Source organism: Pleurodeles waltl, chromosome 11, assembly GCF_031143425.1.
Source record: "Pleurodeles waltl isolate 20211129_DDA chromosome 11, aPleWal1.hap1.20221129, whole genome shotgun sequence".
In the NCBI taxonomy this organism is placed as follows: domain Eukaryota; kingdom Metazoa; phylum Chordata; class Amphibia; order Caudata; family Salamandridae; genus Pleurodeles; species Pleurodeles waltl.
Window position 1 is genome coordinate 679,057,342 of NC_090450.1, and position 72,089 is coordinate 679,129,430.

Below are 72,089 nucleotides of genomic sequence, written 5' to 3' on the forward strand. Positions count from 1 at the left end.
CTTCCTCAGGCAGAATAGCTGCTCTAAGACACAGAAAGATCTAGGATCAAATCCTGGGGAGGGAGATATCTGCAGAGCAATGGCAGACCCGAGCAAGGGATCTTAAGAAATTTAATAGATCAATGGGCATTCGAGAAACTCACTACAAGGTCCTCTATGACTGGTACCTCCACCCAGTTAAGTTACATAAGATTTTCCCAGACTCATCTGATAGATGCTGGAGGGGCTCAGGCCTGCTGGGCGACTTCCGTCATATTTTGTGGGACTGCCCCACAATTAGGCCATACTGGGTGGAAATACTTGCTCAGATGAAAGACATCTTGGGATACCCTCTCCCGCACTCGCTGGAATTCACACTACTGGGCCTGCGGGACCACACTCTCAGACGGCAGGGGATAGCTCAATTATGTGGCTGTGTCTGGGAGCTGCCAAGATGACCCTGGCTGGTGTCTGGAAAGGAGCGTCTGCTCCTTCAATATCACAGTGGCATGCGGTCCTTTTTCAAGACATCACCATGGAGCGTTTGACAGATAAAATTAAAAACACAAGCAAAGATTTTGAATTCATATGAAGTCTGTTGGTAAGATATTTATCTGTCGGCCTCCCTCTATTTTTCTGCCCCACATGCACAAGAGCTCTCCATATGTTCCAGATATAAGATCCCCATACCCACTGCACCGACACAACACAGACTGACTACTAAAAGGTAATAATCCAAACACAACCACAACACCACCCAATAGAAACGACTAGTATATGCTCATCCTCAATATGCCTAGTTTGTTAGTTATTTAAGTTTTCACCCCTTCCCCCTTTGTAATGTGTTCCCCTTCTAGTTTTGGGATCCATACTGGTGATACTGTCATGGGATGGTCCAATATGCAAATCTTTCCCCCCTACTTTCTTAAAGGGTCTCTTTCCTGATTAATTGACGGGGAGAGTGGGGATATAGAGTACAGTGCAAATTCTGTTTATTACATGAATGTTGATGCACTGCAGACGATTAGAGTAATATAAAGGGTCACTTTTCATATGCAATTACAATGATATGCTGAGTTGTACAATAGCATAATGTTGACCGACAGAGTCATGGATTGTCACATCGCAAAGTGCCTCTTTGTATTTGTTTTATTCAATAAAAATAAAAAGTTTGAGAAAAATAAATTGTGTGGAGGTGGGGTTGCAGGGGAGCAGCAGTATCCCCCATGAAATTTTGAATGCCCTGACTCTGTGTTTCTGGGGTCACCAAAATTATGTCTCCGCTAGTATTTTATTTGTATTTAAACACTCTTGAGGCTGGAGTGTTTGGTCTACAGCTAGGAGTACAGTGCCCTCTAAGGGCTGGCTCTATGACTGGATTTTATGTGGCCTGAAGGTGAATAAAAAAGGACACATTCATTATTAAGCCTTTATGTTCATAGTGGTTTTTGATCAATGTTGAAATGATTAATTGACATTAAGCATTGCATTTACACATGATTCCAGGCTATAGTGAAAGGTTGTTGATGTTTATATGTGGAGTGTTTCCTTGAGATGTGGTGCACCTTTGATAAAGTCAATAGGCTTAACTTATATGTTGTGATGACTCTTGGTAAAGCCAATAGGCCTGTTTTATTTAAAGTGATACCACCTTATACTGTGGGGTGCTATCTGGTATAGGTGAAGGGGTACTGAGAAGTAGGGAGCCTTTAGGGGTTAAATTGGATTACAGAATGCGATCTAAGGTATCCTTAATCTGCTTTATGTATATACCTGTAAATTACTGAGTAGCATTTAGTAGTGAGTGTAATAAATCTACTTATCCTTTTATAAAGAAAAAACACTGGCTCTATAATCATTTATCAAGTATTATTACTGCGTCCCTGTGAAAGGTGATTGCTTGCCTACCCCACTCCTCCTGATTACTCCTTGGACACTATGCTTCACTACCCTGAGAGAGTCAAGCACTGCAATGGGTGATCAATTCAAATTGTAGACCTATTACTTATGCAGGCTTCACATCCTAAATGCATGCTTTTCCTTCCCGGAGCAACCATTCAAGAACTGGCCAACCCGAGCAGAAATAACTTTCAACAGCTGCCATGTGCAGAGAAACAATATACAAAAGCTGACCAGACTTCAGTACATGGTATTGGCCAGCATCACAGTTTTGGTAGAAGTGTTTCTTCAGATTCTCTGGAAGCACTTTCACCAACTACTGACAAGCACGATAGGGATTTCTGGATTGAGTTAGTTTGCTCCCCTGTTTGGGAAGAGGGAAGGGCCTCCACACTGCATCTCAATGTTTACATTATTCCCTAACTGGTGAAATGAGGACTCTGCAGGACCTGGAGGGTGTAAAGCTGTCTGAATAATAGCATAATTTATGTTTTTTATAGCAGTCGAAGAAATGACAAAGGACGTACAGAAATCATTAAGGTTGAGAAAGTAGTACAAAAATGACAGGAGAGGGTGGCAATCATATGAAAAATTTACTAAATGTTACAATATTTGTTATCCTGACTACCATGTCTTCTCATGATTTTCTCTCTTAGGTAAAACGGACTTTTGGGTGTGCCCTGACACTAATATCATCAAGATCTTTGGCATCAGCTTTTGTTACTAAACGGGGGGCTGATCCTGTGTGTGTGACATGCTGGGGGAGGGTGGCTTCACTCGTTGATCCTTCTTCTGCCGTCTATGGCCATCCTTTTTGGTTTCATGGTGAATCTGTTGTTCCCTTGACCCTTAGAAAAACGTTTCTATTTTCGCAGTACTCTAGGGAAATTCCATCATCCTATTACACTCGCCATACATTTTTCTTCTTTGATAAATAGCTGAGTTAGAAGTTGAGTGAGTGGACTTTTGAAGAGTGGTCTAAGGAGGCAAGACTCCCCAAAATAAAATAAAAGTGGATCTCATCTAGTACTCACATTCAAATGATTGACATGAAACGTAAGAACTCAGAAAATGAACTGTGTACTTGACTACATGGTTAATCAAAATCTAGAGAATCAAATTGTGTGGACACACACTTATTAATCTTTTTCTTGCTTAGCGCTTCTTAAGTAGGAAAGATGACCTGATTTACAATGGTTTTGCTTAGAGTTAAGATTGTTTTACGAAAGGAATGATGAGCCTGACTTAAAAAAGATTTCTAGGAATGGCCATACAACTATCTTAAATCAGTAACAAATCTTAGTTATATACCATGTTTCCTTACTTAGACAAACTTAAGTCAGGAATTTATTTTTACAGAGGTGACTCATAAGTCCTTTCAGATTGGATCAGGGCGTTTTCAAAGTAAATAATTTCCCATTTCCCCTTCCATTACTATTTAACTCAGAAGGTACCGGGAATATTTCACCTGATTAAAGAAGCAATGACAAGCCAGAAAGCTAATGATAGCTGTTAGAAATGGGTTTTTTGGTTGGCAGTCAGGTTACCCCCTGTCCAAGCAAGGACCCTCACTCTAGTCAGGGTAAGTCACACACAATCCAAATTATCCTGTGCCCACCCTCTGGTATCTTGGCACTGAGCAGTCAGGCTTAACTTAGAAAACAATGTGTAAAGTATTTGTGCAATATATCATACAATAACACAATATAGCACCACAAAAATACACCACACAGTGCTTAGAAAAATATATAATATTTATCTGGGTATTTGCAGGTCAAAACGATAAAAGATGCAATATGAAAATGTAAAGATATCACTGGAAAGAGATATAAAGTGTCTTAAGTCTTTAAAAAGCAAACAAAGTCTCTTTCAAGCACAAAGTACCTGGTTTGGAGTGAAAAATCTCCGCAAAGGTCCACAGAGGAGGAGATGCGTGGAAAATGGTGTGTGCGTCGGTTTCGCCCCTTCACACACAGACTTGCGTGATTATTTTTCAAGCGGGGAAGACATTGCGTCGATTTCCGGCGCATGGACAGGTCTCCTCTGTGGGTCGCGGGGTTTTCAGACGCCCCGGGGTCTGTGCGTGAAATCCTGGGCTTGTAGTCCGACTGTGCGTCGTTCCAGTGGGCTGTGGGTGGAATTTTCTTCCTTACGGCAGGCGCTGCGTCGATTTCCCCTCTGGGAGTTGGGCGGCGTTGTCCAGGCGGGCCGTGCGGCGAAGTTCCGGTCGCACCGCAGGCGTCGCGTCGACCTTTTCCTCGCCGGGTCGAGCGCCGTCTTTCCGGTTCGGCGTGCAGTGAATTTTTCACTGCGGAACAAGCTGTGCGTTGAATTTTTCGCCGCACAAGGAGTCCAGTTGAAAGAGAGAAGTCTTTTTGGTCCTGAGACTTCAGGGAACAGGAGGCAAGCTCTATCCAAGCCCTTGGAGACCACTTCTGCAGCAGGGCAAGAGTTCAGCAAGGCAGCAGGGCAACAGCAAGGCAGCAGTCCTCTGTAGAAAGCAGTCAGGTGAGTGCTTTGGGCAGCCAAGCAGTTCTTCTTGTCAGGGTGCAGGTTCTGGTTCAGGTTTCTTCTACAGCGATTGTCTGAGGTGGTAGCGCAGAGGCCCTGTTTAATATCCAAATGTGCCTTTGAAGTAGGGTAGACTTCAAAGAGTGGCTTAGAAGTGCACCAGGTCCCCTTTCAGTTCAATCCTGTCTGCCAGGGTCCCAGTAGGGGGTGTGGCAGTCCTTTGTGTGAGAGCAGGCCCTCCACCCTCCCAGCCCAGGAAGACCCATTCAAAATGCAGATGTGTGCAAGTGAGGCTGAGTACCCTGTGTTTGGGGTGTGTCTGAGTGAATGCACAAGAAGCTGTCAACTAAACCCAGCCAGACGTGGATCTAAGGCACAGAAAGATTTAAGTGCAAAGAAATGCTCACTTTCTAAAAGTGGCATTTCTAGAATAGTAATATAAATCCAACTTCACCAGTCAGCAGGATTTTGTATTACCATTCTGGCCATACTAAATATGACCTTCCTACTCCTTTCAGATCAGCAGCTACCACTTCAATAATGTATGAGGGTAGCCCCAATGTTAGCCTATGAAGGGAGCAGGCCTCACAGTAGTGTAAAAACAAATTTAGGAGTTTTAAACTACCAGGACATGTAAGCTACACAGGTACATGTCCTGCCTTTTACCCACACAGCACCCTGCTCTAGGGGTTACCTAGGGCACACCTTAGGGGTGACTTATATGTAGAAAAAGGGGAGTATTAGGCTTGGCAAGTACTTTTAAATGCCGAGTCGAAGTGGCAGTGAAACTGCACACACAGGCCTTGCAATGGCAGGCCTGAGACAAGGTAAAGGGGCTAATAAAGTGGGTGGCACAACCAGTGCTGCAGGCCCACTAGTAGCATTTAATCTACAGGCCCTGGGCACATATAGTGCACTCTACTAGGGACTTACAAGTAAATCAAATAGTCCAATTGGGTGTGATCCAAGGTTACCATGTCTAAAGGGAGAGAACATATGCACTTTAGCACTGGTTAGCAGTGGTAAAGTGTACAGAGTCTAAAAGCCAGCAAAAACAGTGTCCAAAAAGTGGAGGGAGGCAGGCAAAAAGTTAGGGGTGACCACCCTAAGGCTGTCAGGTCTAACATGTGTCCCTCCCAGATGAAAGTGGGGAGAGCTACCCAACCTCCTGGGAGCTCTCATCGCTAAGGCAGAAGTATCTGGAGAGACCATCAGCATTGGCGTGGTCAAACCCTGGGCGATGCTCCACCGTAAAGTCCATCCCCTGTAGGGAAATGGACACCTCAAGAGTTTTGGATTCTCACCCCTCATCTGCATGAGCCATCTGAGGGGCCTGTGGTCTGTCTGAACCCGGAAGTGAGTCCCAAACAGGTATGGTCTCAGCTTCTTCAGTGCCCAGACCACAGCAAAGGCTTCTCTTTCAATAGCACTCCACCTCTGTTCCCTTGGTAATAGTCTTCTGCTAATAAAGACTACTGATTGGTCTACGCCCTCCTCGTTTAGCTGTGCTAGGACCGCCCCTATGCCATGCTCTGAAGCGTCTGTCTGAACGATAAATTCCTTGGAGTAGTCAGGGGCCTTGAGCACAGGGGCCGTGCACATGGCTTCCTTCAGGGAGTCAAAGGCTTTCTGACAAGCCTCTGTCCAATTCACCAACCTAGGTTGCTTTTTGGGTGTGAGTTCTGTCAAGGGTGACACAATGGTATCATAGCCCTTGACGAATCTGCGGTAGTATCCAGTGTGGCCTAAAAAGGCTCTCACCTCAGTCTGTGTTCTAGGTGGTTGCCAGGCCTTGATAGTTTCAATCTTGGCCTGGAGTGGCTGCTCCTTGCCACCACCTACTAGGTGTCCCAAGTACCCCACGGAACCCTGCCCAATCTGGCACTTACTAGCCTTGATGGTCAGGCCTTCCTGTCGCAGAGCCTGAAGCACCTCCTTGAGGTGGAGCAGGTGCTCCTCCCAGCAGGAACTGTAGACAGCTATGTCGTCCAGGTAGGCATCCTTGCCAGCTAGGACCCCGTTAACCAACCGTTGGAAGGTAGCGGGGGCATTTTTCAACCCAAATGGCATCACCCGGAACTGGTAATGGCCATCAGGTGTGGAAAATGCTGATCTCTCTTTAGCCCCCTCAGTCAGGGTGATCTGCCAGTACCCTGAAGTAAGATCAAATGTACTCAGGAACTTGGCAGCGCCTAGTCTGTCAACGAGCTCATCAGCTCGGGGGATGGGGTGAGCATCAGTCCGTGTGACTGAGTTGAGACCCCGGTAGTCCACACAGAACCTGAGTTCTGGCTTTGCACTTGGGGCAATAGCCTTAGGAACCAACACCACAGGGCTTGCCCAGGGACTACTGGATTTCTCAATAACCCCTAAAGTCAACATCTTGGAGACTTCCTCCTTGATGCTGGCCTTCACCTTATCCTATAACCTGTAAATTTTGTTCTTCACAGGGGGACTGTCACCTGTGTCAATGTCATGAACACAGAGGTGGGTCAGTCCAGGAGTAAGGGAGAACAGGGAGGAGAACTGCTTCAACAGCTCATAGCAGTCTCCTCTCTGGTTTAGAGTCAGGGAGTCAGAGAGAATGACACCCCCCACTGACCCATCACCTTCTTGGGCAGAGAGAAGGTCGGGGAGAGGTTCACTCTCCTCTTCCATGTCCTCATCTGTGACCAGAAGCATGTTGACTTCAGACCTCTCAAAATGAGGCTTCAGTCGGTTGACATGGAGCACCCTGAGGGGGTTCCTACGGGATTGGAGGTCCACTAGGTAAGTGGCCTCCCCTTTCCACTCCTTCAGTTCAAATGGTCCAGACCAGCGGTCCTGGAGAGCTCTAGGCTCTACTGGCTCCATTACCCACACTTTGTCTCCAGGTTGAAACTCTACCAGGGCGGCATTCTGGTCGTACCAGCGTTTCATTACCTCTTGACTGGCCTCAAGGTTACTTTTGGCATCTTTCCAGAAGCGGTTCATCTGGTTGCGGAAGGCCAGCATGTAGCTTACCACATCCTGAGGGGGTGCCTTTGGAGCTTTCTCCAACCCCTCCTTGACAATGCTTAAGGCTCCCCTGACAGGGCACCCATAGAGGAGCTCAAAGAGACTGAACCCTACCCCCTTCTGGGGTACCTCTCTATAAGCAAAGAGAAGGCATGGTAAGAGGACGTCCCACTTATGCCTCAGGCCCTCAGGGAGGCCAACGATCATGTCTTTCAAGGTCTTGTTGAATCTCTCCACAAGACCATTAGATTGGGGGTGATAGGGTGTGGTGAACTTGTAGGTTACACCACATGCACCCCACATAGACTTCATGTATGCAGATATGAAGTTAGTGCCTCTCTCAGAAACTATCTCCTTTGGGAATCCCACACGGGTAAATATCCCCATCAGAGTTCTGGTCACCACCGGTGCAGTTACGGTCCTCAGAGGGATTGCCTCTGGGTAACGGGTGGCATGGTCCACCAAAACCAGGATGAACCTGTTGCCTAGGGCAGTTTTGGGGTCCAATGGACCAACAATGTCGATGCCCACCCTTTCAAAGGGGGTGCCAATGACAGGAAGTGGAATCAGGGGGGCCTTAACCCTTTTTCCTGTTTTACCACTGGCCTGGCAGGTAGGACAGGATCTGCAGAACGTATCTGAGTTTGTCCTCATTCTGGGCCAATAAAAGTGGGTGACAAGCCTGGCAAAGGTCTTGTCTTGCCCCAAATGTCCTGCCAGGGGAATGTCGTGAGCCAGTCCCAGTAGGAAGGTTCGGTAACACTGGGGGACCACCAGTGCACGCGCTGCCCCAATGGCTGGATTCTTAGGCTCACTGTAGAGGAGATCATTCTCCCAACATATGTGGTGATCGCCAGAGGCTTCACCTGCTGCCTGGGCTGAGGCTTGCTGCCTCAGGCCCTCTAGAGTGGGACATTCTTTCTGCGCCTTGCAGAATTCCTCCCTGGTGGGCCCACCCTCAACTTGCCAGCCAGCAAGCTCAGGTAGGTCACCTAGGGCGGCAATTTCTTCCCCAGTTGCCTCGGGGGCCTCCTCCTCAGGAACCCCGTCAACCACTGCGGGAACTTCTGGGATTGGTTTCCCGGGCCCCTTGCCCCTCCTCTTGGCAGTTGTCTGGGCCATTGTTCCAGGCTCCAGACGCCCTTGACTTCCCTCTCGGTCAGCCATGGACCGTGTGGTCATGCAGACCCACTCAGGCAATCCTAACATCTCCAAGTGAGACCTTAGCTCTACCTCCTTCCAGGTAGTGTGCTCAAGGTTGTTGCCTAACAGACAATCTACAGGCATGGCAGGACTCACAGCTACTTTTAGAGTACCAGAGACCCCCCCACTCAAAGGGAACCAGAGCTACCGGTAGGTGGCTCTCACGATTGTCGGCGACTATGACTTGGTGGAATGTATTTGGGATGACCTGTTCTGCTGACACCAGCTGACCCTTGACAGTAGTCATGCTGGCTCCTGTGTCACACAGAGCCTCCACCCGTTGCCCATTGATGGTGACCCACTGTCTATACTTGGAAGTATTGGCAGGCATGTGGGCTTTTGGCACCATCTCTGCATCCCCCAGGGACACTTGGGTTACCTTTGTCTGCTCCCCAAAACTGACTGGGACCATCTCCTCCCCGAGCGCAAGGTTAGCCAACCCAGGTGTCTGCCCTCCTTTGGGGGGCTGTGCCCTCTTGGGACACTTAGAGTTGCCCTCAGAGTGCCCATACTTATTGCACTCTGCACAGTGGGGTACATATCTCCCTGTCTTATGGTCAGTAAAACCTTTCTTCTGAAAATCAGACCGGGACTGGTTACCACTACTCCCTTGGGAACTATTTTGGGGGCCTTTTGAGAACTCCTTGTTTTTAGGTTTTTCTCCCCACTCTTTCTTCTGATGGGAACCCTGACCACCTTTGTGGGTGTCCCCCCCAGATACCTTTTTGGACACTCTGGTACTAGTCCAGAGGTCCGCCTCCTCAGCAAGCTTCCTGGGATCAGTCAGCTTACTGTCTACTAGGTGCTGGCGCAGCTCTGTAAAACAAATACTGAGCATATGCTCTCTCAGAATCAAATTATACAGCCCTGTGTAATCATCTACTTTGCAGCCCCGCACCCATCCATTCAGTGCCTTACTGGAAAAGTCAAGGAAATCTACCCATGTTTGTGTGGATAGTTTGGTGCTGTCCCTGAACCTCTGACGGTATTTCTCAGGGGTCAGCCCAAACTTGGCAAGTAAAATGGCTTTCTGAAGTGGGTATGTGTTTTGATCTGGTCTGTCCAATGTGAGAAGTGTGTCCCTCCCCAAAGGTGGCACATAACTCCACATAGCTGTACCCCATTGCCCTTCAGGAACCTCATGAGCCCTTGGTGCAACTTCACAAGCAGCTAACCATTTATCTATGTCATCTCCCACCACAAACCTGGGCACCACATTTTTGAGTATACAAACCTTCTTTTCTCCAGCAGGTCCTGTCTGTGTGCTGCCACCATTACTGCTGGATTCAGACTGTCTTGCCTTAAGATCCAGCTCCTTGAGACTCAGTTCATGAGCCAACAAAAGTTTATTTTCAGCCAAAGTTCTCTCAGCTGCTTGGGCTTCTCTCTCTGCCCTTCTTTCCTCCTGTTGAGCCTCAGTTTTCAGTCTTGCCATTTGCAATTGGAACTCCCTCTCCTCTCTCCTTTCCTCTGCGGTCAGGCCTTGATCAGAGACACTGCTCCCTGGTCTGGAAGCGGGCACAATTGCAGTGGTAACATCATCCACTGAGGGCAAAAAATCCTAATGAGAGGCCATTTTCTGGCTCCTCTTCCTCAGCATCCTCCTCTAAATGGGCTTCTGCCCAGGCCCTCAGCGCCACTTGAAAGTCTTCCTTTGTGCAGGCCCCTTGGGTGGGTACACTCATCTCCCTGCAGAACCCTTTTAGCTGTTTGACAGTATATGCCTCCAACAGGGCTAGGTCAAAATCTCCTGCTTGAGACCCAGCCAGAGACATGTTGAGTGAGGATTTTAGGTTAGAAAATTGTAAGGAAAAACGAATTTGCAAAAGAGATAAAAATCAAGTTAACCTTCAACTGTGGGTAGGTAGTGAAATACTTAGCTACTGTATGTCACTGCACAAATACAAGTCCTATCCTCACCGCTGATCACCAATGTTAGAACTGGGGTTTTTGGTTGGCAGTCAGGTTACCCCCTGTCCAAGCAAGGACCCTCACTCTAATCAGGGTAAGTCACACACAATCCAAATTATCCTGTGCCCACCCTCTGGTAGCTTGGCACTGAGCAGTCAGGCTTAACTTAGAAGACAATGTGTAAAGTATTTGTGCAATAAACCATACAATAACACAATATAGCACCACAAAAATACACCACACAGTGTTTAGAAAAATATATAATATTTATCTGGGTATTTGCAGGTCAAAACGATAAAAGATGCAATATGAAAATGTAAAGATATCACTGGAAAGTGATATAAAGTGTCTTAAGTCTTTAAAAAGCAAACAAAGTCTCTTTCAAGCACAAAGTACCTGGTTTGGAGTGAAAAATCTCCGCAAAGGGCCGCAGAGGAGGAGATGTGTGGAAAATGGTGTGTGCGTCAGTTTCGCCCCTTCACACACAGACTTGCGTCGTTGTTTTTCACGCGGGGAAGACGTTGCATCGATTTCCGGCGCACGGACAGGTCTCCTCTGTGGGTTGCTGGGTTTTCAGACGCCCCGGGTTCTGTGCGTGAAATCCTGGGCTTGTAGTCCGGCTGCGCGTGGTTCCGGTGGGCTGTGCATGGAATTTTCTTCCTCACGGCAGGCGCTGCGTCAATTTCCCCTCTGGGAGTCAGGCGGCGTTGTCCAGGGAGGCCGTGCGTCGAAGTTCTGGGCGCACCGCAGGCGTTGCATCGATCTTTTCCTCGCCGGGTCGAGCGGCGTCTTTCCGGTTCGGCGTGCAGTGAATTTGTCACCACGGAACAAGCTGTGCATCGAATTTTTCGCCGCACAAGGAGTCCAGTTGAAAGAGAGAAGTCTTTTTGGTCCTGAGACTTCAGGGAACAGGAGGCAAGCTCTATCCAAGCCCTTGGAGACCACTTCTGCAGCAAGGAAAGAGTTCAGCAAGGCAGCAGGGCAACAGCAAGGCAGCAGTCCTCTGTAGAAAGCAGTCAGGTGAGTCCTTTAGGCAGCCAGGCAGTTCTTCTTGTCAGGGTGCAGGTTCTTGTTCAGGTTTCTTCTCCAGCAAGTGTCTGAGGTGGTAGGGCAGAGGCCCTGTTTTATATCCAAGTGTGCCTTTGAGGTGGGGGAGACTTCAAAGAGTGGCTTAGAAGTGCACCAGGTCCCCTTTCAGTTCAATCCTGTCTGCCAGGGTCCCAGTAGGGGGTGTGGCAGTCCTTTGTGTGAGAGCAGGCCCTCCACCCTCCCAGCCCAGGAAGACCCATTCAACATGCAGATCTATGCAAGTGAGGCTGAGTACCCTGTGTTTGGGGTGTGTCTGAGTGAATGCACAAGGAGCTGTCAACTAAACCCAGCCAGACGTGGATTGTAAGGCACAGAAAGATTTAAGTGCAAAGAAATGCTCACTTTCTAAAAGTGGCATTTGTAGAATAGTAATATTAAATCCAACTTCACCAGTCAGCAGGATTTTGTATTATCATTCTGGCCATACTAAATATGACCTTCCTACTCCTTTCAGATCAGCAGCTAGCACTTCAATAATGTATGAGGGTAACCCCAATGTTAGCCTATGAAGGAAGCAGGCCTCACAGTAGTGTAAAAACGAATTTAGGAGTTTTACACTACCAGGACATGTAAACTACACAGGTACATGTCCTGCCTTTTACCCACACAGCACCCTGATCTAGGAGTTACCTAGGGCACACCTTAGGGGTGACTTATATGTAGAAAAAGAGGAGTTTTAGGCTTGGCAAGTACTTTTAAATGCCAAGTCGAAGTGGCAGTGAAACTGCACACACAGGTCTTGCAATGGCAGGCCCGAGGCAAGGTAAAGGGGCTACTAAAGTGGGTGGCACAACCAGTGCTGCAGGCCCACTAGTAGCATTTAATCTACAGGCCCTGGGCACATATAGTGCACTCTACTAGGGACTTACAAGTAAATCAAATAGTCCAATTGGGTGTGATCCAAGGTTACCATGTTTAAAGGGAGAGAGCATATGCACTTTAGCACTGGTTAGCAGTGGTAAAGTGTGCAGAGTCTAAAAGCCAGCAAAAACAGTGTCCAAAAAGTGGAGGGAGGCAGGCAAAAAGTTAGGGGTGACCAACCTAAGGCTGCCAGGTCTAACAACAGCTCTACTCACAATCTATTTGAATTGCACCATCTGCAGACCTACTACAGTCATACCCAAAACCAGGCTGGTCGCCAGGGATGTGCTCCTCACTTCTCAAAGTGTTTTTGTGAACTATACACTTGTGTTGGTCATCTTTACTTTTTTCCTAATATACACTAAAGCTGCTCTTTCAGTGGAAATGTAGGTGCAACATGTGTTCTCTTAATAAAACCTTTCGTTTGCAATGTTATTTGAAGAATAGTGCTAATTTTCATGTGAGTGCACACAGGTTGCAGATCTTCAATAAATCACATTGTGGGGACCATTTAGCTTGTGATGTGTGGTCTTCTAGCCTGCTGCTGTGCACTAGATGACTCACGCTAACAATACAGGCCTTCTAAGACTTTGCCCTAAATAGCCTTGTGGCAGATAGATTACTGGTAAAAGTTTTTCTGAGGTGGATCTAGTTGAGGATCTGCCATCTAAAAACTGGTGGTCCTGCCACCTCTAAAGGAGGCGAGATCTGTTTTTGCCAGCTTTAGAGGACACTGATTTAAGGCAGTTCACCCAATCCAGCAAAATTCTAAATGCCCCTTTGTGTGTTTGGTTTACTTAACTTTATGATTAGTGCTGTTTCAGTATGAAATTCTGATCCTTTCCTGATTTTCAACCTCTATCTTTCATTGTGTTGGGATATTCAAAAGCAAAGATATGTAAAACAAAGTAAGGAATATATTTACTAGAAAGTGCTATTTGATTCCCAGCACACATATATTAGCCAGCACTATACACTAATAGGGAACAACATAACGGAAAAACGTTGTGCTGTGCAAAATTTCATGAAGGCACAGAGCAAATTTTACACAACACATTTTTGGGGGGATTTCCCTCATTAAAACTGAACTTTTCAAAGGTTATACACCTGGAAAACCAGTTTTTGAGTTAGTTGTCACCAGATGCTTTTTATAAATCTTCGCAACTTGGTAAATTTGGAAATCTTTTCATCCCAAAAAAAATCCCAAAGGTGTCATAAGTAAATTTACCCAACTTTCTACAATTAAAATTCTTAAGAAAGCTCTACATTTAAAGCTGGCTCAGTGCGTGAATTCTCAAAGCTGATATCTGATAGGATCAGCAGGCCATGAGGCTGAATCCGCTCAAGACTGATTCAGCCTTTTATTCTTTTGAAGTTGTAGATTAAGTATCAATAAACTGGGTAATAACAGCACCTTTATTTACAGTGCTCAGAAGAGGAATTTAGAGCTACTTAAATAACATGCTATCAGTACCCAGAAGGTGAGATAGTGCATAAGACACTATCCCAAATGTATTAAATGTGACACAGTTCAAAATCCCATTGTTATATCTATGTTTTTTTCTGCTTATTCTAGGTGGAATCGGCTTTGGCATGTGCTCCAATTCCAGGATAATCACTATCCTTGGCATCAGCATATGCTTCTAAGACCAGGGTCACTTCTCTAAGACTCCTTTTCCAAGAAAAAATCAGTCATCACTAATTACTCTTCCAAAATCTGTAGCCAAGTAATGTGGTTGTCCTATTACATGTTGAATGTCAAGGGTGGGTTTCTGGACCTCTGGCTAGCACAGTCTGCTCTTGAAATGCTCTGAAACCGCAAAGACCTTTGTGACGGAGTAACCAGTCTGCCGGATTCTAAATCAGGTCCTTACTTGAAATGTGGAGTAACATATGCTTTTGTACATTGCACCATATTCACAAACCTTAAAAAACCTGTGTAAGTCACTGTTGAAAGAATGCTAAACTTAGGTACATGTCTACAACCTAAGCACTGTTCAATTTCCTATGAAGTTTCACTTGTCTGTATTACTAGGGGATTGTAGTGAAGTGGTAGGGAAAATCCCATACAAATGTGATAAACATCCAAGCAATTGTATTGATGTTAACAAAGAACTCATTTTTCGAAAACAAGTGCAATTTATGACTCACGTTACTACTAAGTCTGTTCTTAAGTTATGCCAGATAGGGGCATTAAGTAACCTTGCCTTTCCAACTAGGCTTCAATTATGTGTTTGTATTTGTTACTTGTGAAGCACTAGATTACTGCGGTTTCTTGACTTCTTGACGTTATTAATAGATACTACATGTCTGAAAGCAGGAAGGTTCAATAACCTCTGAAATAATTAACAGCTTAAGGAAAAGAAATGTGTCTTTAGTGACTTCCTAACTTGAAATAAGGAAGGTAGCAGACCAAAATTGAGCTGAGGAGAGTTCGGAACGTTTCCTCTCGTAGCAAAAAGGATTTGTAGGTTTTTTTTCTTCTGAGCGCAGGTACTTATGGGTTCATAGGAAGTCAGCAGTAAAGTACATACACTAGCTTGGGAATAGGCAATGCACATAGGTTTTATTTTAGAAATTCTTTCTTCTCTCACGTAAAAATGTTTCCCTTACTGATCCTTTTTTCCTCAAACCTCCCTGACAACATTGGGTCGCCTGGTGCTCCTTTCCACACTTCCTGCAGCAGTTACATCTGTATCGTGTACAGCTACATCTGTGAATGACACTGAAAACGTTTGTGACTATTCCAAATGTTGCACCTAATTGGATATGCACCACACATCCCTCGCACTTCTCTAACACATCTCTGGGGATGTCCAGAAGTGAATTTTCAAAGGTAACTTAAGAATGCTTAAGTTACTCAGTCTTCAGAAAGTTATACACTCTAAATCCAATGACTTACACCAGTTCATGAATACAAGAGCAAGTTACACGTCTTTGCAGATGTTAGTGTGTAATAAGTCAAAAATATGTCTTTGTAAATGGGCCCTGCTCATTTTAAATGCATTTCGCACAAGTATGTGCATTCCTACGTTATAACTGTAAGGTTTAGCCATTACGATTTCAGAAAATGTGGCGATGAGTACCAGTCAACTAAATATTCACGGGGGGGAGTAATATTTACATATATCCAGGAAAGATAAAATGTAGCACTACAACTTATTCAGTGAATTCAAAACACTTGGGACTGTTTCTCAAGACAATCATAAGTTTGGCTCATATGGAAAAGGGATGTTAATGGATACATCTCTAAAGGCGAACCTTGACAAGAGACTTAGGCATAACATAGGAGTGTACTGAGTTACATCTGTTTTCCTGAAGCAGGCCGCACTTTCCAGTGTGGGGGTGAATACACTATCAGAGTAACACAATGGATTACTCTGTTTCTTCACCTTTGTCAGAGAAGGCACCAGAAAGAAAACAGAAATTGTCAAAACCATGATAAGCTACATGCCAAAGGTTAAACGCTATTACTGGGGACTGGAGAGACGCTCAAAACCATGATGTTAAATTATAACATTTAAATTCTGACCCACTTCAGTGTATAATAAAGTGTATTTTGTGAACAATATTTTGTGTCTTTCGTTTTGGCATTTTAGCATTTTTAATACATTTAGGAAAGCCTTGGTTACCTTGGCTCCCGGTACAGTATGTCGTACTGCCACAGTTTGTATTTTGTACTAACCTGTGAATTTTAGCTCAGGCACATTGGATATTCGTCTGTGGGTAAAAACACCAAGGCCCACATTTATACTAAAAAATTAGCGCCGGCTAACGCCATTCTGAAGCGCCATGCGGGCGCCGTATTTATTGAATGGCGTTAGCCGGCGTTAGCCGACCGGCGCTGCCTGGTGTGCGTGAAAAAAAAACACGTACACCAGGCAGCGCCGGCGTAGGGAAAAATGGCGTTTGGGTGTCCAAAAATGGGGCAAGTCAGGCTGAGGCAAAAAAATCGTCTTAACCCGATTTGCGCCATTTTTTTGGGCGCCCAGACGCCATTAACATGACTCCTGTCTTAGCAAAGACAGGAGTCATGCCCCCTTGCCCAATGGCCATGCCCAGGGGACTTCTGTCCCCTGGGCATGGTCATTGGGCATAGTGGCATGTAGGGGGGCACAAATCAGGCCCCCCTATGCCACAAAAAAAAATTAAAAAAAATACTTACCACAACTTACCTTTTCTTCCCTGGGGTGGGTCCCTCCATCCTTGGGTGTCCTCCTGGGGTGGGCAAGGGTGGCAGGGGGTGTCCCTGGGGGCTTGGGAGGGCACCTCTGGGCTCATTCTGAGCCCACAGGTCCCTTAACGCCTGCCCTGACCCAGGCGCTAAAATCCGGCGCAAATGCGGGTTTTTTAGTCCCGCCCACTCCCGGGCGTCATTTTTGCCCGGGAGTATAAATCCGACGCAATAGCATCGGAGTCATTTTTTAAGACGGGAACGCCTACCTTGCATATCATTAACGCAAGGAAGGTGTTCACGCAAAAAAATGACGCTAACTCCATGAACTTTGGCGCTAGACGCGTCTAACGCCAAAGTATAAATATGGAGTTAGTTTTGCGTCGAATTTGCGTCGAAAAAAACGACGCAAATTCGGCGCAAACGGAGTATAAATATGCCCCCATATACATTTTTATTCACAGATCGAATTCAGTTCCAGGTTAACTTTAGAGATGTGATAGTATCATTGTGAAATCCGAGTTTGCTTTTAAACTTTAAGTTTCCCACTTTTTGTGTCTTGTGGGACTAGTAAGAAGTTTTATGAGCGAGTAAATGAAGCCAGCGCTTATTAGAAAACACTACAGATTTTACCAATTAACAGCCTCTGCAACTTAAAATCCTATGCATCTGACTCAGCCCATCTGGCCACTTCGCCTGTATACTTAATAGAACAGTACTAAGCTTGCAGTACTTAATTTGTAAATAAAAAGGTGCCGGTGCCCAAAGCGCTCCTCTTAAACACGCAGCTGCTGGAATTAAATGTGCGAGCATGGAATACTGTGACAGCGTAATCCTAAAGCAATCTCGGGCCTCTTCAATCCATTTAGAGACACTCCCTGTCCCTTCAGCTCTCTCTTGCAGCTTTCTGCTTTCTCCCTTTGTGAGGCTTTTTCGTTTTTCTCTTCCTCCGTCTTCCCCATATGCGTCTTTTGCTCTCAGCAAATGCGCTTGAGGCAGAAGAATAAGCCCAGGCCCTCAAAAAATAAGTGCCGGAGCACAGCACCGGAAACAAGAATCACAAATTAGGCACTGTAAGCTTGGCTTCATAACCATGGTTTCAAGACAAATGCAAGTGAATCGCATCTCACAGAAACAAATAAGGGCCTGCCAGCAGAACCCTTTCTTTTCAGAACCATGAGTCTGATAATGTATCTTACAATTACAGAACACATTTTGAAAATTGTAAGGTTAAGAAAGGCACTCAAAAATAGATATTTTCTAACTAAGGACCTCATTCAAGGATGCCTGGTAACTAAAGGGGAGATACTTGAGCCAGAGTTTACAATGCTGGCTGGTATTTTCCCTTCCAATTTCTGGGAACCATGAGTTTTTGGTCCTAGATTGGGGAATAACATGCAGGAAGCACAATTGCGGAGAGGGCAGCTTCTGAACTCAGTCACAGGTGCGGCGTTAAATCCCCAGTGCGTATCACTGAAGACTCTGCAACTAAAATCCATGGGTCGCCAACCACCACTCTGCAGCCTAAACCCTGCCCCACTTTCCATAAAAGTAGGGCCTGAGGGTGTTTTTATTTTTATGATTTTTAAACATTTTTGGGGGTTTATGGTTCTTTGGGTAGGGTTTGTGAACCCTAAAGGGTTTCTGGGTTTGCTAATCAAACTATAGGGATTGTGACCCCCTGATAATTTTTTTTTCTTTAAATCTAAATCAAGGGAGGCCTTTATTTGCCCCCTCCTTCACATAAACCTAGGAAATAAAAAGATGCTTACCATGTCCCCCTTAGGGCTAATTTCTTTTTTTTGATAAAGGGACAGAACTTAACATTGTTTAATGGTGCTCGCAAGAGAAACTTTTCACTGAGAGCCTTTGGGTTCACAGTTCCAAGCTTGGGTCCCTGTTCTGGTGTATATGATGGAAGAAAAAACTCCTTTGCCCACACAGTATTTTTTTTTTTTTTTTTAATTTGGATCATCGACCTTTCCTCAAACTTAAGTTCAAGCACAATTGAGGGACCCAGGGTTTTATTTTCGATTTTGAGTTCTGTAGGAAAATGCAATTTTTTTAATGATCACCCACACTCATTTATGGACTGATGCTGCTATTTGTTGACTCTGTGCGCTGGGACTCTACTAACCAGGCCCCTGTGCATGTGATCTTACAAAATTGGCATGTTGAAATTAGTCTTCCTTTTTAATGCTTATAGGTCACTCCTAAGGTCGGCCCCACATGCCCATAGGGCAGGGTGCATAGTATTTAAAAAGCAGGACATGCATATCTTATGTTCTACATTCCCTGGAAATGAAAAACTCCCAAAGTAGTCCTTCACTGTTGCCTGGCTGGCTCTCCCATAGGAAAACAATGGGTAACACTGTAACAACGTATAATGCTTAGTTTCAGTTTGATTCAAGGACTCATTTTAATAGTAATTTAGAATCCAACTTAATGAGCGAGTTGGATTTATATTACTATTTTGGAAATTACACTTTTAGAAAGTTTCCATTTTCATGCCTAAGCCAAGGCTGGGGTGGGAGGAGCTCACAGAGTTTAACTACGTGAAATTCAGTGTCGTTGGTTCACAACTCTGTGGAATTTGGCAGAGTTCCTCGAGCGGCAGAGTGCCGCCTGCCCTGGACTGAAAGCGCCCAATTTCAGAAGCGCTAAGCAGGGTTGGCCCTGCTTAGCGCTTCTGAGATCGGGCGCTTTTGAGGCCAGTGCATGCAGCAGCAAAAGCTGCCATTTTCAGGCCTCTTGTGCATCGACCTGCCCTGTGTGCAGTCAGTAAATGCACACAGGGGAGGCCCGTGCACAAGAGGCCTGCAAATTTCAGTCCTCTTGTGCACCGGCCTGCTCCATGTGGAGTGCACACCAGGCACGCCGGTGCACAAGAGGTCTGAAAAGGCAGCTTAGGCAGTGAAAGCTGACGTTTCAGCCCTCTTGTGCACCGTCCTGCTGGTGTGCACTCACTGACTGCACATGGGGCAGACTGGTGCACAAGAGGCCTGGGCAGGCCGGTGCCTGAATTCAGTCCAGGGACATAGGCAGTGAAAGCTGCCTTTTCAGGCCTCTTGTGCACCAACGAACAAGACAAAAATGAGGACTTAGCTAGGTCCTCCCAGGGGGTCCTCGTTGCCAGTGGCCTCTGCTTTGCCTCGCTCTGCCCCCTGCTCCCGGGCCTGGCCCGAGCTATTGGTGGAGAGAGGCCTGGATCCGGAACTGCTGGCGCCGGCGAGCATCTCCATCACCACCATCGGGCTGAGTGTGCACTACAGCCCAGTTATGGGCCATACACCGCAAGTGCAGAATGTCTGAGCTTTCGCTGTATGGCCCATAACTGGGCTGCAGTGTGCACTCAGCGAGCTTTACTCCGCTGGCGGGGCTAGGGGAGTTTTTAGTCTTGTTCTGCACTCCAAGCAGAGTGTGGAGTGCCAAAAACTCCATTAGTTCCGCCAGTGGAGCGGAGCTCACCGCCCACCCCTGCCATTGGCTAGATGCCACATGACTGTTTATGAACCTCCTGCGTTGTGGTGTCGATTGCTCCCAAACAGGGTGCAATCCGCACCTCAAAACATGGGGTATGGCTGAGAGAAGGTATTTTTATTGCTTGGGCAGGACAGTCTATGGGCTGTGCCCAGTCTCCTCCTGAGCTTCAAAGGATTCCTACCCTCTTACTGGCAGATGTAGCTCACACCTAGGGTTGCCTCACTTTGTCTTTCTAGTTAGCTTAGCTCCAAACTCAGTGGGAGAGGGAACTGCCCCAGAACTGGTTTAGAGGGAACACAAGGGAGGATTTGCCCAATATCTTAGCCACTCTTCTGGGTGGGTGCACGGACATCTGACCAGGTGAAGAAAGGGTCTGCCTTATTGGTTTTAGGGAATGAGGGTACTGTGGGATTGTTTACAGTCCAACACACAGGAAGTGCAGCAAAGGTTGCTAGGATTACTCCTAAGAACCTTTACCCCATTAGTTAAGGAGTAACCAGAAATTACCCACAGGCTGGCAGTAGGCATAAATGGGCACCCCAGTACCCTCTTCAGAACACTGCTGGACCTATGGAAGACAGAGCAAAGCCTGCAGCTGCTTCTGAGTCCTGTAAGGAAAACCCCAAGGGCTGGAGTTATTTCTACTTGTACTCAAGACCAAGAAGTGGACTCAAAGGGACAGTTGGCTGGCATCTTTTAAACTACTGAGATGCAAAAGCTGCAAAAAGCTCACTTTCCTGAAAGAGCCCAGCTGACTAGTTACAACTGGACCTGCCCTGGAGCCTGCTGGTGGCTTCTGTTGGAGTGAGTCTTGACCCATAAGTAGTGACCCAGAGGTCCTGAAACCATTGGCTGGTGTCAGGGTGTGCTACTTCTGCCTAACTCTAAAAGTTGTGATTTAGAAAGGTTTTACTAAAATTCTGCCTGGACAACTGAGATCAACCTGTCATCCTATCCACTGAAGAGGAGTCGCCAGTGGGCAAAACTTCGCTATAGCTCCCACTATGTACTCTGCCGAATGAAGGGGTCCGTTGATGACAAGGCCTCTTCATCATCATCCTGCAGACTGCCAAGATGAGGCAACATGAGCTTCTCCGGTCTTAGTTGATGGTCACATTGCGAATGTGTTTTTCTGCAATCTGTCGCTGTTGAGGCCTGCTTTAGCTAATCTTATCTTTCTGTACCTTCTGTATTTCTATTAACTTCATCACCTCAATCCTTTCTACCTCCCCTCTTTCGCTTTCCTATCTCTGCCTCACCACTCATTTGCAACTTCACGCCTTGTTTGAGATGGAGAGACAGCTATGTACAGAAAAAGGGGCAAAAAAAGAATGGTGAGATAGAAGAAGGGAAGTGAAGTAAAGAGAGAGTCAAGATAAAGTAAGAGATAAGGCACAGAAAGAGAGGTACAGGGGTCTAGACAAAGGTGACATAGAGGTAGTCATAGAGAGGGATAGAGAGATGAGATAAAGAGAAAGGCATGAATTGGTTACTGGTTAAGTAAAGAGGTGAAAGAAAGAGCAGTAGAAAGAGAGTTGTGAAGTAGAAAAATGCAATAAAGAAAGAGAAAGAAGAGGCGGGGCTAGGTTGGACTGACCTATAGGACAATCAGGCAGTGCCTGATGGGCTGGTCCGACTGGTCAGTGTGTGGGTCAGGTTTTTGGCTGTTTGTGAGTCTGTTTTATGGGTTTCTTGGCCATTTTTAACTATAGACTTCCGTGATATTAAAGCCAACACTGCCTGCCGCAAGCTCCAATCAATGCAGGCTTCCATACCTTCTAAAACATTTTTTAAGCATACCTATTATAACTTCAAATTGCCCCAATTAGCCAACATGGGACACTTTTTTCTTAGTTTTCTAATTCACTAAGGAGACACTTCTATTATGTTGCCTGGGCCTATTTTCTATCCCAGTCCTACCCTGAGGCAGAGTACACAGCATAAAATAAGGTGAATAGAGTCAACTATTTTTTATAGTAATAGTGTGTATGGTCTTTTAAAATGGGTGGTGGTAGATACTCTTCAGCACCGGATCCTAGGTAGTAGGCCCCATGGTCTTTGGCTACGTGTCTCCCTTGATGATACAACCATTGTTCTAGCCCAGCTCCAAAATCACAGCAACAGCTATGGGCAAAGCGCAGTGCAAAATAGCACAACAAGCAGAAGTAGGTAAGGTGACCAAGGCGATAAATTCAGGCATTGGTAAAGTCAATAAGACTGATCTTGGGAACCGGATTTGATGGTTAAATGTATTTTTATGTTGTATTTCGAGCAGGTGCTACGAAAATAAAAAGAAAACATGCTGGTGCCTAAATAAAAATGTTACATTTAAAAAAAAAAAACAAGGAATCTACTTTTAATAGGACAATATGGGTTCATTCTACAAGGCAGTTATAACTAGAACAAATATAGAGACCCGTTAGTGTTTTAATGCACGTCACACAAAAGGTATTATGGAGATTTGAGCGGATTGGCCATTTCGTCGTAAAAGAATGTGCTCTCTAGTGTTTGGAGAGTCACAATTGTGAGATGTGTGGCTTTTCGGCATGGCCCTTGGGTTTAGATAGTGTGTTCAAACAGTCACGTATCTGTTTAAGAGTACTAACCTGGATAAAACGTTCCTGGGGACGAAATGAGGAACAGATGTACAAAGAAGCTTCACCCACTGCACCGTTCTTGCTGGTTGCGCCCTCCCAGTGCTCTATCACAGTTCCTCTAAGACATTTACGTCAGCCATCACTACTTGTCTCCTCCTTCATTTCGGTTTTATAGCTCTTTCATCTCAAGTGGTTAGCTTGTTGTGCTTCAGCGATCACCTCAAAGCAGTTCGCCTTAGAGATGCTATGCACGGGTAGTAAATCAATCAAAATCAAGTCAAACATTTTCTAGTTTATTTGGCTGTTGGTGAGTTCTTAACACCTTTGGGTTTCTCCTGCATCTTATCTGGCATTGTAACTACGGTGAGCATCTTATAGGCATATTTATTGGTACAAATATTTTCCTGCGTACATCCACTGGCGCACTAATTCTATTGCTATATTGACTGCCGAAGTAATTCTGGTGAATATATTAACTGAACCAATATTAGTGATCACAATATCAGGCCAATAACCGATGGTGAAATTGTGTAACATAAACGATTATTTTCTCATTGGCGGTAAATATTGCATTAATGCACAGCTAAGGTAATACAATTACCTTAGCATCTAAAGGTTTTGATGTGAGAAATAACTAGTGATAACAGTGATGCTGCCAGATTGATACATTTTATTCAGGTTGTTTCATCCAGCTAGCAGCTAGTGGAAATTATTGCAAATCATACTGTGAGAGGCCTGAGTTTTCTGGCAGAATATTTTTGAATCATTATGCCTGTCGACAGGTATTCAAAAGAAACCGAGATGTTTTTTGGCTTTTTTTTTTAGATCTTCTATCGCAAATGTATTAAGATCGTAGATACAGCAAATAAGAATGCTAAGGGTTGATGTAATGCGAGCAATTCATTTGCAATAAGACGGTGGACAAGTCTCTGCAGGTGCTGCACACTCTCGTCTCTAGAAGCAGATGGTCATTCCCAAGATGGTGATGATGATGGAGTTGGCACACTCGCTGAAGGTCGCTATATCTGGTTTACAACACAAAGAGAGAGGAAATAAAAAGTTGTTATATAACAAGACACCTAACTCAAGGCTGTAGGACACAGTGGTGATTTGGCTTGTGTAGTTCACACTCTAGAATTATACAATTGCAGCATAGATTTCAATGGAACAGTTGGTAGTTGCTACCTATAGATTTTGCACCAAACTCCAAATGAACTAACAGGGTTATTAAAGGAAGCTATAGCATTTAATTATTGTATTTCCACCTTGTTCTTGTGACATTGTAATAACTAATATAATGCCTATTTGGCGAGAAAAGGTGATGTAAAAGCAATCATGCACTTATAGGGCACAATATTGTAGTAATGAGGTCAATATTGTAATAATCAGTGGTTCTGAATTCCAAGACATTATTTTAAGTTTCAGACTGTTAACTAGGCACCCAACATAGAAGATCTTGCAAAACCCTCTAATTTTATTATTTGTGTCTACTTTATTTAAAATGCATTGCAAATGCTGAATGAAACCTAGCAGCAAATCACTGTCCTTCAGAACGTAAAAGAGAGACATTGGTAAGTAATTAAATATTTATTGTATGATTAATTAATATCATTACAAATACAAAACACATGGTCTAGCATTATACACACAATTTTATACACAACAGACTTTCATCATTATATATCATTATATGTATTATTTAACCATGTGATCCTATCTTCCTAAAACAAGTAACTTGAATTTTAAACATATGTTATTTGAGCACAAGATCCTGATTAACATGCCATAATCGCCTCTCAAGCTTTTCATTTTTTGAGATCTAAAAAAGATCTTAACAGTGGTGCTTATTTCCAAAACCTTGAAGTACCAATCAGGCAAAACAATGGCAGGGCCACATGCTCTTATACAAACACCCACTACGGTGGCCTGTGGGGCCAGAAATATACCCATACCTCCCCTCTCTCACTCTATTAAATGTGCATGAAGATTAGTCAATGTTTCAGGCTATGCTCTATCTGAATAATCTTTTCTGAGCAAATAGTGCTTTTTAAAAATAAAATGACACAATTGTCTTTTGAAAGGGGTGGGGCAGGATTTTGAATTTGTCACACAAAATGTAAATGTGTATGAGATAGAAAAATGCATTTTCACCAACTGATATTCTGATGTTTTAAGGCAAAATGACTATATTTGGCAGACATATTTAGGGACATATTTATAATGCCCTAGCGCCACCTTGCACCACATTAACATCATTATTTTTTACGTTAATGTGGCCCAATGAGGCTGAAATCCCGCACCGTATTTACAGGGTGGTGCAATCCATGCTTAGCGCCACCCTGTAACCTTTTGCACTACATTATGACTGCAACAGGCATAATGTATGCAAAGGGGGCGTTCCCCTGTTAGGGGAGCCGGAAAAATGGTGTAAGGAAACCTATGAGATTTGCTTGTGCCAATTTTTACGGCACTTTTACCGCCTGCTCAAGAGCAGGCATAAAAAAGGGTGCTTCCATTCTTTAGAATGGGGCCCTATGTACTCTGCAGGACTAGCACCAATATTTTGGCCCAAGTCCTGCAGAGTACATCAATAGCGTCATAAGAAATGACGCTATTGCCTCCTACCCTGCGCCATAGTGTGCCATATTTTAAATACGGCGCACACATGGTGGCGGTAGGGGGGTGCTAAGAGGCGCAGGGGAAGTGCTGTTGCACTGGGTGCAGCGCCACTTTCCATAAATCTGCCCCTAAGGGCAGATATTTGAATGATAGTTCCTACTTAGTTGAGGATACATATTGCTATTAATATGTCATTTGTGCCAGAGGGCACTTGCTGCTATACCTATTATTTCATTAGTCATGTGGAGGCCTTTCATAATGACAAAGCATTTCATGGCACTGCTGTTGAGGTGCCTTTGAAAGGATGACATGGTCACTGATTGTAATCCTACACTGAGTGGCCACTATTGCAATCTTAATGGATATGGTCTCTATTGTAATAGTAGTAATGATAGTAGAATGAGATGATTTTAATGACCAGAAGAAGTGCTCATCACAGAAAATGTTGGAGACACCTGGAGTAGATCACACAACTACATAACTGGACAAAACTGTTAGAGAGTGTTCCTTTAAATGCCTCTTGAAATTGCTGATTAAAGGTATGGAATGTGACAAGGCAGATAGCTTAATCCATATCACAGCTTCTGCTGCCTCAACATATTTCCTCCAAGCTTAGAAGAAAAAACATTTTGAAGGTCAGGATCATCTGTTGAGCTGAAGGTTCTCTGTGCTTTACTAAAAAGGAAGCAGCTGCTCAAATAACAATGTACCACACCATATTACACATAAATCCTTTGGCATAACCTGCGATTGCCCCTACCCCATTAGACAACATACTTTCTGGTGTAAGATAGACCCATGGCCATATTCTCACATGACAGACACTATATGAGTCAGTAAAGTAGCAACAAAAATAGGTTCTGGAAAAGGACCAATTGCTTATATTGCTGGAATTCTAGAAGACATTGAACCTAATTTTAGTTTTTCTGAAATTCAAGTAAATATTTTGTTTTTGTCATCTGGGTTTTTATGGATAGGATAGTAAGCAAGGCAAAATGTGACTAGAAGGTAACTAGAATAAGGGAATCAGGGAAGTCTTCGTAAAGAGCACAGAGGATCTGAGTGTCATCAGTGTGTATTTGAAGCCTCAGACCATAAGCTACAAGAATCCCCACCATATGGACAATGGAAGTATTGAATAAGACTGGTGACAAGACTGATCCCTAGGGTATCCTTTTTTGCAAGGATTGCACTTTTTACATGTATTGACCTAGATTGATCTGTTGCTGGTGATATGCTAAAAATAATATGATCCAATGTAGAGCCTCACCACTCACTCCTAACTCATGTTTGAGCCAGATGAACCGTCCATGAGCCATGGCATCAAAATGTGCTGAGCAGGATAGTGAAGACTGTGGCTTAACCTGAGTCTCAGATCTACAAATGGCTGTTCCTGATATCAAGCACTAAGGTCTTGAAATCAAGATTTATGGCCTCTTTATTACAGGCTGCCACATCATTTTGCGAACTATGGAGTTGTAAAAATAGTTTAATAACTAACTTTCTTTTTTTTACTCTTTTATGGGCTTAAGTCTATCTAGCCGTGTTTACATTTTGTTTGAGCATTTTATAGAAGTTCAACATGATAAATAATGTGAAGTGGACAAGGAGTCATCTGTTTGTTTTTGTTGGTGACTTTACAATTATCTTCTACATATAAATACTCTGAAAATGTTCCATGGGATTGTGATTACCAAAGGAGTGGAGCTATGAATTTGAATAAATGCATTATCATCAAAGACATTGGAATAATTCTGCAGGTTTACAATTGACTGTACGCTTTGTATTGAAACAATAGAAGATTAATAATGAAGTAATTTGTGCCTAATACTTGTCGTATAGACAAAGAAATCCATTCCCTAAGGTTTAGCAGCTAAATAGAATAGTAGAGCGTTAGTACACATGGTGACTGCCAGTCAGTATTACCCCATGAAGAACATGATTTCAGATTTTGCAATAGAAGCATCGCCAGTCCCTGATTGGTGTCACACTACCGATCACGTGCTCGAAACTATGACAGAGTGAGCTGGACTTTGCTCGAACCTAATAAATGTTCACATTGCACCAAATCACCTGCTAGCTGCATGAGCCACTCAAGTAATTGTCAGGAAGCGGGACTAGAGGTACTGCTTACCAGTTAGTGTGGTTCATGCTCGGGAAATCGGTACTCCAAATCTGCTCGCTATGTTCTTTTCATCTCGGGGGAACAGCTCTATCTGAATTAAGACAGCGTGCATGGTAGACATGCTCTATGGCAACAGGCTAGCAATGGACTATGATTCCGAGCAAACCATGAATTCTCACATGTGCTAAAGAGACTGCAGCTAGCTTGGATTTTCAAGTATAATATTGAAAATAAACTTAAACTATTTTCTCGAACATTTATCTGAACTCTTCAAGACTAGAGCTGCATATTCTGTCTCTTGTTGTCTGTGAAGAAGCAGGAAGGGTTCTTAAAATGGACTACATACATATCTATATATGAATGTCATGTGCAAGTTATATATGAAGTCCATGCACAAGATGTCAAGTAGAAACTATAACTCATCTTTCACAAGAGAGAGTACAGTGAAGAAGCTTGAGGTACTTATTCAAAATATGGGACGAAGTGCTGAAACACTCATATATTTGGGATACCTATGTTTCATACATTTAGTTTTAAATAAATACCAGTTTCATATTAAAGGATAAACAGTTGTTTACACACAGATATTGGTAGGGAATATCCATTCACAATTATAGTTACACATACCATTCTTAACAACAACTCATCTCAGTTATCTCTTGTCTTGTAGAGATCCATTATACCCTGCAGTCTTCCTTGACCAGCACAAGTGATGACACAGAGTGGTGGAGCCTCGTGGCTTTGTTTTGCCTCTTATCCCATTCCCTTTTCCCACTTGTGGACTGGCTCTTATATCTTTGTGTATGTAGCTTCTGGTGTGAGTAGTGATAGAGGGAAACAAACATGGCTTCTACTGCATCTTATGCACAAAGTTGATACAACCTGACACCACTGCCTGCCTCTACATATCCCCAAACATTCCTAGACACATTCTCATAACGCAGGAAGGCAATAAACAAAGCTCTTTTACCCACAAGCTGCAACAAACTGACTCGAAACTCACCGCCAGTCTCCACTGCTGGGAATGTCTGGATTCCACTGCACAAAGCTTCAATGTTCTTCCCAAAAATGGCAAGATTCTTGACAGGGGTTTGCCAGACAGAGTATTTCAGGTTCTGAGAAATAGGCTGGCCAGAGGGAAACAAATGAACAGATATAGTTGCTGTAAAGGACCACCAGGCACATTGAATCCACCCATTGAACTTTAATGCTCTTTCATCATTCAAATAGTCAGACACTGTTATATGCCAAATACCTTCCTGCTAAAATAACATGGCCAGAATATTGACTGCCAAACTATCATGAAGCTATGTGTATATAGATTAATACAGATGTACTATTCCTAACTCCAATTTGATGTCGCTTAACCTCTTGAGTGCGGGCGTCGGCCACTGGCCGACGCCCACACACCCTCCCTGGTGCGGGTCACGACCAGTGGCCGACACCAGGAAGGGCATTAATAAATCCTCGGGTGCGTCGCACCCGAGGATTTTTTTTTTATTTTTTTAATACCCCCGGGAGACACGGAAGCTACCGTGTCTCCCCCCGCCCCCACCCGCCCCTTTGTGACGTCAGCGCGCCGCGAGGCGCGCTGACGTTGCAAAGGTGTTTTCCCCATGAAAGCAGGAAGCAGCCTTGCGGCCGCTTCCTGCTTTCATGGGGAAAACGGCCTTTTACACGTTCGGGAAGGCCTCGAAAGAAAGGGGAGTGTCCCCCCTTTCTTACGAGGCCTTCCTGAAAGTGTTTCCTGGCCCCCGATCGCAGCACAGCTTTCATGGGGAAAACGGCCTTTTACACGTTCGGGAAGGCCTCGAAAGAAAGGGGAGTGTCTCCCCTTTCTTACGAGGCCTTCCTGAAAGTGTTTCCTGGCCCCCTGTCGCAGCTGTGCTGCGATCGGGGGCCAGGAAACACTTTCAGGTTTCCTGGCTCCCCCGATCGCAGCACAGCTGCGATCGGGGGGGCCAGGAAACATTTTGAAAAGGCCTCGTAAGAAAGGGGAGACTCTCCCCTTTCTTACGAGGCCTTCTGAAACTGTTTCTGGCCCCCGATCGCAGCACAGCTGCGATCGGGGGCCAGAAACAGTTTCAGAAGGCCTCGTAAGAAAGGGGAGAGTCTCCCCTTTCTTACGAGGCCTTCTGAAACGGTTTCTGGCCCCCGATCGCAGCACAGCTGCGATCGGGGGCCAGGAAACCCCACTAGACACCAGGGATTTCACTTTTGGGGGGCGGCCCCCCGAAAAACGGGCCGCCCCCCCCCCCGGCATAATTTTTTTTATAAAAAAAAAAAAGTAGGTGCCCCCTGGGGGGGGGGGGGGGGGGGCGCGATCGCGCCCCCCCAAGGGGATTTTTTTTTTTTTCAAAAAAATACAAAATAATACAAAAAAAAGAAATGACAGGGAGTCGCCCGTTAGATGTTGTAGGGTTTCCCTGGGGGCCATTTTGGCCCCCAAGGAAACCATACAGCAACAAAAAAAAAAAATATATGTATATATCTATATATATATATCTATGTAGATAGATATATCTAGGTACATGGATATATCTATAGATATATCTATTTAGATATATATATATATGTATATATATAGGTAGATCTGTATCAAAGAGATTTATAAAGCGCGCTACTCACCTGTGAGGGTCTCAAGGCGCTGCGGGGGGGGACGGGGGGAGGGAAAGGGGCTAGGAGGTTCACTGTTCAAAAAGCCAGGTTTTGAGGCCCTTCCTGAAAAGAAGTAGGTTTTGGGTCTTGCGAATGTGGGTTGTGAGTGCGTTCCAGGTTTTGGGTGCAATGTAGGAGAAGGATCTGCCCCCGGTGGTGGTGTGTTTGATGCGGGGGACAGAGGCGAGAGAGAGGTCAGCTGAGCGGACGTTTCGTGTGGGGGTGTGGAAGGTGACTCTCGTTGAGGTAGGCAGGGCCTGTGTTGTGGAGTGATTTGTGTGCGAGGATGAGGATCTTGAAGGTGATCCTTTTGTCAATGGGGAGCCAGTGGTGGGATTTGAGGTGTGGAGAGATGTGTTCGTGTCGACGGAGGTCGAGGATGAGTCGTTCTGCTGAGTTCTGGATGCGTGTAGTTTTCACTTGAGTTTTAGAGTGGTGCCGGCGTAGAGGGCGTTTCCGTAGTCAAGCCTGCTGCTGATGAGTGCGTGAGTGACAGTTTTTCTGGTCTCTGTGGGGATCCATTTGAATGTTTTTCAGTATACGGAGTTTGTTGAAGCATGAGGAGGTAAGAGCGTTGATTTGTTGGGTCATAGAGAGGGAGGAGTCTAGGATGATGCTGAGGTTGCGTGCGTAGTTGGCGGGGGTGGGTGCAGGGCCTAGCGTGGTGGGCCACCATGGGGGGTCCCAGGTGTTTTTGTGTGGGCCAAAGAGGATTATTTCGGTTTTGCTTGAGTTGAGTTTCAGGTGGTTGGCTGTCATATATACATCACTTTTGTCAATATGTGTGTGGTTTCCCTGGGGGGAAAAGGGTCCGACTTGTCTAGTGGCAGTTTTAGTGCCATAAAGAAGCGCAGAAGGTTTATATGCCTACTGCAAAGAGCACATCTGTATTTTATGTAAATAGCTGAGTACATTAGTAAAGTCTATGGAGAGATGAAGGGCACTTTTGCTGGGTGGTAATGAGGGAATCCGAGGAGGAGGGAGTGGGAGCACCAATAATGATTGTTGGACTGGGCGCAGGAGGTGCTAAAGACTGTGACGAATGGTATGTGACAAGGTGTTTTTTGAGTGTCTTGAAAGTATGTGCTGATTGAGGGAAGAAGCGCAGGTAAGGTGGCCTCTACTGTTGCACGTATCTCACACACACCATCGATTTTGTGACTGTCTACGTAGGCTAGTGTTTTAGAGCAACAGTTTAGCCAATAGCAGAGATGGCATCTTGATGGATGACTGCTGCCTGCACTCGGGTTATAGAGGACCGCTCTGAGATAGGATCAGAGACTGAGACATCAGATACTGAGACAGCATCTGAGGGATAGGACAATGGCGCAGACTCTGGGAGTGATTTTTCAGTCAGAGGAGTCCCATTCGAAAACTCCTCTTCCAGTACATTATGAGGGAGGTGATGAGGACAGTCCTGCTGTCCCTTCGCAAGCTGTTCGTGCAACTGGGTAATAGTGGGTTAGGCCAACCCAGAGAGCAGGTGAATGCGGCGGCAAGCAGAGAGAGAGTGCTCTCTTGGGAGCTCACCAATTTAGTTCAGCCCCAAATTCCACCACCCAAATCATATTGTGGAGACATCAAAATTGTCTATGGCAAAACAAACTGGTTTTGTAAGGCAGGCATCTGTGTTTTTTGGTCCTGGATTCGGCGGCCATATAGAGAAACACACTAAACCCAAATATTTCTGGAAACTAGACATTCGGGGGAGTCTACAGAGGTGTGACTTGTGTGGATTCCCCAAAGTTTTCTTACCCAGAATACCCTGCAAAGCTGAAATGTTGAAAAAAAACTCTATTTTTCTCGCATTTCTGTCACACAAACTACAGGAACATGCTGGGATCCACAACATTCCTACCACCCAGTGACTCCTCACCTGTCCTGATAAAAACACTACCCCACTTGAGTGCCTACACCTAGTGCCTGTGTCAGGAATGGATCACCCCAGGGTCAACAGCTGCCTCACGTAAGGACCAACATTGACCGGTGTGTGATCTATTCCTGTCGCAGGCACCAGGCCTAACCACACAAGTGAGGTATCATATTTATCGGGAGACTTGGGTGAACGCTGGGTGGAAGGACATTTGTGGCTCCTCTCAGATTCCAGAACTTTCTGTCACCGAAATGTGAGGAAAACTTGTTTTTTTTTGCCACTTTTTGAGGTTTGCAAAGGATTCTGGGTAACAGAACCTGGTCCGAGCCCCGCGAGTCACCCCTCCTTGGATTCCCCTAGGTCTCTAGTTTTCAGAAATGCACAGGTTTGGTAGGTTTCCCTAGGTGCCGGCTGAGCTAGAGGCCAAAATCTACAGGTAGGCACTTCTCAAAAAACACCTCTGTTTTCTTCCAAAAATGTGGATGTGTCCACGTTGCGCTTTGGGGCGTTTCCTGTCGCGGGCGCTAGGCCTACCCACACAAGTGAGGTATCATTTTTATCGGGAGACTTGGGGGAACGCCGGGTGGAAGGAAATTTGTGGCTCCTCTCAGATTCCAGAACTTTCTGTCACCGAAATGTGAGGAAAACTTGTTTTTTTAGCCACTTTTTGAGGTTTGCAAAGGATTCTGGGTAACAGAACCTGGTCCGAGCCCTGCGAGTCACCCCTCCTTGGATTCCCCTAGGTCTCTAGTTTTCAGAAATGCACAGGTTTGGTAGGTTTCCTTAGGTGCCGGCTGAGCTAGAGGCCAAAATCTACAGGTAGGCACTTCTCAAAAAACACCTCTGTTTTCTTCCAAAAATGTGGATGTGTCCACGTTGCGCTTTGGGGCGTTTCCTGTCGCGGGCGCTAGGCCTACCCACACAAGTGAGGTATCCTTTTTATCGGGAGACTTGGGGGAACGCCGGGTGGAAGGAAATTTGTGGCTCCTCTCAGATTCCAGAACTTTCTGTCACCGAAATGTGAGGAAAACTTGTTTTTTTAGCCACTTTTTGAGGTTTGCAAAGGATTCTGGGTAACAGAACCTGGTCCGAGCCCTGCGAGTCACCCCTCCTTGGATTCCCCTAGGTCTCTAGTTTTCAGAAATGCACAGGTTTGGTAGGTTTCCCTAGGTGCCGGCTGAGCTAGAGGCCAAAATCTACAGGTAGGCACTTCTCAAAAAACACCTCTGTTTTCTTCCAAAAATGTGGATGTGTCCACGTTGCGCTTTGGGGCGTTTCCTGTCGCGGGCGCTAGGCCTACCCACACAAGTGAGGTATCATTTTTATCGGGAGACTTGGGGGAACGCCGGGTGGAAGGAAATTTGTGGCTCCTCTCAGATTCCAGAACTTTCTGTCACCGAAATGTGAGGAAAACTTGTTTTTTTAGCCACTTTTTGAGGTTTGCAAAGGATTCTGGGTAACAGAACCTGGTCCGAGCCCCGCGAGTCACCCCTCCTTGGATTCCCCTCGGTCTCTAGTTTTCAGAAATGCACAGGTTTGGTAGGTTTCCCTAGGTGCCGGCTGAGCTAGAGGCCAAAATCTACAGGTAGGCACTTTGGAAAAAACAGCTGTGTTTTCTATAAAAAAAATAGGATGTGTCCATGTTGTGTTTTGGGGCATTTCCTGTCGCGGGCACTAGGCCTACCCACACAAGTGAGGTATCATTTTTATCGGGAGACTTGGGGGAACACAGAATAGCAAAACAAGTGTTATTGCCCCTTATCTTTCTCTACATTTTTTCCTTCCAAATATAAGAGTGTGTGTAAAAAAGACGTCTATTTGAGAAATGCCCTGCAATTCACATGCTAGTATGGCCACCTCGGAATTCAGCGATGTGCAAATAACCACTGCTCCTCAAAACCTTATCTTGATCCCATTTTGGAAATGCAAAGGTTTTCTTGATACCTCTTTTTCACTCTTCATATTTCAGCAAATGAATTGCTGTATACCCAGTATAGAATGAAAACCAACTGCAGGGTGCAGCTCATTTTTTGGCTCTGGGTACCTAGGGTTCTTGATGAACCTACAAGCCCTTTATATCCCCGCAACCAGAAGAGTCCAGCAGACAAAACGGTATATTGCTTTCAGAAATCTGACATCGCAGGAAAAAGTTACAGAGTAAAACATAAAGAAAAATGGCTGTTGTTTTCAGCTCAATTTCAATATTTTTTTATTTCAGCTGTTATTTTCTGTAGGAAAACCTTGTAGGATCTACACAAATGACCCCTTGCTGAATTCAGAATTTTGTCTAGTTTTCAGAAATGTTTAGCTGTCCGGGATCCAGCATTGGTTTCACACCCATTCCTGTCACTAACTGGAAGGAGGCTGAAAGCACCAAAAATAGTAAAAATGGGGTATGTCCCAGTAAAATGCAAAATTTATGTTGAAAAAAGTGGTTTTCTGATTCAAGTCTGCCCGTTCCTGAAAGGTGGGAAGATGGTGATTTCATAACCAGAAACCCTTTGTTGATGGCATTTTCAGGGGAAAAAACACAAGCCTTCTTCGGCAGCCCTTTTTTCCCATTTTTTTGGAAAAAACAAAATGTTCACTGTATTTTGGCTATTTTCTTGGTCTCCTCCAGGGGAAACCACCAACTCTGGGTACCATTACAATCCCTAGGATGTTGGAAAAAAAGGACGCAAAGTTGGCGTGGTTAGCTTATGTGGACAAAAAGTTATGAAGCCCTAAGCGCGAACTACCCCAAATAGCCAAAAAAGGGCTCAGCACTGGGGGGGAAAAGGCCCAGCAGCTAAGGGGTTAAAGATATTGAAGATACTTATATTGTCAAGGTACATTTATCTTGGGTTATGAATAGTAAATAATTGCATGTCTATCTATCTATCTATCTATCTATCTATCTATCTATCTATCTATCTATCTATCTATCTACCTATCTATCTAAAAAAACAAAGGTTAAATGAATGTTATGGGGGATAAAAATATGAGTTAACGCATAATGTTTTGAAAATCACCAGTTATAGTTATCTCAAGCTAGGTCTGTGGTTCCTCATGGGCATGAAATATACGTTTTGAACCATCATTTCTCAAAAACTACTGAACAGATTTTCACATCAATTCACAAAAAACATGCTTTTCGGATCAATGGTGCAGTTTCGTTCAGCCACTTTTGCAGTATCGCTTTACAATTTTCTTATGAAAGATTTCAGAGGAAAAATGTATTGTACTTAAAAAAAAAGGTTTTGTGAAGATTCGACAAACTGCTGCAAAGTTCTTAGCAAACCAAAAAATAAATTTCCTGTGGAAATGTGGTCTGTACTATAACTACCCAGTGGCAAATGCTACTGTTTAATATATATATATTTATATGCATATAAATATATATATATATGACTTCCACAATCCATTACAGTGGATTTCCTATGAGAGCCTAATTGAAGGTGGTGTCAGCTTGTCACTGTCCACTGCAACCCTGTAAATTACATAAGCGTCATCTCCACTCAAAAGAAACTTGAAAAAAGGCACTAGCACCATATGGCATATCACCGTTGTTTATTGAGACACTGCCAAACTGATGGGTGTTGGCTACTGCTGTTGCCTTTATCTCATATATTTATTACATAGTGGTGGTCACCACTATATAGTTATAGTGAGGATAGACTTTCCACAGGACCATTGTTTTATGTTTCGCTAATAGTTTTGGCGTCGTTTGAGGAATCTTCCTAAAACTTTCCAAAAATAAATTAACATCACTGATGACATCATTCACAAAACGTCTGTTCAATTTTCTCTATAAATCAGAGCAGCCTTTGAAATATGTAAGAAGTACTAAATGTTGCAGAATCATTGTTAGAAATGGGGTCTTTGGTTGGCAGTCAGGTTACCTCCTGTCCAAGCAAGGACCCTCACTCTTGTCAGGGTAAAAGAGAATCACCCTCAGCTAACCCATGCTTAGCCCCTTGGTAGCTTGGCAAGAGCAGTAGGCTTAACTTCAGAGCACTAGGTGTAAAGTATTTGTACCAACATACACAGTAACTTAATTAAAACACTACAAAATTACACAACACAGGTTTAGAAAAATAGAAAATATTTATCTAAACAAGACAAGATCAAAACAACAAAAGTCCACAATACACAAGTCATGTTATCACTAAAAATGCAAAAAGAGTCTTCATGTAATTTTAAACACAACGCTAACGCTGATAGCGTGAAAATGTACCTTGAGTGCATCAAAAATAACCCTGCACGGGCGAGTGTGCATTAAAAAAGGGCTTGTGATGTGCCGATTTCACTCACTCACGAGACCGTGTGCTTCGTTTCTCCTTTAGTCAGGTCGGCGAGCATCGTTTATTCTCTCTGCAGGAGAGCGATGCGTCGAACCGGTCAGCACTCTTGGGTCTGGGCAGACCATGCGCCATTTTTACACGCCCATCGGTGTTTGCGGCAGAAATTCAACTGCAATGTCCAAAAACTACGCAGCGCGGCTTGCGACCAGGCTCCGTCAGCAATGCTGCGCTTCGTTTCTCCAGCTGCGGACGCCGATCTTCAGTTCGCGTTGCAGGCAAGCATCGATTTTTCAGCAGCGAAGCCGGCGGCACAACGATTTTTCCGCGGGCAGATCAGAGTTGCATCGATCTTTTCCCCGCACGGCGGTCTGTGCGTGGATTTCTCACTCTTGGGCTGCCAGCTTCTCTCCTCAGGGTCCCAGGAACGAGATGGGCACCACTTGGTAGAGTAGGAGTCTTTCCAGAGGCTCCAGGTGCTGGCAGAGAAAAGTCTTTGCTGTCCCTGAGACTTCAAACAACAGGAGGCAAGCTCTAACTCAAGCCCTTTGAGATCTTCACAAGAAGGAAAGCAACACAAAGTCCAGTCTTTGTCCTCTAGCACAGGCAGAAGCAGCAACTGCAGGATAGCTCCACAAAGCACAGGCAGGGCAGCTCTTCTTACTCAGCTCTTCTCCATGCAGAGGTTCCTCTTGGTTTCCAGAAGTGTTCTAAAGTCTGTGGTTTTGGGTGCCCTTCTTATACCCATTTGGTCCTTTGAAGCAGGCCTACTTCAAAGGAAAGTCTCTCTTGTTTGTGAAATTGTGAAATCCTGCCTTGCCCAGGCCAGGTCCCAGACACACACCAGAGGGTTGGAGACTGCATCGTGTGAGGGCAGGCACGGCCCTTTCAGGTGTGTGTGACCACTCCTCCCCTCCCTCCTAGCACAGATGGCTCATCAGGAAATGCAGACTACACCTCAACTCCCTTTATGTCACTGTCTAGTGAGAGGTGCAACCAGCCCAACAGTCAAACTGACCCAGACAGGGAATCCACAAACAGGCAGAGTCACAGAAATGGTTTAAAAAAGAAAATGCTCACTTTCTAAAAGTGGCATTTTCAAGCACCCAAGCTTAAAATCAACTTTGCTAAAAGATGTATTTTTAAATTGTGAGCTCAGAGACCCCAAACTACACATGTCTATCTGTTCCCAAAGGGAATCTACACTTTAATCATATTTAAAGGTAGCTCCCATGTAAACCTATAAGAGGGACAGGCCTTGCAATAGTGAAAAACGAATTTAGCAGTATTTCACTGTCAGGACATATAAAACACATTACTATATGTCCTACCTTAACCATACACTGCACCCTGCCCTCGGGGCTACCTAGGGCCTACCTTAGGGGTGCCTTACATGTAAGAAAAGGGAAAGGTTAGGCCTGGCAAGTGGGTACCCTTGCCAAGTCAAATTTACAGTTAAAAACTGCACACACAGACACTGCAGTGGCAGGTCTGAGACATGATTACAGGGCTACTAAGGTGGGTGGCACAACCAGTGCTGCAGGCCCACTAGTAGCATTTTGTTTACAGGCATTGTGCACCACTAGTGCACTTTATCAGGGACTTACTAGTAAATCAAATATGCCAATCATGGATAAACCAACCAACCATACAATTTACACAGAGAGCATATGCACTTTAGCACTGGTTAGCAGTGGTAAAGTGCTCAGAGTTCAAAAGCCAACAGCAACAGATCAGACAAAATAGGAGGACAAAATAGAGATTGGGGATGACCCTGCATAAGCAAAAAATCCAACAATCATGAAAAGCATAAATTACATAACGATATGTGTTTTTATAAAATAATTAACTGTAGCTCACTCTCTCTAGACCCAGTAGCCCCATTTTGTGGCCAGACCCCTAATATACACATACTTCACAATGTACACATGAGCGATGAGCCGACTACTAACAGACACTCAAACACTGTTAGGTGGTGAAGTACCCACTACATACAGCCTTTGTCCTGTGGGTAGCATAAGTACCCACATACTCTACTTACTCGAGTCCTATTAGAAAGCCAAGCATTTCGTAAACACATACACTCATTAGCAGTACAGAAGCTATAGCAAATTTGCTCTAGGCATAGCTCGCTAAATACCTTTTAGAGTCACAAGCATATAGAAAACTGTCACACTCATTGAAAGACATTGTTGGTGATGTAATCAATGATGTAGTTTGAGATGTCATCAGTGATATCATCAATGATGTTATTGAATATGTCATGAGGATGCAGTATGTGAAGTCATAAGCATTGCATGGCAGGGAGCAAGTTCTAGTTAGCTCAGTAAACTATAACTGGTGAATTTCTGTGTTTTTTAGAGTCAAATTATATTTGTTAGCTGACATTTTCACCTAATTATAACACCACATTAACCTTTGTTTTTTTCAGTGAATTTATAAGGTTTTTTTTTAATGTAAAGCAAATATTATCACCCAACCTAACTAAAACATTACTTTATCCTTTTTTTCCAATAAAAAAATATATATGAACCTTTGGTATATTTTGGTAGACACTATTCTGGCTACAATTATTTGAAGGACATTAGTTAGAACACAGAATTTAGGTAGAATGCCATCTCCGACATGATTTTGAGGCCAGGTTCTTCAATATTATTCTGCCCTGTTTTCTACTCCAGGCCTTTTTGAATTTATTTGCAGTGTTGACTAAAATTATTTCCCTCTATGTCCGCAGCATGCCCTGTTAGCTTGCCAATGTTCACTTGTAAAATGTGTCCCTTCAACAGAGGTGATTGTTGTTTCTCATTCAAACTCTCTGCCATAAAACAACATGTAGCCCACATCAGATCATTCTTTTTCTTCATTAAAATCCTGAAAACCACTCTCTTGGTCTTGACTGAATAACACCGCCAATCATTCTTCCATGCGAATCTCAGTTCTGCACATTTCTCGTGGGTCGTGCGCTTCCATGTGCCTTATGATGATTGTTTTTTATGTTTGTGTACTACAAATCCTATAAATACATTTAAAAAATCATTGTATATGATTGGTGCTGAACAGGATTGCCTTGACCAGCCGAGATGAAAGTCACATCTCAGAAGTAAATTGATCAATAACAAAAGTATATCTAGTCTATCCAGTAGTTCCTCTCCCCACATCCAGTCCAGAAGGAAAAGAAAGGGTCCTTAACAGCAATCAGGGACTTATTTACAAGCCCCTTGCGCCACCGGAGCGTCACATTCAGCGATGTTCCGGTGGCACAATGCCTAGCGTCATATTTACAAGGTGGCCTTAAGCCACCTTCTGTGGCTTAACGTCGCCTTGTAAATATGGGCCCCCAAAGCAGTTTTGTGTGGCAGAGGGGCATTCAATGGGTGTTGCTGTGGGCATACCCAAGCAACACCCATTGCTTTTTGACACTGCCCAAGATTTATGAGGATTCATAACCTGAGGCAGCACCAAAAACTAACGTCATCCCAGGGGTGGCATTAGCATGGCTCAATGAGGAGAAATACTTTTATTTCTCCTCGTTTTTGCTTTTTCAATGTGTAGCTCACACAGAAAGAGCAAAACACCATGAATGATTGTTTATATGCAGGACTGTGTCCCTTCCTGCACACAAACAATAATTAAATAAAGACGATTTGCTACTTCTATGTGTGCTGCATTTTTCAGCACACAGAGAAGTAACAAATTGCAATTTTTTATTGTTTATGTGCAGGAAGGAATACCTTCCTGCACATAAACAATCATTCCCTGCAACACCGGCACCCTTGAACTATGGTACAAGGATGCCTGCGTTGGTGCTATGCAGCTAAATTTAGCGTCAGCGCTAGGGGAAACACAGGGGTGTGCCTTATTTTCGTAGATACGGCACATCCCTGCGTTTCTGAAGCGATGCAGCAGTACCATTTTTGGGGCAGCGCCGTGCTGCTCCACTTTCTTGTAAATCTGGCCCTTAGTTGGCTAGCCAGTTCCAAGTAGCTTTGTAGATAGATACCTAATATTTATTGGATGGTATTTAAGGTGCCTCTAGATTTGACCTCGTACAAAAATCTTGAGTAGTTCAGCACAACATTAGAGGTGTTTTAGGGATATAAACACATCAAGGTAAATGCAAATGATATGTACTTACTATAATCTTTTTAATTTACATACCCAACTGAAAACAGTGCCAAACTGAGCTTAATCAAGGCTTCAGTAAAGCTCAAGGTAAAAGTCAGCATTGCGCCAGTCTCCTCGTACTGAGGTGACCTACATGACAGTGTCATCTAACCACTGACCAATGGGTTTTGTGACTTAAATAAAAGCCACAAATGTATTTACTTTCTTGAAATGGACTTTTATGTTTAACTAAATTAAAGTCATGATTAAAATTTACAACTTCTTGGCAAGAGTGAAAGACGTGTCAGCTGAATGAGGAAGAATAAAAGAAAAACATAATTTGAACTGACCATGTAAGGAAGTTATCACTAAGGACAATGCTGATGATGTGCATGGCCACTTCCATTGTTCGTCCAGTACAAAAGCCTCCTGTGGGAGCTCCTGGTACAAACACCCAGGTTCTGTCTTTCCTTACCTGCTCGGGGAACAGCTCTGCACTTGGAAACTCGGTTTTGCTCAGCGGGGTCACTACGCAGGCCTTCCTGGAGAAGATTCTGGTGGCGATAAAGCCCTGGAAAGGAAAAATACACAAACGACATCACACCAGCTTTTCTGAGAGACAGTGGCGTGTAGGGGGTATACACATTAATGTATAGCCTCTATTCCTAGGGCCAGGAACAGATAAGACCAGTTGAAAAATAGTAGGGAAGTTTAATTTTCCCACTACTTGCACTGAACTGGAGGAATATTTGAGTTGGAGAACGTAAAGAAAAATACTTTTGGATGACAAATGCATGAATCGGCCTCCCATGTCTGGAGTATGATCATATATGTTATGGCCTATCATCTCTGACACAACCCATCTAGCATCATCTGGCACACGTACCGCCTTATAGTCTAGGACAGCATCCCAGGACATCCATCCCTGGTTGTTGCTGACGCTAACAACATTGTTCTCCTTGTCGACTTTCCATGAAGGGTTGGTGATTTTAACAGCCTGTGGAGAAAATAATGTGTATCAATGCCCGAAGGGAAATAACATTGTATTGCATCAGGAGAAAAAAACATAGAAGTGACCCCTAAATGTCGAAGTGATGCCTTCAGTCGATACATGTGATAGTTACTGCAGTTCCCACTGATCTTTTGTAAATATGGCATATACCTAGTGAGCAAAGCCCTGTAGCGTGAAAAAATGTATCTTTGCAAGCCAGGGATAGCATGTCCCCTAATTACAGTGCTTGCTGCTGCCTCTGATGTGATTGTTGTGCTTGTGACTCAAGGGGACCCCTGTGCTCTGCCTCCTCTGTGTGACTGAGGGATTGTAAGTAAGTAAGCAATGTTTATTTCGGAATTTTCATTCATAAAACATGCAATATTCATTAAACGTTTTTATTTAAAAACAATGAACATGCACATAATAATTAAAATCTGGACAATCATGTTAAATGAAACAGCAAGAGATAAGCTATAATGGGCAAATTATATTAACCGTTCAAAGAAAAGTCTGTTTTACAAGGTGCAAGTACAATTGCTATGTTTCCTACACGCTGACTGATTATTCAGGCTTCCTAAAAAAAATCGAGTGATGGAATTAAAATAGTAGACGCCAAGTCCTAGCTAATAAATTGTGCAAGTTTGGGCTATTCTGTCGAAGAACTGGCCAAAGTAAAATATAATGACCAGTCTCACAACTCATCTATGGCAGGCTACATTGTCAGTGAACAGATTAAAACATGGAGAAAGAAAATTCAGAGCTGTAGCAGCCACTCGGCCAATCTCTTGTGTACTAATTGTGCCAGTGCAGATAATAAGGCTCCTAAATATTGCATAGTTAATCAGGATTCCTAAAAATCAGTTAAAAAAACAAATAAAAAAATGAACAAGGCACACGCCTAGTGCGGTCAACTCAATTATGTAGAGCTGGGTGGCTCTTTTAGCAGGGCTGGATGGGAGAGGGAAGCGACTATGCTTGATCTAAACAGACCTTGAAACCAGCCAAACAGATCATAACAAAATATTTGGTGGTTTTCTTTATTCAACATCCCTACCGCAAATAAATATTTACCTAAGCTAGTCACAGGCTAAATAGATGTGTCTCCCTTCAACACCCTTAGAGCTTCGTGGTAGTGTAAAATGCCTCACTGGTTACATAGGGGGAAAATCCTTTGCTTCTGGTTTTAGTGTAGGTGGGACAGAAGAACAAAACATCACATATTTTCTTTAGGTGACTGGCTACACATTCGACAGATGTCACTAGGGACGAGACTCCTGCCAGTGTTCCACGTACATGTGAATGACCCTATTTCCAGAGTGCCATATAGAAACTTTAAATACAAGAATTTCGCTAACTGCTGCTGAGGGATGTCTAGGAAGTCTTTGTATTGAGAGATAGCCTTGATAAGCAGGAACTGGTCTGTCGGTCTCCCTAGGGTGGGAGTTTGATGGAGGCTATCTAGGATATGCTTCCCGTAAAGAGTATTTAACTGTTTCTTTGAGACTGTGTTTAGGGAACTTGGATCAGACCAGAAGGTACGTAGGCCCAGTCTTATAAACCAAGAGTGGACATGTTTGAACCACAGAAAAGTAAGGTTTTGAATAAGTACCAAAGGTTCGGCTACCGCTTTCCGGTATGGCTTGAACTCCTCAGTGGTCCAGATCTTCACCCAGTATTAAAGAGGCCTCAGCTGGGCAATGTGTCCCACCCTGTTGAGTGCCACGTCAAGGAACATAGGTACTAGGGGTGTCCTATTAGGAAGTTGAAGAAGTGAACAGATACACTTCTAACTTAAGGTGAGTGGATCAGTGTACGCATGAACCCAGATTTTGGCCCTATGTAAGGCCGCTGATTGAGCCTTTAGTTTGTCTGTCTCTCTAGAAGGCAGTAGGGCTCTTGATGTTGCTCCCTGATATTCTCTGTAGATGGTCGAGGATTGGTGTTGGAGCACTGACTTTCGCTTCTGAATATAAGGAGACCAAGAAACCCTGCTATCGAGCATAATACCCAGGTATTCAAATCTGTGGACTCACTCCAGTTTCTAAGGGCCAGGACGTTTCTAAAAGATAGGTGGGGCCTAACTACAATGAATTTTGTTTTTGTTACTTTAATCTACAGACCCTTAGCTATACATAAGGTGTTAAAGTTATCCAGCAATTGTTGCAGTCCCCTGGGAGTCTGGGAGATTAAGATTATGTCATCTGTAAATAAAAGAGCAGGGACACTAAACCCTTATAATGTGAGAGTTTCTATATTACCTTGGGGAAGGGCTGCTATGACATTGTTAACAAAAAGGGAAAAAGGAGTATGGGCCAGCACACACCCCTGTCTTAGCCCTCTGCGTATTGGGATTTGGTCTGTCGGTTGTCCCTAAGGACCCCAACGCACTTGGGCATAGTTGTCTAGCTATAGCCTTATTAGTTGCCAAAGAAGGCCTTTAGGGACCCCTAGGTTCTTTAACCAAGCCCAGCGCTGACCTTTGGGGACTAGGTCAAAGGCTGCTTGAAGTTCCACAAACACTAAGTAAAGGTGACCTTCTTTCAGCAATGTGTACTTCCAGACAATGAGGAGCAGCCTCTGGACTTAGTCTGTGGTACTAACTTCGGGTCTAAACCCAGTGTAGTAGGTGGGACAGAATTTCTGCTTCCTTGATCCAGTCATTCAATTTTCTTAGCAGCTGTCTCGCATAGACTTCACGCAATATGCCCAAGAGGCTTACTGGCCTCTAGTTGCCAGGGCTCTTCCGGTCTCCCTTTTTATAAATGTGGATTAGCACAACTCCTTTCCAAGTGTCAGGGATTGGAGCTCCCAAGGCTAGAACATTGCTCAAGCTATTAATGTATGGGACCCAAACTGACAAGTCATGGCATAATAGTTCTCCAAAGATTTTGTCTGGACGCGGTGCCTTGCCCGGTTTGATTGTGGCAATAGCTGCCTTCATTTCCTCAAGTGTAAAGTGTATATCTAAAGGGGTGGGGTCTGGGACAGGGTGAGAGAGCACTTTGTGGTCATCAGGAGCGTAGTCATATAATTTGGTGAAATGATCCACCTAGGCTTTTGGATTCAGGTAGCAATCAATCTGTGTCTCAGAACTTGCACTCCCATGGGCAGTGTTTTCCAGGAAGAGCGTGTTGTCACCAGTCCTTGCAGCCACCACTGAGTCATTTTCAACTAGCATTGTCCCTCTTGCTCCGTGCAGACCTTAGTGTCTTCTTATACCTGTCTCTCACTGCACAAATCTCAAGCTGTGTTTTGGCTTTCAGTACCGTCACTAGAGCTTTGTTAGCTAAACTAGAGTCCTTTGTGTACCACGGGTTGCAGTTGTTGCTATGGGGAGTAGGGTGTTTCCTTGTGGTGGGTTTGGTCAGAATAATTTTTAAAGAATCCAACTAGTTTGCTGTGGGTGTTAATTATTAGGAACTCAGAGGATGTGGGAAGGGTAGGTGTGGAAAGAGCCGTTTGAAATAGATTGTAAATCTCTGTCATCATCTCCAAATTACCGGGATCGAAAGCCATTTAATGGACCAGCGGTCATTCCCCAGTGTTGGCTTTACTGTTGATGTTCCAAGGGCTGGTTAGATATTGATTCGGCATCCTGATAGTTTGAGATGTAAGGGGAAGTGATAACTCTCTTCCCTTCTGTCTATTTAAAAAAATCCTCCATTCTATCCCACATATAAACCCTAATCAGGATATGATCAATTTTTGATCTTATTGTGCCTCTTCTAAATGTGGGTTTACCTTCTTTGTCTAATGTAGACCTGTCTTTACATGCCCTCAGCCCACTTGAAGTTACCAGGCAGACAACCTGCATGGCAGCCACTGAGCCCAGGGCATGAGATTTGGTGCTGATCAAAGGTATTCCTCAACTCTTAGCCTCTTCTTCTGTGACCAAATCAACACCATATATAGCTTCAAAATCGATGATCAAATCCCCACCTATAGCAATCATGTCCTTGTGATTATTAGTGCTAATACAGTGTTGCCGAGTACTTAGGGGTGGAGATTCGGTATTGCTCCTAGGTCTACGGAAAATATTAAAAAGATGCATCCCCCTAGTGAAAACATTTTAGCCCTAAAGTGTCGGGTGAATCAATATTCAAGGCTTCAATACATACATTTAGATCAATTTTAACCATGGTCAAAAGTCACCCCCAAAGGCCTGCCGTGGCCTGAAGGCAGCGCATTGACATAAAAAGTAACATAACCTGTTTTGAACAAGGGTTCAATTGCCCAGGTCTCTTTGAACATACAAATGTCAAATTGTTCAATGTATTCCAGCCATTCCGGAGCTAACATTTTATTCTTAAGACCAGCAATGTTCCAGGAGAGAATTCTAATTTCACCATAAGTATTACAAATTTGCTTTATAGGAGAATGCTCAACAACCTCTTCCACTTGTCTTTGGGGCAAGCTTTTAGGGGATGTCAAGTCTTTGGGATGTCTACTTGTTTCCTTTTCTACGCTGAGGTTTGGATAGGTGTAAGAGCATCCTGAGAGTTGATTTGCTGGTTTTCCATGACATTCCAGTGGCTCTGAGAGGTTTGGACAGCATCAGTCTTGGCCATCCAGTTGTGATAGGGCTTCAAACGAGTGCTTAGTGGGAATGTTTAAGATTTTGGGACCAGATTAACAGATGTATCCTCTGCCCTCAGCTCATCCCTGGTAAAAATAGGAGTAATCGATGACCTATAAAAATACCCTAGAGGAAGTGCATTGATTTGGCTTGAGGGTGGTGTCAGCTTACATAGCTGCCATAATAACAGTTCAACAATCCAGGGGTTCTTGAAATTCACCAGTACACAGTCCTCAGGGGAATCTTTGAGGTCGATGTCAAGCTATGGAGATTTCTCACTGACAAGACCTCAAGAGCGAGGTCCTGGGACCAACCAGCATTCGTTTTCAACCAGGGAACAGATTTATTATTCAAAGCCACAGAGTCTTCACTTGTGTTGGGAGGTTTTTCAGGCGCATCTTTGAGAATGATCAAATGAGGGATGCATTCTGGGGGCAGTTGGGGATATCATATGTGAGATTTGGCTAGGGAAATTACGAGATGAGAGCCACACTTATCGCTTTCCGCAATGGGATCTCTTAAAAGTGCCTGTGAAGGAATATTTGGAAGAGGGCTGGTCACCCATGAGGAGGCCTGTAGAGTAGTGGGAGCAATGTCCAGGACTGGTCGGGTCACCGTTCTAGAATGGGAAGCCAGTGTAAGAGAACCTAGGTTTACTGATAACCTCCTCCCTGAAAGGCTGATCCCGGTGTTCATTACCCCTATAACCCTCTCCAGCATATGGTCTATGGAGGTGAGCTTTGTATTGGGGATATGGGTAGGGGCTCCCCCTGGTACCATATGTTTGCCCATCCTCAGCAACGAAGGCCTGTGCCCCATGGGAAAATGTTTGTGCTCCATATGGGGTCAGCCACTTACCTCCTACCCTGGTCATTCCTGATGACCACCGCCGCCACCTCCTCCCACAAGCTCTCAAAGAGGAACACTAAAAAGTGTTTCCACTGTACTTTGGTACTTTGACACTCTGATATCCCCTGATGTCTTCAAATATCTTTCAATGCTTTTTGGCACAGATCATGTGCAATTAGGGGACAATTTTCTGTTGCCCGAACTTTCTGTGGATCGGGGTGCCTCAGAAGACCTCAAAGTCTGCTACCCCGTTCTGTGGACCCCAGTTGCAGACCCGATTCAGCCTGTTAGCACCAGACCGACCACCACCATGCCACACACCCAAACTCACACAGCTCCCTGTGTGAGCCAAACACAGTGGCGGCGGTGCTATCAGCAGGGCAGTAGTGAAGAGATGGGGAGCTCACCTTGGGCAGGAAGGGTCTCGGCTACCGAAGACAGCCTCGGAGGGTGGAGAAGTGAACTATGCCTAACACATGATTCCAGCTCCAACAGGACCTGAACATAGCTGTGCGCTTCATGTGTTCAACAATCAGAAGAGCGTCCTAGCCTGTGGGAAAGCACCACCACATCCATCGGGGAGGAGAACTACACAGTTAAGTGTTCTTGAGGGTTCACTTTGGTTACTGGTGGTGTCCTAGGCTTTATAGAATTTCTTGCTTCCTAAAAACGTTTTATCTTGTTTTAGTGCATTGTTTCATTTCAAAAAGTCAATACCCAATAGACCTCTTATACTTTTATCATATCGAGCACCAGAATCATTTGGATTGTGACACATTTTTGTTATGTTTAATAGCTTTGTCTGACAGTATTTATTTCTCACTACATCCTACACTCATTTTAAAACAAGCTTTTGCAAAGCTAATACAGCTGGCTGGAATTTTTAGTTATGAGCCAGACCTATCGGCCTAGCCAAAGCCACCTGGAATTGCTGGGCTCCCAAAATCTTATTGGCGGACCGACGTGTAAATCTAGTTGCTTGGAATGCCAAATGGCTGTTGCTCAATTGGAGACCTTAGCAACTCATTTGTCTTGCAGCCAAAAACTGAATCAAAAATAATTTATTTTTGTATATAATTCATGAATGTGTTAAATTATTGAATATGACTATAGGTTTGATGGTTGAGTGAACTTTTCAGGGGTTAATAGACTCTACTACATTTTAATGGGATCACTAGGAGGCAGGAGGATGTAACCAGGATATAGCATGACAATGAAGATAAATAATACTGTGATTGACAATATACGCTTCCAATGGCTGAAGGAGGCTCACCTAAGAAAGCCAATATTTTCAAGAGGGCGGAATTAAAGCCCACTCACTGTGTACTGAACATAAAAGGTTTGCTTTGACAAAACTAAAAGAAAATGGCTGCTAGTTATACATTTTATACTGAGGTGCTCCGATTAGGTTAGGCATCTCCCTTGATACAAGTTACCTATTGTACAAAGAAAAAATAGCACTCGGAAAAAATAGGTGAAAGTGCGTGCCTGTATTGTTTTACACAATAACTAATTTAAACAGCTAAAGGAAGCAAGCTCACTGTTCGTTGCACATTTTCACGAATCACTGTGTAAAAGATGTTACCTGTATTACTCTGCGGGTTTAAACGCATCGATTGATAAAAAATCAAACTGCAAATTGAACTCATTTCCTTTAGCTGATAAATTGCAAAATTAAAAGGCAATTATTACAAGCAATCTCTTTCCTTCTAGGAATGCTTTGTTTCTGTAGAAAGGTAATGCTATTAAATAGATTCGAACCCAAATATGTGTTATGATATATGCAAGAGTTGACAGACAGACATACTGTGGAGGTTCCCGTTGGTTTTGACAAAGGATTGCTGTAGGTGAAACACGTTCGCTACTGCTGAGAGCACTGGGAGATACGTGCGTGCATATGTGTTCAAGAAAAATATATGCAACACCAAAGGTGCATTTCTTCAAAAAGCTAGGCACCCTCTTCCTGTCTTCTTCCGTCCCCAGCTGCACTACCTGAAGAGAAAACAATTTCTTGAAAAAAGGATGCAAGGCTTGCTCCTAGGTCTGTGATTATCTCCCAAAGGGTCAGCCTTGCTCGTTGGGTGTACTACAGGGTGGGTATTAATAGAGTGTTAGCTGAACACTTCTGTAAAATCTTACTAATATGATGTATTATTCTTCTGCATGAGGTTTTAGTTTCTTAGATCTGTGCATATTGAGTAATATGTTTGCTGTCTGATGCCAGTACCTGTAGGATCGTTCGAAACTGAAAGATAGCTTTGCTGTTAGATGCTTTAACCTGCAAGATCTATGTAAGCTTCTAAGGGGTATATCTGTTGTCATACGTCTAAAATATATGACATTTATGTAAAGTGAGGGTTGGATGTGCTGTCAGGTGCCTAAATCTCTAGGAGTTCCTTGGCCTGAAGAATAGAACTGTCGTTAGAGTCTAGAGCCTGTATGTGCCAAGTAACCCAAGGGATAGCTTTTCCAGCACTGCCTGAGGCTACAAGATCTGTTTATCCAGAGGAACATCTGATGTACGAGTCCTGACCATGTATGATTGTGTAAACAAAGGGGCATCTTGGTTCTTAATAACTTTGCTCTCATATGCCTGAATATGTAACAATTCCCTAAGTTAGGGGAAGGCTGTTCTGTTAAATGCATCAAAACGTGAGTTCTGTTTAACCTGGGTGAAAACGTCTGATGAGTAGCTCTGTAAAATGTGAGCGACATGAACCTGTGACACCAACGCAACCTGATGGCTAAGTTTACTCTATGAGACTTCTGGATTTAAGACCACTTTTATCAAAGGAATAGTGTTGTTGTTTAAGGCCTAAAAGATCGATGGGACATGCGAGCCCGATATGTAGTCAGATGTCTGAACACGTATAATATCTGCAACCAGAAAGAAAGCTTAGAGATCTGTATGAATCTGTAAAACGTGTCACCTGGAGGATAGCTTTCCTACATGAACTTAGTGCCTGTAAATTGATCTGTGTAGCCTGGGAGATTTCTAAAATACAAAGCAAAGGTATGATATGACAGTCACCTGGCATTATGTATTTTGTTTGCTGAATGTGCTTCCACTGCTTTGATTTGAGCGCTTTCAGCTAAATAATTCCCACCAGGACACATTCCAATAGAAAAAACAAATCATTCGCTTCACCTCCTTCCTGGAAATTTTGAGGAGAATTTCACAAGTTGGCCCAAGAAACAGAGGGGTCCCAAAACAAATCTTCCCTTTGCGGTTTCCCATAGGAACTTAAGACAACACTACAGCCAAAAAACTGAACGGAATTACTGGAAAATTGGCAGAAATATAGATCTTGATAGAGAAATCATGTTTTTTGAGATTTGATGTAAATTTTGTTTTTCAAAAATGAAGGTTAAACATTTATAGATATCTAGCCACACAGTACTCAAGAAGTACTTCTGTGAGACACTCACACAGGAAGAATGTGATTCGATTAAGACAAACCAATGTGATTGGCTGGCCACAATGAAGAAAAATGTTGTGTTCACTGTTATAGGCCCTGAAGAGACAGTCCCAGAGTCCTGAAAAATAATCACAAAAACTACAAGAGAGGGCAGGATAGGAATACCCTGATCCCCTAGCCCTTGGGGAGAGTCCCAGTGGCCCTCCAGAGCCAAAATTGTAAATAAACAAAACTGCGGTCCCAATCAGCATGGTTCTGTGTGGTCTGACGGGAGTCCTATGCTACCAAAAAATAAAGAATAACAATTGTAACCATGCACAACCTTTGCCCTTTGTAGCGTTTTTTGCGCAGCAGGGGTTGGCCACCCTTGGGGCATTGGCCGCAGGACTTGGCCTTTTGACCATTAGCAGCAGGAGTTTCTGCCCATGAGGGTTGGGCTGAAGGTTGTGTGCAGTGAGGAGTTGGCCACCCCCAGGATTTTGGGGGCAGGGTCTGTGGCCAACCCCCACAATACGCATGGCTGAGGCCTATGTGCAGTGAGGTTTGGAAGGTTGGCTGCCTGCAGGAGGGTTGGGCATAGGGCCTGGCCGCAGGGCCCGGCCTGTCTGTAATGCGTAGTAGACCTAGTTAGGTATAGTAATAAAATGTTACTGTATGTTAAAAAACCCTAGAATTTCACTGAAAGCAACAAAGGTTAATGTGACCTTATAACTATATATGGTAGTAATATCTTTGTTTACATTAAAAAAAGAAATTTACTGAAGAAAACAACAGTTAAAGTGACATTATATTTAGGTGAAATTGTCAGTTAAAAATGTTACATTTTAAGCTCAAATAACTACTGAAATTTACCAGTTATAGTTAACTGAAATAACTGAAGTAACTATAGCTCGCATCCTCACCATACACTGCTTAGGAACACATTGCATCACTAATGACATGTTCTATGACATCACTGACAACAATAATGAGACATTTGAAATATGTTTTCACATTCACTTGTCCGTAGGAATTTTAGACACAGCTACAGCCCAAACCTCTAAACAGATATACACCAAATGTGGCAAAAAGCTAGTTCTTGGTCCTTTTCGTGATTTGGTTAAATCTGTTCAGTAGCTTTTGGGGAATTAATGCTAAAATACTTTGTATTTATCACACCGGAGAGAATCCACAGACTCAACTGATCTCTTGGAAATATCGAATTGGCTGCCACCGTATCAAAAACAATGTGGTGGCACCCATTTTAGGATTCAGGACTCGGTCCAGAGTTCTAAAAACATGAAAAAGAAACATAAGGAGGTAGGATAGGGATATCTTGGCCCCCTAGGGCTGATGGTAGGGCCCCAAGAGGGACCTTGCCTCTAGCCAAGAATATTTTTAAATTTTACTGCAAATTCATGGAGGATTTATGAATCTCTGACAAAATTTGAAAAAATCATGAGCTCTCATGCTACTATTTAAAAATAACCCTGGTGTAGGCCAGGGCTCTGGGTAGTGGCACAAATTATTTATTTTGGGGAGGGTGGCATGTGCCCCCCTTTCCTGAGCCTCTATGAGGCCCTCAGGACCCCATTCCTGAGGCCAAGGAATGAAATGAAGGGAGGTGGTGCATGGCACCCGTCCCCAAGTTTTAAAAGGCCCCAGGGACTCCATCCACCAGGGCCAAAATAAACCTAAAAGGGGAGGGGGATGGTACCCCCCCCCAGGCCTTTAAAGGTCCCAGTGACCCATCCACTGCCTCTAAACAAAATGGGGGGTGGGTGGCATGCTGCCCCACTCCTTAGGGTTGGGGTCCCTTGTGATTAAGAGGCCCTAAGGACTCCATCCTCTGAGGCCAGCTCAATGAATCTGTCCTGGAGAACCCACTCCTGTGACAAAGCAGTTTCCCTGCCTACAGCAGTGCCGGCAGGGAAACATATCTTTGCTCCTACCCAACAGGAGCATTTTTATTTCTCCTGTAGGGTGGGAGCAGAAGTCTGTTTCCCTACCTGTCCTCCTGGTGGCAGGTAAACAGATAATAATTTTTAGTGGGCGGAGCAAGTATAAATAGCTGCTCCATCTGCACAGGAGCAATGTTGGCTTCTGCACCCTGCAAGGAGCTGGCCGGGGCTGTGGAGGGTCACTTTTGCAAGTAATATATATATATATATATATATATATATATATATATATATATATATAGAGAGAGAGAGAGAGAGAGACAGAGAGAAAGAGAGACAGAGAGAAAAAGAGTGAGAGAGAGAGAGAGAGAGAGAGAGAGAGAGATATAAAGTGTCAGGAGTACCTGAATGGCAAAAAGTAAATTTGCCTGGTCCTCTAAAAATCTTTTCACTGGATTTGGTTGTTGCCCCATCTACACTAACTGAATTTGCCTAATGGAAGATCAGCGCTGCTCAAAAACATCATATTGGCATGGTATCTTACCTCATTTGGGGCAGCCTCTGTCTGGAAGACTCCCAGAAGAGCAATAGCCAGAATCTAGAATACAAAATTAGATAGATAGTAATGCATGCAGTCTGTATTTAAGTACTCAGTATCAATGTTGCGGAAGTCATGACAATAACTCTCTCAGCGATTCTCTGCATCCTAGGCAAACAATGTGTACTTCCGGGATCGGTTTATGAATTGTAATCACGGAGGAACTGTCCTGAGATTTTACTGTGCTGGACATTAACACTAAACATGTAGAGGGGCCGCTCTCTCAGGGAAAAAGAAACATGTAGCTAGTACCTCCAACCTATTCTGCTGATTTGCTTTTTCATCACTGTAAATAGCCGGTTCTTCAGATCCAGTGTAGTTTACCAGAAGAAGATCACAGGATTTCCCAGCAGACCAAGCGCAGTCAATCAGATTGTAGTCTAATCTTAGAGAAACACGTATAATTTGGGCAGTGTTACTGCCGCATTGACCATTTAGTTATCTGTTAGTGTCCAGGGAGACTGAGAGATACTGTCAGGCTGACTGGGCGGCCCATTCTAGCAGTGAGGACCTTGTTATAAAACTGTTGCTAGGGCTAATTTTGACCCAGTCCGGTCCTCAGTAGAGTCAGTCACATTGCTGGATCATCTCTGAAATCCCAGTGGTGCCTGGGAAGGATCTACTGTGAAATGCTTGTAAAATAAAGTGAGTAAGGTATCGAGTGGAAACTGACATACAAACTGATGCACGTGTCAAGCGTGCACATACTGATCAGCGATAGGGCAATCATCTAGCTAATATCTAAGGATAAGGCAGGATGAGGTATAGAGCAGTGCTTACCAGAGTCTTCATCTTCAAGGGATTATCTTGTACAGCAACGTGAGACAGCAGGGTGATGAAGCTGTGTCCCAACAGGCTTCTATTTATATAGCCTTGGAATCAACATACGATGGAAATTCGCAGGGTCGGCATTATGTGTAAAGTCCGCCCGGGTGAGCGGTATTGATTTCTTTTATCATCTATTAACATGAAGTCTATCAGGAGAAACTATATCGTTGCCCTTCACGCAAATATTCCACTCACTATCTAATTGTTTCTTTTCCGTGATTGATAAATGTGCTCACCTTTGAACGCTTAGCACAGTAGAAAGAAGTCTACTTACTCATAGGGCTTGCCAGGAAACCAGGAGGAATACTAAAGCTGCTTTTAATGTATCTGCCCCACATAGTATTGTGTGTGGTTGTATAGCACGAGCACTCTACTTCAAGCGGATTTAGGGAAGTGGTGGTAAACTTCTATCAAAAAGTAGGCGCTTTGTGAATCTAGTGAAGCTATTCACTTTGAAACATTTGTGCGAAAATTGTGACTTTTGCTACCATTTATTTTGCTGATATCCTCATTCTGATGGATACTTCTAACCTCAGATTCCACACCTTAAGATATCCTGCTGATGCCAGTCTGAATTCAGCAATGGTCCCGCCTGCCGCTAGGTGACTTGGTGCTCTTCCGCAGTGGCTCAATACTACACAAAAATGATGGAGTGGAGCTACATATATACAAACCCCTGCGTGCTGGCAACTATTCCTTTCTGTCCGTGCCTACTGACAGGGATATGGAGCTTCACAATCAAACATTGTCCCCTGACTTCCAAACAGGGGCGTAGGAGACAACAAATTTCTGGGGGGAACACGGACAGCCTTGGGGACTTTCAATCAACCCTATACAAATCGCTCGTTGTTTACGAACTGCAGGCTCTGATAAATATACACAGTCATATATATTGGAAGTGAAATAGGGAGAAAGGAAGGCATGTTTTCACAGTCTGAAAGTACCTTTTATTGTTATTTACATTCACAAAGTAATTAGCTCAAATGTGAAAATAACATGTTGATTAACCTTGCATCTTCATGCACCAAGCAAATCAAAGGAGGAGGGTAAAAAGGAAGAACATACCCTTTGCGCCCCACAACCATCATGCCCTTTGCCTCATGCCAATTGGAACAGCACTGGAGAGATCAAAAGCGATTAGGTACAATAGTTGTAAACTGTGCTCGGAAACCATAGTTCTAATAACACTTCTTCTCCTGTGTGTGATCTTGGGAAGCTCAGCTCCACATCAGTCATAACTAGAAGCATTTCAACTGAAGAAGCTCTTGGAGTTACAGGCTATATAAACATAGATTCTCAAATCTCTGTATAAACTGCAGTCACTAATTTCTTTAGAAACGGCTGTTTGTGATGCACCAAGTCACAGCGTGTAAAGAAAAGACATTCACTGATTATAAAGAAAAGACATCAGAAAATGACTATGATAGGGTTATTACAGTCGAGTTCTGACATTACAATGCCTTCTGCCAGAGCTAGCAGCCAAGGTAAAAGGCAGATCAGGTCACAGAGCATAATTAATAAAGCTGTTTAAAGCAAAAAATTGAATGCTGCTTTTCTTTCTTCTGCTCTACTTTAATAGCTTGGAATGACAGAAGCTATGCACAAAGGTTTTAAGTGGTTTGTGGGAAAGTTGGTGGTGTGACCATGTATTATATGGAGTAAAATACCCCCTGTGTGCATAAGGATATTGCAAGTCACCTTAAAGTTCATACCTTATAAACAAGCATTGGCAAAGTCAATAAGTCTCCCCTATGCAAGTTCTATTGCCTTTGCCAACGTGTTTTAGCCATGCTGTACACTACTGAGACTACTATTCAGCATGGCTCAAAGTTAATGGCCTAAAGGAGAATGATGTGTCATCGACTGGTGTGGCGTAGTATCATGGAGTAAGTAGAGTGTCCTAGAATGGAGCAGTAAACTTAACTTTAAAGGAACAGGGGTCCCTTAAAAATAAATGCAACACCACTCCCGTAAACAATGATATTAAAGTAGTATGCAAATGGAATGTTGTATGCATTTATTCAATCAAAATATAAAAGATCAAATGTAGTGGGAAAACATCAACAGGGGAAATCGAGAAAGACTGGTATTCGGGCATTACACAAGTTATCTGGATGACCCAATGTCGCCAATTACAAGAAAAATGTAAAAAGTAACCTATATAGTACAGTGGTTTGGTGGAGGCTGGCCTGGTGTGTAGTGGGTACCTATGGTACTTACACCTTATACCACGTCCAGTTATCCCTTATTAGTGAAATGTAGGCAGTGTCTAGATGCCAGGCTCTCTAGGGGTTGCTGTAGCCAAGGCTTATCTAGGAGACATGCAAAGCTCATGCAATACCACTGTAGTCACCCAGTACTCACACACGAAAGAAAATACTCAGTGTTACAAAAATAAAGGTACTTTATTTTAGTAACACAAATGCCAAAAATACCATAGAGACTATACTCCCTTAGGAAGTAAGTAGTACACCAATTATATACACTAGTATGCAGCAATAGCAATAAAAACAGTTAGAAAACAGTGCAATTAGTGAAAATCACAATGGTTAGAAATGGGCCTAGGGGAAACACAAACTATGTAGTAAGAAAGTGGAATACGAATGTCGGTTTCCCACCTAGGCAAGTGTGGTGTGTAGAGGGGCGCTGGGAGTATTAGAAACCACCAAAGGTAAGTAATAGAACCCTCCTCAGAGCCCAGGAAAGCAGGAGTAAATCACAGTAACTTTCCTAGAACACACAAGAACACGAGAAAGAAGATAATGCAAGAACCAGAAGATACTTCAAGACACAAAGGGTGGATTCCTGGACCTAAAGACCTGTGGAAGAATGGGACTAAGTCCAAGAAGCACAGAAGAGTCCAGGGAGGACAGGAGCCTCTGCTAACCCGAATCAAGGTGCAAAGGAAGAACCACTGGTGAAGAACAACAGTGAGTACTGCACCCAGGAAGATGGATGCGGGTTCGTGGTTGGTGCAGATGATATCCCACACCGGATGAATGATTGCAGTCTTGTTTGCATCGCTGGATTCCACCAACAAGCCTTGGCACAGGCAAAGCTCATGGTTAGCAGAAAATGGCACTGCCCTGGACCAGGAGGGACCTGGTGGACTCTACCCAGGAGGAGGAGTCAGAGGGGGCTCTCAGCAACTCAGAGAGCCCACAGAATACCAGCCAGCGCACACAGGAGTCCCCTAGCACGGGGACAAAGGAGTTGCAAAAGGAGGCCCACGCAGCACAAAAACAAAGGATCCCACGCCGCCAGAGAACCACTCAGGAAGCTGTGCATCTCAGGAAGGAGTGCTGGGGGCTGGAGCTGCATTGTGCACAAAGAATTTCATAGAAGGATGCCACACGCCTTGGCAACTGAAAAACACGTGGTGCACGGGTACTGTCTTGCGTGAGAAGGCAAGCTCTTACCTCCACCAAAGTTGGACAGTAGGACGTCAGGACCATCAGGACCACTTCAGTCTACCACCCGCGATGCAGGATCCATGCAACTTGTCAGGAGAGGGGACCCATGCAGATGGTCATCATTGCAAAGAGATGCCTGCTGAAGCAGGTGAGTGACTCCTTCACTCCAAGGGAGATTCGTTCATTCTTCTGGTGCAGACTGAAGACAGGCTGTCCTCTGAGGATGCACGACCGGGAAACAGCTGCAGTTGCTGGCAGGAGCTGAAGTTACAATGTTCTTGAAGTCATCTTTGCTTCGTTGTTGCAGTTTGTGGAGTTCCTGGAGGGTCCAGATGCAGTTTCTTCGGTGAGAAGGTGAAGTAAAGGATGCAGAGGATTCCTGCTGGAGTCTTGTAATCTGAACTTGAAGAACCTCCCAAAGGAGAGACCCTAAATAGCCCTGAAATGGGGATTGGTCAGCTAAACATGTAAGCACCTATCAGGGGACGGCTCTGACACCACCTGCTGGCACTGCCCACTCAGATGCTCCCATAGTTCGCTGCCAACTTGGAATCCAAGATGGCAAAACCCAGGGACCCTCTCTGGAGGAGCTCTGAGCACCACACCTGGGGTGATGATGGACAGGGGAGTGGTCACTCCCCTTTCCTTTGTCCAGTTTCGTGCCAGAGCAGGGACTGGGGGTACCTGAACCAGTGTAGACTGGATTATGTAAGGAGGGCACCAAATGTGCCCTTCAAAGCATTTCCAGTGGCCTGGGGAAGGAAGCTACCCCTTACAAACCTATTTCCAAAGGGAGAGGGTGTAACATCCCTCCCCCAAAGGAAATCCTTTGTTCTGCCTTCCTGGGCTTGAGCTTCTCAAGCAACAGGAGAGCAGAAACCTGTCTGAGAGGTGGCAGCAGCTGGGGCTGCCTGGAAAACCTCAGAAGGCTGGAATGGCAATACTGGGGGTCCTCTAAGGAGCACCCAAAGTGCATGAAATCATACAACCAATGCTTGCAAAAGCCTTGGGGTATGATTCCAACATGTTTGATGCCAAACATACCTATGTTCGGAGTTACCATTATGTAGCTGGGAATAGGGAGTGAACTATTTCCAGTACACTTGTAAAATGGCATCCCCGCACTCCTGAAGTCTGGGAAAATGGTCCTGGAGGTCGTGGGGGCACCTCTGCTAGTGCAGGGGTGCCCTCACACACAGGTACTCTTCACCCTGCCCTCAGGGCTGGAGGGCCTGCTATAGGGGTGACTTATAAGTTACCTGGTGCAGTGTAACTGGCAGTGAAAGGGTGCATGCACTTTTTCACGCAGGCTGCAATGGCAGTCCTGCAGAAGCCTTTGCATGGACTCCCTATGGGTGGCAAAAGAAATGCTGCAGCCCATAGGGATCTCCTGGAACCCCAATGCTCTGGGTACCCAAGTACCATATAATAGGGACTTATGAGGGGGCACCAGTATGCCAATCTTGGGTGAAATACTGGGTTACCAGTATGCAACAACCATAATTTAAGGGAGAGAGCATAACTACTGGGGTCCTGATTAGCAGGATCCCAGTAGACACACTCAAACACACTGGCAAACAGGCCAAATGTGGGGGTAACCAAGCTAGAAAGAGGCTACTTTCCTACAAGGTTAGCATCCACAATAATGAGTTACAAGCTTTTATACACCCACTTTTACATTAATGACTCAAATAGTGAATCAAGAAGTCATTAGCTCATAGTACCTATGCTTATGCCAACTTATGTGCAATATCACAAATTCAAGTCAAGGTACTTTGGCCGACGATATTTCGATCCCCTAGACAAGTATCAGGATCATCCTAAGCCTTCGTTAAGTTGAGTTAAAAGGGTTACAGAGTGCTTGTAACCAAAACGGCGAAGATAAATCTGACTCACGTCTCATATGAGTGACAAGGCAATCAATGGTTTCTGAATCTCTAATCAAGTGCCAATGCCATAAAGTAGTAGTAGAGTGGAGTAGTCTCACAGTGTAATAGAGTGTCAGAGAGTGGAGTGGCAGAGTGTCGTAGAGTGCAAAGGCATAAATAAGAGTGAACTGGAGTAGAGTGAAGTAAAGTAACGTGAACTAGCATAGAGAAAGTTGGGTAGAGTGTTGTTGAGCATAGTACATTGTTGTATAGTGGAGTGGCATCGAGGGTTGTGCAGTGGCGTTGAGTAGAGTATCGTAGATTGAAGTGGCATAGAGTGGTGTGGAGTGGCATAGAGTGGAGTAATGTGGAATGGAGTGGCATATAGGGAGTTGTGTAGGGAGTTACAGAGTGGAGAAAGTGTTAGAGTTTAATGGAATAGAGTGTCAGAGTCTAGTATCATGGAGTATAATGTCAGAGTGAAGTATCATAGAGTGGAGTTGGGTGGTCTAGAGTGAAGTGGCATAGAGTACAGTGGTGCAAAGTAGATTGGTGTAGAGTGTGGTGGTATAGAGTGCGTTGGTTTTGAGTAAAGTGATGTACAGTGCATTGACGAAGACTGCACTGGTTTAGAGTACAGTGCAGTAGCGTAGAATGGTGAAGAGTAGAGGGGAGCAGAGTGGAGTGGCACAGCATAGATTGCAGTGGTTCAGAGTGATATGTCAGAGTGATGCGGTGCATGGTAGAGTGGAGTGGTGCAAGGTAGAGTAGACTGGTGTAGAGTGCAGTGGTGGAGTGCAGTGATGCAGAATAGAGTGGCATAGAGTGTAGTGGCATATAGTACATTGGTGTAGAGTGCAGTAGAGTGGCATATAGTTGAGCGGTGCAGAGTAGAGTGCTGTGGTGCAGAGTAGAGAGGAGTATAGTTCGGTGGCAGAGTGCAGTGTTGCAGAGTAGAGTGTCATAAAGGGCAGTGGTGTAGAGTAGAGTGGCATAGAATGCATTGGTGTAGAGTGCAGTGATGTTGAGTGATGCAGAGGAGAGAAGAGTGGCTTAGAGTACAGTGGTGCGGAGTAGAATAGAGCTGCATAGAGTGCCGTGGCATAGAGTAGATTGCTGCAGAGTACAGTATAGTGGTGAAGAGTAGATTGTTGCAGAGTGGAGCATAGTGATGTAGAGTGCAGTAGCATAGAGCAGTGCAGAGAAGATTGGAGTGGCGCAGGGTACATTGGAGTGGTGCAGGGTAGATTAGACTAACATAGCATAGAGTGGAGTTGCGTAGATTGCAGTGGCATAGAGATGATGATTTCAAAGTAGAGTGAAGTGCCTACAGTGGAGTGGAGTGGTGTAGAGTAGATTAGAGTGCCGTGGTGCAGAAAAGAGTGCAGTGGGACAGAGAACAGTGGCATTGAATGTAATGGTGCAGAGTAGAGTGGCGTGGAGTTCAGTGGCAGAGTGCAATGTTGCAGATTAGAGGGTCACAGAGTACAGTGGTGTATTGTCGAGTGGCATAGAGTGCAGCCGCCTAGAGTGCTGTGGCGCAGAGTACAGTGGCATTGAAAGCAGTGGAATAGAGTGCTGTGGTGCAGAGTAGATTGGCATAGAGTGCATTGGTTTTTAGTAAAGTGGTGAAGAGTGCACTGGCAGAGTGCAGGGGTGTAGTGTACAATAGTTAGAGTAGAACAGCATAGATTGCAGTGGCGTAGTGTAGAGTGCTGCAGAGTAGAGTGATGTAGAGTGGAGTGGTACATTATAGATTGCAGTAGCGTAGAGTAGCACAGAGTGGAGAAAAGTGGTGTAGGGTGCAGTGGCATAGGGTAGATTGTTTCAGAGTACAGTGAAGAAAAGATAGAGAAAAGATAATATACTTCAATATGTTGAAGTATGGAACGATAACAACATAAATAATAATGCTAGGCATAACGGCCCAAAATGAAATATGGCTTCTGCCTGTTAGCCATGCTATAATCAAGCCCTTCATTACCTAGATAACAAAACAGTAAACATAAATCTTAGAAAAATATACCCTTCTAATAGCTAAATTGGTGTGTGAAAAGGTAAAATCTAGGCCCAATCTCAGCCTCACTGTTTCACCAACTGGTGTGATCTTAGTCAAATACAAATATTGTGTTTCACAGAGTCTCCTTTCTAGCCTGCAGGCACCAGGCTGAGTGGGACTCTGTTTCCTCTTTAGATCTTCCTCATTGTACTGCAGCTCCTCTTAAAGGCCTCCTGCAGTGCTCCTCTTCAAGGCGGCAGGTGATGTAGACAGTAATCACCCAAAACTCTTCTCCTCCTCGTGCCCTTTGTTCTTATGAGCACCCTTAATGCCCACAGCTGTGAACAGGACAAACAAAAGGGCAGAGGGCGCAGGGGTCTCCTGACTCACCTTCATTCTGTACAGGGCTATCATAAGTAGCGCTTTTGTGCGCTAATGGCCCTCTGAATAATAGATGTAAAAGGGGAAATTATTTTGTCCCCTTGTCCCCCCACCTTCGTCCCCCGTGTCCCCCACCCTTCAAAATCTGGGGGGGATACATCCCCCGCATCCCCCACACTTCCTACGCCCATGCTTCCAAACTTTTCACCGTATGCTGGCCAATATTGTCCCCGCTGAAAACAACAGAATTCAAGCCATGCCACAACTACAGAAAGCAGATTTTAGTCACAGACCCGCAGGAGGTGTGTCCTTGGTGAGTGTTTTTTTTTAACACAATCTAGGTCACATGAAAAGTGCACCTCATGAACCCATGGCAATTCAAGACTTGGAAACAAAGCTGTATATGGCTGAACACAAGCAGAAGCTGCAGCCTTCATGTAGATCCTGCTCATGCTCCAAGTCATGGGCTCGAACATACTCCTGGAAATAGGGTTACTCTTGCAACCAATCCACTTCCCTCTTGCAGTATAATAGTAAGTAAAATTCCAAGCGCAAGCATAAAAGAACACAGTGGAACACTCAACTCCATCCCACCACTTGCGATTCTAAGGAGAAAGCACTTGGGTGTCAAGATGATAGCGCACTCTTATCAGGTCACCAGTCACTGCACCATTTTCTCAGCTGGTCTTGCTATGCCTCAAGATTTCGGCAGCAGATTGAGGCAAATATTCAGTAAGCTTCATGCTCCCTCTTCTCTTGAATGGGATGGCTTCAGGCACCACAGAACCGCAGGTACTTCCAGTCTGGATACCTCTGGTGGATTCCACTCCTTAGGACCTAATACTGGGCCTATACCAACTCAAGTATTGATTTCTACTATGGCCCTTCTATCCAGTCAGTTGATGTCACCCTGGCGCTGGTGCTGACACCAGTAGCACTGGAGAATCATAGAAAATCTAAAAGAATTGGCACCTTTGGCAAATGCATGTTTTCCTTAGCATGCCTGGCATTTTGGTCTGTAACTTCAGTCTGCATCTTGGACTGATGCACCCATGCCCTTTAGGACATGTCTAGCGAGATCACGCCAGCAGTCCGGCAAGATTGTTCACCCAGATGTTATGAACAAGGTGCGGCCAAATATGTTATCTGTGTGATGTGCAACCTTACCAGTGCCCCTTGGGAGTTTACAAAAGGTATTGTGGTGGGCACTGCCCATCTTCAGAGGTTGCAAGTTGCTGTTTTCTGCATAGTTGCTGGTAGCAAATACCTGGCATTTCCTAACATAAGAATAAACAACCAGCCAGATTTTCTGGCTTCACAAAGCAGAACCTCAAAACATTTGTTCAAGTGCTGTGCATGACAGGCACAGGACCAAGACATGTTGCAAGAAAAGCTTCAGAAACCACCTTGATTGGGCACCACCATGAACGTCATTCAGAGGTAGCCCCCTGGCTTGCTCTTTGCAAACCCTGGCACTGATATTGCGACCCCTAGCCTCAGAGGTGGCAAAATAAGCGCCAAGAACATTGGGATAGCATGCATTAGCAGCGTCAGGCTCCAGCCTCCTTTTCTGCTCATTTTCTACTACATTAAAAGTGATTAATAATCTAGCACTATTAATGTAATAAAAACATGGAACAGCAGGATCTGGAACACAATCTTCACTGGCATCTTAGGTAAGTGAATTAAAATACTTTTCAGTATATTTTACATGTGTGCATGTGGATGAGAGAAAGTTTGGATGAGAAATTGTGTGTGTGTGTGTGTGAGCATCTTACAACTATGCAGATGACCCACAAATACTCCTTAAACTGGAATGCCCCAAAGACATTGGAAACTTACAAATCTTCAGTTGCCTCAGAGCCATTGATCAGTAAATGACATGGAGCCATCTCAAACTGAATGCTTGCAAAACAGAAATAATTACATGTTCCGATTGGAAAAATTATGAACGCTCTGCACCTGGCCTAATGATTTGGGACCCCTTCCACAAAGTATTTAAGGAAGTTAGAAACCTTGGAATTACCATGGAGTCCAAGTTAACAATGGATGCTCAAGTGGACAAATTCTCAAGATCAAGCTTCATCACCATGAAAACTCTGTGACTCATTTTCCCCCACCTCAGATTTCCACGTAAGGTGCAGGCTACTATCTCTCTAGTACTATGTAAACTGGATTATGTCAATGGCCTCTACCATGGATCTATGAAAAAAGTACAACACATTCAGAATTCGGCCGCCAGACTACTCCTATATGTAAAGCCCATATCTACCCTGCCTTGAGGGTCCTACATTGGTTACCGGTTGCCAGAAGATCCACCTTCAAGCTGCTTTCTATCACCCACAAAGCAACACATGGATCAGGACCGCTCTTCTTCAGGAATAAAATCACCAAATACATTTAATAAAGAAACCTCTGCTCAAGATTGCCACCTTGTCTCAAAACATCACCATACAAGAAAAAGACAATAGGTGATACATCTTTCTCTGTTCCAGCGGCAAAACTATGGAATTCATTACTCCCAAATATAAAATGCACAGATTACTGCTCAACTCCATCCCACCACTTGCGATTCTAAGGAGAAAGCACTTGGGTGTCAAGATGATAGCGCACTCTTATCAGGTCACCAGTCACTGCGCCATTTTCTCAGCTGGTTTTATCAGAAAACTACTCAAGAGTTGGGTCTTTCTCCTACATAACCACCATACTTAAACAGCAATGGACTGCATAACCCTGTGTAAGTAAACATTTATCATTTCAGTATATGGATATATTTAGATATGTGTATTTCCTTGAACAAATAGGTATAAGAACTATTTTATCTTCAATTATATACATATTCTTTAGGCCTGTTTTAACAAATGTATATTTTACTTACAGTTATATTTATATATGCATGTGTAGATGTATGTATATATATATATATATATATATATATATATCATGTATATGTGTATGTATGTATGGTATATATGTTGTATATTATTCTACGCTTACTTACTGTTTATAGGTCATTGCATAGTTTCTATGTAAGTTATTTGATTAGATGCTTAAGAGTCTCTGTGTTTATTTTATCTATCACAATAGGTACATATTATCTTAGCTGTTTATCTTCAAGCATCTCACTTTTGAAGTATTGAGGAAAGATAAAATAATGTTATAAAAGTACACAAATGAATTAACTTCAATACTGCAACTCTTAAAAGTCTGTGCGTATGTTATGTTATGTTACGTCAATTTGTGAAGCGCATGACTACCCAAAGGCCTCCCAGCGCTGGAAGCAAGACTCTGAGAACTGACAGAATGGTTATGGTTTGAACAGCCAAGTTTTTAGAGCTTTCCGGAAAGATAGTTCATGGCTGGTAAAGCGAAGACTGAGTGGTAGGGAGTTCTATAGCTTGGCCCCCTCATAGGCCAGAGAACTTCCACCCCATCTAGACTTCTTTACCCTAGGAATCAAGTCTAGGACGGCTGTGGAGAACCTAAGCTGTCTAGAGGGTGTATAAAAGGAAGCCAATGTCCTAAGCAAAGATGGACCTCTATTATACAGGGCTCTGTGGATGTAGAACAAGGTCTTACATTCTAGGCGGTGTGCCACAGGAAGCGAGAAGAAATTGCTGATTTGACTAATTCATGCCAAGGTATATTTAAAAGCAGACAGGCTGAGGCATTCAGCACCACCTGCAGCTTTCTAATCACAAATTTGGGAGATCCAATATACAAAGCATTACCATAATCCAGGCGCAAACTAATCAGGGCGTGTATGATAAGTCTTTTGCCAACAAATGGAAGTATTCTAAAAACCTTTCTCAAAAGCCTAAGCAAGCCAAAAGAGGTAGAAGAGATCCTAATGACTTGATGTGCCATAGTGAGTTGAGGATCGAGCCAGACTCCCAGGCTCTCGATGAGTTATTTAGGGGGCGGAAGATTTCCCAAACCTTCCAGGATAGAAGGATTAGATCTCAGCTGTGAGTGATGTCCCAGTATAATAACGTCAGTCTTATTATCATTGACTTTCAACCTACTTAGGGACATACATCCATCCTGCCACAGCTTGAAGGCATGGGGCAAGTGATGAACCATTTGTGCCGGAATTTGTAGATATTGATACTACAAACTACATGTCGTCAACATACGACACTAAGGACAGCCCAAATGGCTTGACAACCTCTACGAGAGGTAACATATAAATGTTAAATAAGGTGGGGCTAAGAGAGGACCCCTGTGGCACTCCATATCTACTTTTAACAAGGTCAGAAAAATAGGACCTGTCCAAGACCTGAAAAGATCTGCCCTTCATAAAGGATGTGATCCAGTCCAGGGCAGCACCAGATATTCCGACCTCTCGTATTCAACCAAGTAATATGTCAGAATCAACAGTATTGAATGCAGCACCAAGATCCAAAAGAATAACTGCTGTCACAATACCCTGATCCAGACGCTTTCTAGCCTCCTCTGTGACTGCAATCAAAGCTGACTCTGTGCCTTGAAGGGGTCTAAAGCCCATCTGAGTAGAAAGAAGGATATTGGTATCCTCCAGAAAGTGGGATAGTTGAGTATTAACATGCCTTTCAATTATTTTAGATGGAGTAGGCAACAATGATATAGGTCTGTAGTTACTGGGCAATGCAGTGTCTAAGTCAGGTTTTCTCAAGAGAGGTTTGACGATGGCATGTTTCCACTGTTTTGGTACTATGCTCTAGGACAGTGAGGAATTCAAAAGGTTAGTAGTAACAGGTAAAATAACTGGAGCACCTAATGCCAACACATAAGGAGGGGAAGGATTAAGGGGGGAACCTGACTTAAGAATGGTAAGTGATTTCAGCACCGAATCTTCAGAAATATGAAGAAATTCCGAAAAGGTGGTGGGAGACGAGGACTGCTGGCATATCACCTCTGAGGACTGAACAACAGCTGTTGGAAGAGTAGAATAAATATCTAAAACTTTTTGTTGAAAGAACCTTGCAAGGTTATTACTGTGTTCTTGGGAAGCCTCCATAAGAACAGAGTTCTACTGCTGCTGGATAATTTCTTTAAATAGCTGAAAAATCTCCATAGGGGAGTTTGACGCCAGCTCGATTTTGGCAGCATAGTAAGTAGATTGGGCTACTTTAATTTCTGAGTGGTAGGCCCTAATGGCGCTCCCATATTCATGTTTTAAAGAATCATCATAGGATTTTCGGCATCTTCTTTACAATTTCCTACTTTCTCTTTTAAGGTGTAGAAGGAGAGGGGAAAACCAAGGAGCGCCTTTCCTATGACATCCTCTGGCTTTAGTAGAACATGGAAGAAGCATGTCTAGGCTATTAGTAATACAACCATTAAAAGTTTCTAACAGGCCAGTAATATTGTCCTTGGGAGAGGGTTTCAACCTCTCCAAGATGTTAATCCAGGCACTGGCTTTGAGATTATGCCAGTGTTGGAAGGGTTGAGCTGTAATATGAGAAGGTCTTCTATGTTTGTGAAACCTAAGTCAATAGTATGCCACTTCACATGCGTAGGGCCCTTAATCAATTGCAGTAAATCTAGAGCATCTAGAGCATCCATATCCAAAAGTAAGGATCTGGTAGTGAAGTTATTTGAGTCCTCAGCATGAATAGTAAAATCACAGAGCAACGTAAAGTTGGGTTTAGTGCAGGTTAGATCAGCAATGTGTTATGAGAGGGAATGTAAAACGTTTTCAGGGGGACCCAGGGGACGATAAACCAGAGCTCCTGAAAAGGTAAACTGAGGATTCAATGTGACAGAAAAGTACATACTTTCACAGCCTACTAACTGCAAATGATATGAAATAACAATACAACTTAAAACTCAATATATTATATTCCTTACACATATATTCCCTCACTATGTAATCATGTATCTATAAATTTATTACTTAAGTCCTAAAAAAATTATTATCTTGCAAGCTTTATTCTGTCTCACCACCTTATACTCTATCAGTCTATCCTCTTTCTTAACTCTCTGACTCATCCCAAACCCATTCTACTACTACGATCTTCAAAATAACCCTTCTGAGACTCTTCCCTCCTCCACCGTTCCTTGCTTACCACAAATCTCAGTTTACTATTATGATCTCCCAAACAACCCTGCAATGTCTCCCTCATGTATCTCTCCTTTAACTCATCCCAAACCCCATTTTACTACTATGATCTCCCCAATTCCTTTTACACACTCTTCCCTCCTCCAACTCTCTTTTACTAATCCCAAACTTCATCTTGCTACTATGATCTCCCAATTAGCACTTCTGGATTCTTCCCTCCTCTTTACCTCCACTATTCTGTTCAATCCAACTAGCAAGCTCACGTCCTCCACTCAAATGAAATCATATCTCCCTATACTGATGCTAGTACTGTACTAATATTCTCCTATACTAATCCACCACTAATCTTTTTGGGTTCCATAGCAGTATGCTACTCACTGAAAAGTGATTTGATGCCTCGTCAGAGGTAGTACGCAATATATTAATACAATTACAATGCAACACAATTCAGTATTCCCACACCTCGATGAATGGCTGGGGAAGGCAGGCTTTTGGCAGTCGATTGTGGATCACATTAGGACACTGGCAGATTATTTGTTATCTTTAGTTTTCACCATAAAAAACCTAAAGTTCTTTCTGATTCTCTGTCAGAGACATGCAGTCATTGGAATGATCTTGGTTACAGTGGAGTTCAACATTCACTGCACAGCAAACAGCCCAGAACATTCGAGCTATGATCCCAATGATTCAGGCTCATTCCCAGATGCATTTAAAGGTGCTCTGAGGCTTCTTGGCTTCTGGGCCTCTTAGCTTCATGCATCCTCCTTGTCAACCATGCAAGCCCTACAGTGGAATCTGAAGTCTTGGTGGGCTCAGCATCAGGGCGCTTTTCTGACACCATCCAGATCTCAGTGGAAGTAACTCAAGATTTGCAGTAGTGGTCAACCCACCACAGTGTACCTGCAGCATGCCACACTCTGTTTCCCACCCGGAGCTAACAGTGGTGGTGAATGCATCACGGCTGGTTTGAGGGGGACACTGAAGGGAGGTGAAGAGAAGATATCTCTAGCCTCCAGTGGAGGGCTGGCTTAACATTCGTCTACTGGAGCTGCGGGCCATTCATCTGACCCTGCTGGCTGATGCAGGTTCAAAATGTGGTGCTGTAACAAGTAGGACAGAGTGGGATCTTGGAGTTTTTCCCGGAGGCTTTGTGCCTCTGGGGATGGCTGGAGTTTTGGTCACCATTATCAACCAAGTAGGAAGGGTCATCCACCTGAATCTCCACAACTTACACCTTCATATGTGGACATTGAGCAGAAGCAGTTGACTGCATTTGTTTTTTTCTAACTGAGGTGGCGGATGTCATCTTTGTTGCTAGGCACCCTTCCACAATATCCGTTTATGAGAGGCTATGGGACAAATTTATTAACTGATGTGGTTCCCAGCATACAGAACACTTACAGGAAAAGCTGTTGGCTGTCCTTTTATTTGTACTATCTTTAGAGCATCAAGGCATTGCAGTAGGCACTACAAAAATGTTTTTTGTAGGCCCTTTCAGCCTTTCTAGTTTACCAGACCAACCACCCTTGTCCAAACCACCTGTTATGATGAAGTTTATTAAAGGTATAGTACACATTTCCTCCAAAGCCCTTTGTGATGCCACAATTCGATCTTTACTTGGTCTTGATGTTCTTCTTGTATACACCTTTCAAGCTGATAGAGAGCTGCTACCTGCAACTCCTGAATGTTCTCTTCCTCATTATTATTATGTCAGCAGATTGCATCAGTCAACTATAGACACTCACAGTGCATCTGCCCTACACCACATTTTTCCTGGACATCTTGGTTCCTTACCTAAAATCAAGGGTCTTTTCTATGTTGGGCAATCTGTTACTGTATCATCATTTGTGCTACCGTTCAAGCCTTGAAATAGAAGAAGAGACTCCATTGGTTGAAACCCAAATAGACTTTAAGCTTTCACATGACCTTACCAAGGATCATTGAGCAGAGGATCAGCTTTTCAAGGAGTTCTTTGGGTCAGAGAAAGGGAAGGTTGTTCAGAAGAGAACCTTGTTGAGGCAGATAGTCTTACAGCACCAGTGGTGGTGCTCATATGCGGCCTCTCTCATTGACTTCCAGGGTGACATAGAGCCAAGTAACATGATGCTGGTAAGAAAAACTTAAAGAAACATGAAGCTGGTAAGAAAAATCTTTGGATTCAGTTTGGCACCTGGGGAATATTCTAAGGTGAGTTAGATACATTGTCCACTGACAAGAACATTGCAGAAGTTAAGTAATAGTTCTGCATAAGAAATACATCTTGTTAAATAGTTAAGTTTCCTTTACAAAGTACTATTGTTCATTGAAAAGCTTCGCAAAAGGTAATCTTGCAGAGAAAAAATGTGCATACATTTGCCTTTCTGGATAGGAAAGCCACATAAATGGTAATCCGCTGCATATTTTTTTCAGGTGGGCTAGGTAAGTGTGGAAATTAACTTGCTCCATGTTGAAAATAATCTAAAGGGAAACTTTGTGCAAAGTGTGAAAATGACAAATGTTGTGAAACTTCTCTGGCAAAAAGGGTGTTTTCTGTTTAAAATGTTTCTAAAATATACAAACTAAGGCAAGCTTTTATTGTACATTTTTCCAACATTATTTTTTTAAAAGATGTCTGTTTCAAAGTGTATTGATATTGCGATTGTCAAAACCATCTCATGAGCACATGCATGATAGAACACAGGAACCATTGGGGTCACAGGTAGGCCTGGGTGCAAAACTCTGCTCCGCTGGTGGAGTTTTCAGAACTCGGGCACTTCGCACTATGTGGAGGAGCATGGAGTTCATAAGTTCTGCCTTTCATCACGAAGCGAATGAGGCCCATGATGTTCTCAGGCTGCTAGCGAGCATGCACAAGATTTTGCGACCACATGTGTGGCTTCCGGCTGTGATAGTGATGCTTGCGAATGCACCTTGAGTAGATTTTCTACTCGAGAAGCAGCTGAATCTACTCAAAATTAGGTTTTCGGGTGGATTTGCTTCTCCAACGACCATTGACGTTGTTTTTTAGTGCAAGAAGGCTTTTTTCACTTTTCTTTTTTTGCAACAGGAAGGAAGTGCCCCAGAGACTCCAGCTTCCTGTTCCTGTCCAGCAGGCTCCTCCCAGTGCTTAGTCCATTTCCTGGTCACTTTTCACCTGGGTTTTGAGGTGAAAAAACTTAATCTCTCTGTCTCTTGGATATCTCACTTTGGGTTTAAGGACTTTGTTTTGTGATATCACACAAGTAAGTTTAAACACTACTGTATAAGTGTGTTGTTTGTTGTACTTGAATTTGATTTTTAAATTTCATTGTGGTGGGCGGCCTTGAGCTTAAGTAGGGGCCTATTTTTTTTTTTTATATATTTCATTGATTTTTCATCTTTTGTTAAGGAAAATTGTTGCTCAGCTCAGTACATTTTCTCCATGCTTGTTACAGTTGCAATATTCATGTATTTTACTATGTGGCCTGGACCTCCAACAGGTCATCTAGCCAGTAGGCCCAGTACTAATCATCAGTGCATGAAAGAAATGTTTCTGTGGTATATGGTTTTCAAATTTCATTTAGGGCAGGGATGTCATTAGATAAAAATAAAAATGTTGGCTATTACTTGCATTTCATTTTTTTCTACAAAAACGTATGTATGAGGGGTAATATTTGATGGCATGGGAGGATGTGTTTTGTTGTAAAAATTTTATAGCTCAATTAATTTTCTTGTTTTGCATTGCTGAATTAATGTTAGTATTTTCTTAAATGTTAGCACCATGCCTCCTTTTTCTGGCCAATGTGTGTGTGTGTGTCTTTGTCATCGGCCACCATTTGCCTTTGTTCTCCATGCCATGTGGCCAGGGGCCCTGTTGTAAAGTCCATGCACACAGGCTGAATCTGTTCTTCGTTTCTCATGCCTCCTTTCTCATTGTTCTTATTTAAACATTTGTCTGGCCGCCACTTTGTGCATTCAGCCAGTGTCTTTTTGCCATAAGCTTGCATGTGTGCTTTGTTCTCCATGGCTCCTTGGTCACTCTTGTTGTTTGACCATGTGGCAGGCAGCCGTTTTGTGCATCCAGCAAGTGTTTTTTTTTGCCGTAGGCTTGCATTGTTCCTTTGTTCTTTAAGTCTCCTTGCTTGCTGCTGTTGTTTGACCATAAGGCTGGTTGCCATTTTGTGCATCCAGCTAGTGTGCCTTTGCCATAGGCTTGTATGTGCTCTTTACTCCCCATGTCTCCTTGTTTGCTATTGTTATTTGACCTCGTGGCTGGCGACCATTTTGTGCATCCAGCCAGTGTGTCTTTGCCATAAGCTTGCATGTGTTCCTTTTTCTCCATGTCTCCTTGCTTGCTGTTGCTGTTTGACCATGTGGCTGGTGGCCATTTTGTGGATCCAGCCAGTGTGCCTGTGCCATAGATCTGCATGGATGGATGTGTGATACCAGTTTAATAATATGCTTGGGGATCATTGTAGTATATGCATACTAAGAGTTTGATGAACATTGATTACATTATTATGTGCTTTTTTTTCATTTTTTATTTTGGACCTCCTTTCCTCACAATAGGTTCTTTTACTTGTGCAGCTTAGTGCCACTGCCAACTGAGATCTTTAAGATGGCCCCAAAGAAAGTTGCTTCCAAGAAAGTGGTCAGTGAGAAGAAGCAGCTTTCCACCAGTAGCATGCTGACCACAAGCTTTTTCGGGAGATGTGTGCCTGTCCCACGGGCCTCTCGGGAAGAACCTGGGAGCAGCACTCCTCCACCAACAGCACCACCCCAGCCTAAGCCCAAGACCATACCTGTCAGTCAGGCAGAAACTGCAATCATGGCAAAGTAGTACCCAATCATTTCAGGAAGTGGAGCAAAATGGACAGCAGCCACAGCAAGCAATAATATATCCTTGCAAAGATGGAGCAG

General features: G+C 43.9%; 1 protein-coding gene across 1 annotated transcript; it reads right to left on the bottom strand.

The window, feature by feature from the left end:
• Nucleotides 1-23,354: 23,354 nt before the first annotated feature.
• Nucleotides 23,355-53,535, bottom strand: LOC138265960 (gastrokine-1-like). Its single transcript, XM_069214183.1, has 6 exons — nt 53,460-53,535; nt 52,626-52,679; nt 41,250-41,360; nt 40,839-40,934; nt 28,452-28,575; nt 23,355-23,729 (listed from the first exon to the last, which is right to left on the bottom strand). Exons 1-6 carry the CDS (start codon nt 53,469-53,471, stop codon nt 23,659-23,661), a joined length of 468 nt encoding a protein of 155 aa, XP_069070284.1. The 5' UTR covers nt 53,472-53,535; the 3' UTR covers nt 23,355-23,658.
• Between the last annotated feature and the right edge of the window lie 18,554 nt (nt 53,536-72,089).

Coding starts and splice junctions, on each gene's coding strand:
- LOC138265960 (XM_069214183.1), bottom strand. Junction 41,361..52,625: donor CAGAGGCTGCCCCAAATGAG/GTAAGATACCAT, acceptor TTTTCTCCACAG/GCTGTTAAAATCACCAACCC. Junction 28,576..40,838: donor CAGAGCTGTTCCCCGAGCAG/GTAAGGAAAGAC, acceptor CCCTCTGGCCAG/CCTATTTCTCAGAACCTGAA.